The sequence below is a fragment of the Accipiter gentilis genome, chromosome 6, assembly GCF_929443795.1.
Source record: "Accipiter gentilis chromosome 6, bAccGen1.1, whole genome shotgun sequence".
Taxonomy (NCBI): domain Eukaryota; kingdom Metazoa; phylum Chordata; class Aves; order Accipitriformes; family Accipitridae; genus Astur; species Astur gentilis.
Genome location: NC_064885.1, coordinates 2,012,486 through 2,073,433, shown reverse-complemented (window position 1 = coordinate 2,073,433; position 60,948 = coordinate 2,012,486). Strand labels below are relative to the sequence as shown.

Genomic DNA, 60,948 nt, shown 5'->3' with positions numbered 1-60,948 from the left:
TCCCCGTATGGGAGCTGAGTTGTTGAGAAGTGGACTCCAGTTTTTCACGGCTGGGTCCTTCTGAAAATTCCTGCCTTGGTCTATTGGTGGCTTAGTTTATCCATCTCAAAAATAGATTTAACAGTATTTTCAAAAGGCAGCTATTAAAAGCACTTCAAGTTTTTAAATGCCTTTGAGGTCGGTCTCGGTGCTTAAGTGGACCTTTTTACTGGTGCTTTTCCGGATAAATAGCAAGTGTAAAAATAAATCTCTTCCTCTCCTAATTGTCAGGCAGAATAAAACTTAAAACTTGATCCCCTTCTACCTATTTGTTTAATTCAGCATGTTTATACTTCTTATCTTTGGATCATTCGCTCACAGCTTCCAGAGCAGCAACTGAAGGATGACAGAGGAACTACGTGCTAATTTTTATGTCAAAAATAGCTTTCACCTTTAAACGCACAAGGCTCAATGACTGTTTTCTAATTAGAAAAAGAATGCCTGAGCTTCTATTGCGAATCCATTTTACAGCTGTGTTCAGATTTGACTGTCAGCCCCTGGTTAAAATTTAGTACTGAGGTCTTGACCTAGAAACAAACCTTTTTTGGTATTGGTTTGGAAAAAGTATTTCAGTGCTAAGAGAAACTGAGCCAGGCTGTCCAGCTAGCTCCCTCATCACGGGCTGGCGAGAGCGTTAACATCGCATCATTTCGTCGTACATTGCATCTCCCTGAAGCCCAAGTAAAGACCGCCGGGAAAGGCGGGCTTATGATTTTTTAAAAATGATGATAGATTTTTTTGGTTCTTCAGGTTCCTGGGCTAATTTGAGTCATTTTTTTAAAAGTCTTGCATTTTTCTTTAAGGAAGCATAAATGCTTTTTGAAAATGAGACATTTGTAAAACATTTCAGTGTGGGCATCTGAAATTACTGCTTGTATCAGAGTACAGACCTCTGCCTTCCTTGCAAAGCCTTTCCAATAGCTCCCTCCAAACTCAACCCATTTAGTAAAAAAAGAAGGGGCATTTTCAGACGTATGGCACCTTTTGTTTTTCAGAGAAGGCAGAAGTACTCCATTCACCTTTTCACTTAGTTGTTCTTGCCAGCTGTTAAGATGAAAACATTTGTGTTCTGTGTTTTCTGTGCAAGGTGTGTTTTTCAGGGAATTGCCAATTTAGCTGGAACTGGCTGAATTAAATTCGATATTTTAATTCTTCATAGCTGTGTATTTCTATTCCCATTTCTTTTTACTTCCTAGCGTCATTAGCAGCTAAGACCCATATCAAAGGACAGTAAAGAAATTTCGTAAAATCGCCCGTTTCCCCCCGAAACAAGCCGGGACTAGGAAAAGAGATTGCAGTCAACAAAGCTCACTGCAAGGTGCTGTGTCACAGAAGAGATGCTGATCTGCGTTTAACTTTGGGAAAGCAAATGTTGTGGCACGTGTGCTTGTACGCGCTGAAAGCCGAAGGTTTGCCTCTAATGTTTTCACTCTTACTGATGTCTGTGTTCCTTGTCAAAGCCTTACAGATTTTTACCCAGGCTAAGGATCGCTTAGCTGCCAGACACGGATGAAACGATTGAGTGGGAAAAAACCTCTGCACGGAGGGCCGTCCTGCGAGAATTTTGGACCATCCCAAACACGTGCTCGGGGTCCGGCACCCACAGACGTGCTTCCGAGCCGGTCTTGGTGGCCGCGGCAGGGTGCTGCGGGAGGCCGGCCGCAGGTGCCCGGAGGTGCGGCGTTTGTACCGCATCGTGTCCGGAAGGGTTTGGATCGCTACGAGGGAAGCGGAGGCCCTGACCTGCTGCCGTTTGCGGTCTCGCTCTGGTCTCTGCAAAACGGGAAGTGTTTGCCCTGTGTAAATTGGCTCCTGTAATTTGTAAGAGGAGATCACTTCCCGTCCTGTTACGTGGTATGGCTGCAAGCTGTCAGACGCTGTAGCGCTGGATACCGGAGACGGCTGCTTTCTATCTGTGGTCGAAGTGATGCTTTGTTATAATCCGTCTCTCGTGTTCAGCCCTTGGGGCAGGAGTGCCGTGTCCTCTTCCTTACCCCAGGCATGTACGGGGCTGGTGGGCCGAAATCCAGGAGCAGGGGATGCTCAAAAGGTGCGCAGGAGACCAAAAACCAGCCCCAGAAAGCAGCTCTCCTCGGGATGCTGGCCAGAGGTGCCTGACCCCACAGCCGGGGAGGGTGGGAGGGGGGGTTTGGGGAAGCCTGGGGGGGGGTCGTGGGGGATCCTGACACCCCCCCCCCAGTCCCCAGTCCCCAGTCAGGGGCTGTTTCACCCCCAGAGCCAGGCAGACCCAGGGTGGCGGCGGGTCAGGCCTCCGTGGGGACAGAGGGAACCGGGCGATGCCAAGTCCCCCTCGACACCTCCAGCCGGGCCGAAACGCATCCCCAAGGCCGAGAGATGCCCCGACCCGGGTGGGACACGGCCGCACCGTGTGTGTGTCACCCGGGGGGGCGAGGGGGGGGGGCAGCCAAGAGCCCCCGGACCCCGTTGCCTTTTAGCCCGGCCGCCGCTAGGCCCCGCTCCCAGCGGCCGCCCCGGTCGGGCCCCGGGCCCCGGCCCCGGCCCCGCCGCGCCGCCCCCAGCTGCCGGGCACGGCGGCCGCCCCCGCCCCCGCCCGCCCGTTCGCCCGCCCGCCACGTACGTCTCCCGTCCCGGCTCCTTTCCATGGTTCCCGGCGTGACTGGTGCCTGCCTGCCGCCGCCGCCGCCCCCGCAGCGCGGCGCCGACCGCCGGTAAGGCGGGGAGGGTGGGGGGGGGGAGAGGCGGGACGGGGCTCTTTGTGCGCCGGGCCGGGCCGGGCCGGGCCGGGCCGGGCGGCGCCTCTCGGCCTGCGCGGGCCGCGGCCCGGAGCTCCGCGGGCCCGGGCGGGGAGCGGCGGCCCCGGGGCTGCGCCCGGCCGAGTCGTGGCCGGCGGCCGCCCCCGAGCCCCGGGCGGGGCGGGAGGTGTCGCCGCCGGTTCGGCTTCCTCCACCGGGAGGAGCGGCCCGGGGACGCCCGGAGGCCGGGCCCCGGTGCCCGATGTGGGGCCGAGCCTGTTGCGGCCGGCCGGCCGGCCCCCCGCTCCGGAGCCGGGCCGGGAGACCGGGAGGTCGGGGCCGCGGCTCGTGGGCCTGGCGTCCGCCGTTTCTCCCGGTTTTTCAACGTCCCGGTGGGTCCCCTTCAGCCGCCGGGCACCGGGAGGGTCCCGCGGGGAGCGTCCCGCGTGGGGACGGCCCTTAGGGAGGCGTGGGTGGGGGCGCGGGGTGAAGCGTCTCCGTCCCGGAGCGGGGTTGCCGGCAGCAGCCCCCGTCCCCCGTCAGCCCCCGGAGCATCGCCGTTCCCCGAGCGTAATCCCTCCGGAGCGTGGGGTGCGGCGGGCAGGGTTTGGGTTTCGGTGGCTTCCCCGCTGCGGGACGTCATCCCCTTCCTCTGCGCCTGGTTCGCGGAACGATGCCCTTTACCCGCCTCGACATCTTTGCCGGGGTGGGTCACAGCTCGGCGTAGGAACCGTGGCCGGGCCCTGGCGTGCCGAGGGGTTGGCGGTCGCCTCCTGGGCTCCGGGTTCTTTGTGGATCTTCGGCCAGGTGCCCGGACGCATCTGCCCCGTAAGGATGGAGGGCACCGTCCCGCCAGGCTGCTCCTCGCCCGGAGTTCCCGGCCAGCGCCGAAATTGCCACCGATGGGGTTACGGGCAAACGGCGATGGAGAAAGGTTTGAGAGCTGCCTCGCCTGTGGAAGTCACCGTTCAAAGCAGCACTCTCATGCACTGTCTGTCTTGTCAGGCAGGTTGGAAAGGCTCCTTTTTATTATTTTTTCAAAAAGCAGCAGAGTCACACCTCCTCCTCACGCCTCCTGCTGCTGCTACCACTGACAGCAAACATGGGGGACGGTAAGGACGTCCTGGAAAGCCACCATCCCGGGCTGACCTCTGAGGCTGCAACTGGGGCTTTGCTGGCGGGGCTGCCCTGCAGCGGGGGAAGCTGTGGCTCTCCTCGCCTCCTCCTCCTCCTCGTTCGTCTCTAGCAACACAGGCTGAAGCGGCATCTGCTCCCCTGCAAAGCTTTTTGTGATTTTCACGAAGGTTTTCCTGTGGAAGTGCCCGGCTGGAGCCCGGCGTTGGGGCAGCAAGACCCCAGGGGAGCTGTGCACCTCTGGGAGGGGAGATCGGCCGGTGCTGGCAGTGGGGCTAGAGGAAAGCTTTTGGTGGTCCTCGTGGCAGAGGAGACACAGCCCGTCATCAGCTCGCTGTGCCTTTCTCGTCGTTGTGCACCCCGCTCCTGTGGCCTTCCCTGCCGTGACGTCTGACCACCCCGGCAGTGCCTGTCTCTGCCGCGGTGAGGACGTGCCTGATGCCAGCAGAGCCTTACACGCCGATCCCTGGGTGCCCGCACACCCTTCCCTGTGCCGGAGCCTCTGATTGCCGAAAGTGTTTCCTTCAAAGACGGGTGAAAGGCGCCCGTCTTCTTCCCAGCCGCAAAGTTCCCAGGAAAGTTTTGACTTTTTCAGCTTTTTATTAAAAAAGAGCTTTCAAATTAAAAAAATCCCTAACAAAACAGCGTCTAACCTGCGCACCGACACCTAACCTTTTTCCCCGACCGGATCCGTGGCATGGCTGAGCGGGCTTTGCCGTTGCGGTGGCGTGGGCGCTGTGGTCCCCCTCCGCCCCGGGCTGATAAGAGCATGCGGGGAGCGAGCAGGGCTTCCCAGCGCGATAGCGAGCGCTCGGTACTTTATCTGCCTGCACAAACACCCTGTGTGGGGGCGAAGATAATGGGGATGCTGCGTGCTGCGGGCAGCGGCATTCGGAGGGGAAACGGCCGGGAGAGGAACTGGAGGGTCATTCGTGTCCAGTGTCCGTGCCGTGAGGGTAAACTCCTGCGGTGGGATGCGTGGGGAGGGGGCTGCTGCCGTAACCCTCTGGGTGCGCTCGCCATCCAGCGTCGCGGGGTGCTCGTGGTCAGAGCTGGGAAGCTTTTGGGTGGCACGAGTTCACGATGATGATTGTATACTATAAAATAAGAAAAATGAAGTAATAACACGGAGCACCTCGCAGGTGTGCGAGGCGGTAATGGGTCCCTCTCTTGTGGCATGGCCGGGGCGGCAGCATTGCTGTGGTCGGGGTGTCGAGGGACATTGGCCGGAGCCTCGCCTCTGCTCAGCAGCACTGGGCTTGCAGCAATGGTTCGGGGACCAGGTTTTCCCAGGCCTTGGTCCCGTTTTGGGCTGGTCTGCCGGTTCCCTGGGGTCAGTGCAGGAGCCGAGCGGGTACAGCGGTGTGTGAGGCGAGCCGGGACAGGGAGCCTCGCCGGCGAGACAGTCTCTAAATGGAGTAGGGAAGTAGGAAAGAAACCCACCCCAGGTGGATGAAAAGCCGTCTGAAAATAACGGGAAACGAGAACAGGGGGGGACAGCTGGGTCTGGTTCTTGCACCACGGAGCAGCCCCGCCGGTGTCGTGTCCCCACCGCTGCTCTGTGCCAAAACCACCAGCGTCCCACGAGTATCGGCCGCCGGCCGGCCTCTACCCCTGCGCGGGGGGGTCCCCGCATCCGCCCCGGTGTTGGCAGCGCTGGGGGGGGGCCAGGCTGCGGTGCCCCCGGCCGTGGTGCCCCCGTCCCATCCCGCCCCGCCGGCCGCCTTTGATGCGAGTGAGTGGCAGGTCCATTGTGGCCCCTTTGTGCCTCCCTCGGTTCTCGGGGTCCACACAAAACCTGCCATGGAAACCAAAGCCAGGCGCTGCCCCAGGAAACCCGCAGGCGCAATTAGGAAATGCAAATATAAATGCAAATTCCTCTGACGCCTTCCAGGGCCAGGAAAGTTGTCCCTGGGCCACTGATGTCCCCGGGGCCACTGGTGTCCCCAGCTGCAGGGATGGGGAGGGCACCGGGGCAGGACTGGACAGGCAGCAAGAGCTGGGGTGAGCTGCTTTTGGGGTGCCTCGGGCTCTTCCCTGGCCACCCCGTGCTCGGAAGCGGGAGGAATGGGGCATCTTAGCCCGTGCCGAGTGGTGACTCATAGGTGACAATATGACATTGATATTTTTTTCCATCCTCTCGGTTGCCCAGCGACAAACAAACAAACAAGTGTCTTAAAACCCAAACTAACTGCCTTGCAGGAACTGTCCCCTCCTGCCACGGTTGCGTGTGGCTGGGCTCTGGCATGTCCCCATTGCTGGTGGTTCTGCCTGTGTCTTTTGGGATTTGTTGTGGGGAGATAACTGTCTTTCTCGCATCCTCTACAGCCACGGTATGTGAGCCCGGCAGAGGGAAGGCGGGCTGGTGGCTTGCCGGTATGGACCCTCCTTGCCAAAGCGCCCCAAGAATAGATGGAACAGGAGATAAAATCCACCCACAAATAACTCCAGGAAGCACAAACGCTTCAGGTCTTCGTTTCTAGGTGGCATTTATGAGCAATGGATACTCTGGCCCTTCCTTGGGTCCCCAGAGGAGCGTGTGTGGGCGGTGTGAGGATAATGGGGCTAAAGAGGATGGAGGGGAGGGGGGGAAGTTAAGGGAGGATGCTGATCTGAGCAATTCCCCTCCCTGGGAGGAAGCAATAATGTTTTCTTTTCCTGTCTCCTGGAGGAGCTCTAGTTAGGAGCCAGGGAGATGAGGTTGGCACGTGGAGGGCATCGTCCACAGCAATAATCTGTGTGTGGAAGAGCAGATCCTTTATGCGCCGATCTGAGCCCAATCTAGGGCTATACTGCTTAAAACCAAGCATTTGTTGATGGCTTTTATTTTTCCAAGCTGCAGTCCCTAGATCCTTTCCTATCGGCAGCTGAAGTGGTGCGGGATGTGCCTCCCCATTAGCGGTGCTTTCCCTCAGCCCCAGTCTGCTTTTATTGCTGGGAAATGAGCTCTGACTCCTGGAAGTGGTATTTCTTCCTTCTGCCTGACAGCTTGTCGATCCCTGCCCTCTTTTGCTTCCCCAGGGAAGGCGCACACAGCCGGGCACGCAAGCACACCGGCGATGGAGCCTTGCTGCTGTCCTTGGCGTAGGAAAGCAGGGCTTGAACAGGGGGAAAATAGGCAGATTGTCTCCAGAAAATGGAGCATGGCACGCTGCTAGGTGGGTTACGGTGACATTCAGGCTCAAAGCTGATTTTAATATTTGCCTCGGTTACAGAGTCGGTTAGAGCAGTGGGGTTTTTTTCTTTGCCACCACACTTTCAGGCAGCGGTTGAACACACACGAGTGCAACCTTCGCAGCAGCCGGGGAGCTCAAGGAGGTACCGCGGGCTGCACCGGCACCCTCCTCCATCGGGCACAGCCTTGCCTTCACCTCCAGGTGCCATCTGCGAGGGGATGGGGGGGAACGGGGGGACCAGGAGCCTGGGCACAGCTCCTGGCAGGATCCTGCCGGTGCTCCCCATCGTGCCACCCGCGGAGCCGGGCTGAGCGTGGGCAGGGGAGAACGGTGACCAGAGCTCCAGCCGGTGGGGATGGGTTGTGTGGGAGCACGTGCTGGGGCCGTAAGGCAGTAGTGGGGATGGGGAACAGCCTTTGGGGAGGATTCCTGGGCTCCTGAAGCCTAAACTGTTGCTTATAAAATCTTTGTGGCTTTTAACCTCCCTGGCTGGCAATTGCCATGGTCAGGCCAGTGCCAAAACAACTGGGACGGGACGGTGATGGGGTTGTATTTGGATTAATTAAGCAAACTCAAAAATAAGGAAACAGAAGCGAGATGGGATTTTGAAGAAGAATGTGACCTAGTTTGGTGGCTGGGCACAGCAAGTGGCCGGTGGGTGAAGGGGGCAGCGAGCAGAGCTGGGTTTCCCTCGCTGCCGAGAAACAGAGCTGTGCTGGCGCGGGAACAGACTCTGCTGCTGAGCTTGAAAGGAGACAGAGCTTATCTGAGCACTGGCCTGGCTTCAAATCCAGGTTAGCATCCCGTATAATTTCTGTATAAAACTGTGATGTGCTGTGATGGAGCAGAAGGAACGGAGCAAACTCAGTATTTCGGCTTTCGAGGGCTTTTCTCTCCCCTGTGAGCCCTGTTGTGCCAGGGATGGACGATCCTGTTCTTGAGGCTGGCAGGAGGGCCCTGACGTATTGGCGTTAATTAAATATCTGTCCCCAGCGAGGTATAGCGTTTCAGGCAGGTTCTCCTCTGCTAAGCAATGTCACCCGGCGCGAGGGAGGACAAAAGACCGGCGCAATTACAGTGTGACGCCGTGTCCCAGGACAACGAGGATACGGCAGCGCCCAAATTGTCGGCTCGGCACTTTCGCGGGATAGCTTGCATCAGCCATATGGCTTAGTGACTCATAAAAAAAAAAAAAAAAAAAAAAAGAGCTCCTCCACTTGCAACTTAATTAGTCCCTTTCTTCCCCTCGGTCTTGGCTCGCAGCGATCCCGACTTGTAAGAGCGATGCTGAGAGGCACTGGGGGCCGAGTGGGGCTGCGACCGGCTCCTGCCGACTCCTGCCTTTGGTGCAGCTCAGGCTCATCCTGGAATGCCGAGGGATGGGCGACTGTGCAGCGTGGCTGGTGCGTGGCAGGCAGGTATCGGGCAGGAGCCTTTTCTCTGGCTTTACGCCGCGCATCGCTACTGTGCCATGTCGCAAGGGGCTGGAGAGGAGGGAGAGGCGAAGGGTCCTGCTTGGGAGGGCAGACGTGTCCTGCTTTACCTTTGCACCCAAAATACCTGCAGGATGGTCCCGGGGCTCCCTCAGCTTCCCTGGACAAGCTCTGCCGGGATGTCTGTGCCCGCTCGCCTTCCCGAAGGGCAGGACAAGAGCCAGGCGATGAGCAGCCCGGGAGAGCCCCTGTACTCGCACGCCTGCTCGTCAGTACGGTTGAGTTGTAAAAAAGCAAAACTACAGGAAGGCGACAGCTTCGGACGCCTGCAGTTCTCCTCTTTCATGCCAGCTTATTCCTGTCTGCTCATCACAATCTCCCCATTGCTGCACCTCCCTGTTGTCCCCCCGTGCCACCCTCGTCCTCTCCCCAGGGACATCTGAAGCTCCGGACAAGGTGACGGAGGTGCAGGACCTTCCCGTGCCGGTGAAACCCAGTGTCCCCAGTGGGTTTCACTGTGCACATGCTGTGGAAACCCAGGGGCTTTCCTCCTCCTCGGCTGTGGTTTAGTGCCCCAAGGGAAGGGCTTGCCAGCAGCCCGTGCAGTGATCACCTTTAAATCTTTTTACCAGACCCTAATGGCCAAGGGCCTGTCCTGGTAAATAATTCACCGTGCAGTCGGTGAGAGTTTTACTCGACTAATTTTGTTTCCATAGAAACTCGTGCGGTCTTGTTTCTCCACGAAGCCTCGGGCAAATCAATATGGTTTGTTGTTTTTTTTTCCTTCGCACGTTAAGCGGTAGCCCTTAAACCCTGACGGCAGGAGAGCAGCAGCCGGAGATGCTGGTGGCTGGACGGTACCTCGGTGCTGCCTTTGCCCGTGCCACCTCTTGTGTTGGCCCTGCTCCGCTCTGCCCGTCCCTGCGGGGCTGCCTGGCTTCGCAGGATGCCCAGGGCTGGATCCTGCAGAGATGCTTTGTGCCGCTGGGCTGGGACAGGGTAAGCCCAGTCTAATCCCAGTCTATTCCAGTCCATTCCCAGTATGTCCTTGCTATGCAAAGAGCTGGAGGGGAAGAGGCTGCCTCTGCTCAGGCTCTTTTTCTGTTTTCTCCTCTCCCGTCCTTTAATTTCTTTGACCCTTCACCTAAAATGGCAAATTAGCATTTGTGAATCAGCTGTGCTAATTATCTGGGGAGCAGGGCTGGCCCTGCCCCCAGCCTGGGTTCGCTTTCGCTCGCTCCCCATTAGGTGCTCACTGACCAAATCTAACCCCAAAATTGCCTGGATGTGGCTCCTCCACGCACCCTGACCTGGGTCCGGCCCCGGGGAGAGCCGCACACCTTTGTCTCTGCAGGAATTTTTATTTTCTTTCACTCCCTGCTGCTTCATGGAGCTTTTGTGCGAGCCGGGAGCACAAAGGGAGGAGAAGGGATAAGCAGTTAAAGATGGGTTCGTGTGACATATGGTGTGAGGGCTTTGCATGACGGCAGCGGCTGGTGCCGGAGGAATGTGAGCGGGCACGGGGGTGCCTGGGCTTCTCTCCTGCAAGGCTTGAAATGGATGGGTAAACTGAGGCACGGAGTTCGGCGACGGGCGCAGAGCTTTCCCGTGGGACAGAGGCAGCGCTGGCAGCCGGACCGTGCTGCTGTCGCCTGCGCCTTTGCACCGGGCAGCGCTCGCTCCTTGTAGCCATTTCAAACAAGCTCTAAGCTGATTTTTCAGCTGGGACATGTGTGTTTTGATGTCGGCGGTGAAAGCCAGAGGAGGAAAGGTCGCCGATGTTCAGCCACCTCTCGGAATAATCTTCTATCGGCCTCTCTGCTTTAGGCAGCCTCTTGATTCTAATTTATTACACGTTGATACAAGATAGATTTGAACAGAGATGCAGTTAAACCATACAAAGGGATGCTGGGTTACTTTAATCGCTCACACTTGCTTGACCTATTTTTTTTTAATCCCTTCCTGGAAACCTTATTTCATGTTTGAATTCCCTCAACTATTTTAGGAATGTCGCCCTACCAAGATCAAATTACCTTCAATGAAACCAGTACAAGGCAGCCTCGCAAGGCAGGCGACTTTTTGATTAAGATCTAGTGCTACCTCATTAATATAGGCTTAGTTTGGGGCGGGGTGGGGCTGTAATTCCGGCACGGCAAACGTGTGAAAGCCGGGGATTGGCGCGGCACAACGCCGAGGGGCAGGGGGCTGGCTCTGCCTTCCCTTGGCAGGGTGGGATGGGGGCATCCCGGTGTGGCCGGCGGTGCCGGGACCCCCGGTGCTGGGCAGCCCCCTTGTAGGATCCTGCTGCATCCCGGCGCTGGCGGGTGCTTCGGGTGCCGCTCCAGTGAGACGAGGGCTTACCGGTGAAGCCCTGCCCGGCTTTCCCATCCCGGCTGAGGGCGGCCTCCCAAGTTTTAGCTGGGTGTTGTTGGTTTATGAACCGGCTGGGTGCTGCGGAGGGCCGACATCTGGTCGGCTCACAAAGGGCCCTCATAAATCTCTCCGGGAGGATGGCATGGCTGGCCGCGGCTGGGCGAGCGACGGGTGCCCCGAGGCAGCGGTAGCCACCGCTTTTTCTCTCAAACGTGGTTATCGTGCATTTCCGAGCGCAGGTCTGGCCGCGGGCTCCCCAGTAAAACCGTCAGGTGAGAGCGCTTGAGCGGTAACGCTGACGATGCCGCACACCGGGACCAGAATCGCTCCATGGCTCTCCTTGGTCCCCTCTCGGCTGCTCCTCCGGCTTTGAGTGCTACTCTCGGAGCCGGGAGGGGAATTTCATTTTGGAGAGAGGTAAGTGCTGTACAGGTTCTCACACAGGGCTTACTTCTGCTCTCCTCCCTGATTGCTTTTCATTTTGAAAAGGGCTTAAACCCAGCCACTCTAATACATGGTAGAACAAGTATTAAAGGGGATCGTCAGGTGCTTATTTGTTTCCACGAAAAAGGATTTGCTCGCAAGCAGTTTTCCCAGGCTGCGGGTGGGGGAGGTGTGCATATGCATCCTCTGAGGCAGACAGAAAGATGACGGAGGGGATTTCGGAGAGACTGATAAGGCCCCATCCTGCACATCCTCGGCATGTGCTCTGCCTTTCAGTTTGCTGGTAGACATTACTGTAATTTTTCTTCCCGATCATTTACTTTTCATCCCAATTTCAACCCTATTATAGTCACACCTGCAGCCACCTGTGTGGAGCAATCCCTTTGCAGGGGCCTGGCTGCAGGCAGAGCTCGGCAAATCTGCTCTGGCCGAAGCCGTTGTTTTTGGTTTAACGTCCCTAGTTTTGAGACTTGCTCCAACAGTCTTCCCTCCAGCAGCTGGGGTGCTGGCAGCCCTTGTCTCTGGATAATCCCGCGCATGGAAATGCCTTCTGCGCTTCTGCTCCGCATCCCCCAGCCGAGTCATTACAGGCCTGGGCTTCCAGCCGCTACCGAGCGATTGGTGCCCTCGGCAGAGCGCTGGGCTGGGGGAAACAAGCACTTAATGGTGTCACCCCCATCCCGGCCGCAAACTGGACGTCGCAGCTCTGGCGTGTTTGCAGGGATGATCGACAAATGGCAGCGTGGCAATAGCAGGGGAAAAAGGGCTGGGCTGGTTTAGCGATGTTTGAGCAATCCCATCTGTTGTCTGAGCTGCAGCAGACACTGGGGAAGGGAATATTTGTGTTTGCACTTGGTGCCAAGGCTCTTCCCTGAGCTGCGAGGGCTGCGAGTGATCAGTCCCAGTGCTTTTACAGCTGTTCGCTCCTCCGTTCGGGCTGCGTTCCTCACAGAGCTGAGCAACTGTTGTTTCCAGCATGACATCATGAGTTCGACCAAACCCTGGGATAATCCACCTGCTCGTCCGCGCCGTTCCCGGATGGCTGACGGTCGAACTGCAGGCAGCCTCCTCTGCGACTTGCATCGCGCTTGCTCCTGGCTGGAGCTGACCCGAAGCGCCCGCAGCCTCTCGGGCCATCCCTCGATGTGAAAAGTCCATTTCTGCGAGGTATCGAGTGACCCGCTGCCAGGGCTGGGTTGAAACCAGCTTTGGAGAGGCGGGATGCTGGCTGGCACCGGAGGACGTGCTCCCCCAGGCTGTGCGTGCCTTTTCTGCTTCCCGACAAGCGTAATTAAGGGTTCCTGCACGGCTGCCGAGGTCTTGTTCTTGGCTCTGGCTCAGGCAAGGATGGATCTGAATTGTGCGAGTCATTAGTGGCTCCGGCAGGAGAAGAGGCAGGGTGCACCCATGGGCTTGCAGCGATGAGCCTTCTCCCCAAAGGTCAGCTTTTGTTTGGTCTTATTTTATGTTTTTTAAGTGGTGAGCTAACGGCAGGAGCTGAACCCAAAGGTGTGCTGGTGCCTGAGCACAGCCTGCAGTGAGAAAGCAACCATGGACGTGTGCAGGAGAGCATTCCGCGCTGTCCTGGCTAGGTGACGACGGCAAAACCTGCGTGGGCATTTTCTGTGCTAGCCCCCATCCTGGAGCGCAGAGCCGGTGTGGACGTGGCACCGTGGCAGCTGATAAAAGCTGGTGTGGACGTGGCAATACGGCAACCTTTCCTGCGGGTTTGATGTTATAGCGGCACGGTGGAAGGGCCGGTGCTGGCTTTGCGTCTGGCCCCCAGTCTGGCACTGGGATGTCACCTGGCACTTTCTCCATGGTGCAGGTCAGCGCCGGCACAACCACGGCCACTGGCTGCGGAGGCGGCTCAGCCGGGACCTGCCGCCGTGTCCCCGGGGCGAGCCAGGACCGGGCACTGCCCGTGCCCTGCGGCTGCCGACCCTGCCGGGACTGGAGGTTTTACCCCGTGCTGCCGGGGCTGGTGGGGGGCACGAGGGCAGTGCCGGCCCCATCGGGGTCCCTGCTGTCGCCTCGCTGCTCCCCGCGACCCGTGGGACGGGGACGCGCGCACCCAGAGCTTGCAAAGCCTTTAAGCTCCTCCTGTGATGGGCGCAGAAGGGCAAAGGATTACGCCTGCGTCCGGGTTTGGATGAATGAATAACAGCATTCAGGGTCTTTTCTGTGTGATAGAGGAGCAAGAACTATTTTAAGGCAGGAAGAAAGTTGGTCAGGCAACAGCTAAATGAGTCATCACAGCCTAATTTTGTGAACAGGGGGCCAAGGCGAAGAGAAGCCCAGTCCGCACCAAACTGCCCTGAGCGCGCCCCTGCTCGCGCCTGGGCTGGCAGTCGGACACCAGCTTTCTTCTTTCCTTTTTGGGAAATCCAAAGGATTTTGCTTTTCCTGGCGTCTTCCCAGCCCCTCACTGACATCACAAAAATAAGGGCCGAGCCCCTTGCTGGCACCGGTGGCTGGGGGGTCCCGCTGCCCTCCCCACGGCTCACCTGAAGATGCTGATGCAGACAAGCAGGAATTGGGGAGGATCCTGCAAATACAACTATTGTTTTACATTTTAAATTAACTCGTGCTGATGTCACAACTTGCTTTTCTCTGGATTTTAACTCATGCTGCTGTAGTGGTTTGCATTTCTCTGAATTAGCAGCAGGACTTTTAAAAATGGGTCTAAAAGCCTGCCTTTGCAGTGTTTCAGCTCTGCCCGCAGCGCTGTTTGCCCGTGGGACGTGCAGAGCAGCCCCGGTCTGTGCCGGGGACACCGGCTGCACCTCGGTTTTGCCGAACGCACCCTTCGCGGCAGCCTCCTGCAAAACCCCGCAGCCTCCGGGCGTATCTCAGGGGCTGAGAAGGTCCCAGCAGCGCGATCCCTCAGGGTTGTTTGAAGCCAGATGTGCAGCAGAGCCTTTTTGGTGTATAAATATCTTGTCCCTATCCCTAATTTAGTTCATCTCCTGACCAGAAGCTTTCAGTTACTCGGCGCGTCGCTGCGCTCAGTCACGCTATCCAGCGTGGGCTGCGATTTCAATGAGTTGTCCCAGACTTTGGTGTCGCGTTGACCAACACCTTCCCCAGAACAGAGGCGTTTGCATCAGGAGGAGCCAGTCCCTCCCCGGCACGGCCCAGGGATTGCAGGGGGATTGCCAATGCCTGGTGTATGTGGTGGGCTGGGGGCTTTGGCTCCAGTAAATGGGATTTCCCAGCCTTCGCGGTTACAGAGAAGACCTTAAATATACACTCAAAGGTCAAACCCTGGGAGACAAAGATCCCCAGCCGCAGGTGCTTCTTGTTACTTTAGAGATCTTAGGATTTTTAAATAGATCTGGGGATTTCCAACCACATATTCTGATTTTGGGGGCTGAATTTACTATTTGAGGTTTATGGGCTAGCGTGGTGTTGCTGAGCTAATGGTTCTCTGCAGAAGCTCTCATCTTCATATTTGGACCATGTGTGTGTTTGCAGTGTATCCCATATAAGCTGTTTTCCCCTTGATGTCCAGGCTCTTTCCCCATCCTCTTGGAGTAGCCAGATCTTTTAAGGAGCGTGTGTACCCTGTGAATGTGTTATAACTCAGTTTAATATGTGACTAAACCAGCCATGCAATATTGCAATTAAAGTATAATACCAGAGGTGTGAACAATGCCAGCTTTTTGCTGTGCATGAGTCATGACAGCAGAGGAGGAACCGAACAGCAGTATTTTACTAATTGACTCCAGCAGATTTATTTGTCCTCAGTGAATAGAGGCGGGCAGGGCTGTCAGAATTGTTCCTGCTCCACTCACACAACGCTGCTCCGTGCCTGGCTCCTGGCGAGCAGGAGCTGATCCTGGGGATAGAGAGCAACTGCAGAGATGGAGACGGTTCTCGGCTGAGTGATCTGTTAAATGCTTTTTGTTAGTGAGCATGGAGTGAACCGGGGGCTCCCGGTGCGGTTTGGAAATGGCCCCTTGTGCCCGGCAGTGAACCTCCTTCTGCTTTTCCACAGGTCCTGTCCTGCGGGGCGAGCGAATGCCACGGAGAAGGTGGCACCGGCTGGAGGGACCCGTGGCACCGAACTCAGCCCAGGGACCACTGCCCTGGGCCGAGGCGCAGGGTCTGGTCGGTGCCGGCGTTTGCACAGGGCTGCTGTTCAGGCTCGCTCGCGGGGCTCGGCAGCAGGCTCGGTGCATCTGAATGCAAATGCATCCAGGATTACAAAAAAGCCAGGGAGGGAGAGCAGAGCGTGTCCACAGAGCGGGAATCATCCCCCCCATCCTCCGGATGCATCAGCGATTCCTCTGGGTACTGAGTCAGAGCAGGGCTGTCCCTGGGGACAAAAACCTGAGGGTTAACCGGCATTGCCAAAATAAACTTTCTCCCAGAGTTCGTGCCAAGTTTCCCACGTTTTGCAAGTGGGTTTTGCTCTCAACAGCCTCTGGAAGCCCCTTGGAGCAGCTCGGGGCTGTGAGCTGGCACGGCAGCCGAGGCTGGGTGAGCACTGGGGACGTGGCTGTCGTGCACAGCCTCGCTACGGGCAGGAGAGAGCCCGGGTGACCTTCAGAGGTGACTGCTCCGCTTAATGGCTTTGAATCTGATTATACCCTGTTTCGCTAAGAAATGTGCTTGGCACGTTCTTCTGAATTAAATACCATTTTAGGGACAGTTATCTTGAACCCTCTGCTTGCTGCTTAGGAAAAAGCCTTTGAAAATGATATTATGGATCAAAAGTGTTCCTGGGGTAATTCTGTTTCAACAGTGGAGTTAATCCAGAACTGAATTTGGCCCTGCATTTCCAAATGAGAAGTGGTAGCTGTATAATCTGTTTACGGTTTTAAAGTGAATGTTAATCTTGGATTTGGTGGCTTTTCCCAAGGGTCGCTTTGCCGTACTGCAGAGTATTTTAGCCCCCTGCTCTGAAACTCTCTGAGCCGACTGCGTTTTTATTTAAAGAGAGATTTTACTGTGTTTATACATACATGTCAGACCCGGAAGTGTTAAATCTGGGGAGCCCTCGGTAGTGGAAGTAATGCCATTTTTCTTACCTTGCATTTTGTTTGTACAGCACCTGGCACGGTGCATCCAAGCTCCGGCATGCCAGCCGCGCTGCGGGGATGGCAGGGTCCCACGAGGATGCGGTTAGACGTCTCGAATTGAATCGAACGTCTGCTGTTGAGCCAGGGGATCTTGCCACGTCTCCGGGTGCTCCGTCCCGCAGGTGACTTTCTCCCCTCTCCCCTCCGCAGGTGGGAGGATGCTGCAGCGTGCCGGGGGCTGACGCGCGGTGCCGCCGGCCGCGGGGAGCAGGACCCCCGCCGCCCGCCCATGCTCCCCACCAGCCGCCGGGGCAGCGCCCCGTGACGAGGGGGCGGTGGGCGCCCGCCACGCCGCAGCCGGGACCGCAGCCGCCGTGCCCCCGCGCCAGCCGCCCCGCCATGACGAGCCTCTTCCGTCGGAGCAGCAGCAACGGCGGTTCGCGCGGCGGCTCCTCCGCCCAGGAGCTCAACAACAGCCGCCCCGCCAGGCAGGTCCGCCGGCTGGAGTTCAACCAGGCCATGGAGGACTTCAAAACCATGTTCCCCAACATGGACTACGACATCATCGAGTGCGTCTTGAGGGCCAACAACGGCGCCGTGGATGCCACCATTGACCAGCTCCTGCAGATGAACCTGGACAGCAGCGGCTGCGATGACAGCTCGGATTCGGAGGACAGCATCCCCCCCGAGGTAACCCCCGCCGGTGGTCTCTGGCACATGGCTAGGGCTGGGGGTCCCCTGCCTGGACTCCTGGCTGCCACGGCTGGTTCATCACGAGCGGGCAGCTCAGTCTCATCCTGCCTCGTTTCTGCCTGGGCATGGAGCTTGTCGGCTGTTGCGGGCGGGCAGAGATTCGAGTGCCTGATTTGGCTGATCTGGAGTGTGCAGCCTGGCTGGTTTGTCTTGGACAGTGCTTGAGGCTCGAGCGAAAGCGCTCTTCTCCCTCTCTCCCACCCCAAAACCCAACAGAGACCCTTTTGCTGCTGTCAAAGGGTCCCCGAGGGCTGCATGCACCCAGGGATGGGCTCATCTGCCCACCTGAAATGCGGTGCCTTGAGATCAGCACCTCCAAACCCCACCAAAAGCCCCCCTGGTTCAGGGGACTGGTGCCGGGAGTTTGCCCCCATCCTCTGTGCAGTGTTCAGCCTGTCCTGTCCCCGTTTTGCTGCCATGTGCAAGTGGGGAGCGTTTCTCTGGCTCGCCCTCACCCCGTCCTCTCACCCCACAGATCTTGGAGCGGACCCTGGAGCCGGACAGCTCGGATGAGGAGCCCCCTCCCGTCTACTCCCCTCCCGCCTACGAGAGCCAGGAGTTCGGCAGCCGCTACCCCTGCGCGCCGCCCACCCCGCCGCCCAGGTGAGCCCCCAGCCCTGCGCCGTGGCTGCACCGCGGTGGCCGGCAAAGCACCCTGTGCCGGCACCTGGCGGGGAGTCTTGCTGCATGTTAGCCAGCCCCAGAAAGGGGCATCTGGCATCAGTTCGTTAGGGTCAGGCAAGACGAAGCCAAGGGAGATGAATGAAGCTCGCAGCTGGCTAAAAAATCCCTGCAAGGCCCTAAAAAGCGAACAGCTGAGGGGCCCGGAAAGCCACGCTGGCAGCGTGTGGAATGGCAAAAATCAGCTACCGGGGGTGGGGAGCGCTCATCTCCGCTCAAAAACACCAGGTGCTGGGCGTCTGGGGCCCCACGCATCATGGCTCTCAGCACTGGAGACCTCGGGTCTGTTCGATTTGCTGCTGCTGGGTCGCCGAGCCCCTTGGGGGTCTTTGGCCCCACGGGCTGTGGGCTCTCCCCCGGGGGCAGTGCCTTGGCCATAGCCTTGGGGCTTGCAGGAAAGCAAGCGCCGGTGCCCTGGCCACCTCTGTGCCGGCCCCCTCGGACGAAGGCACTGCCGGCTGCGCAGGCTGGGTGTGACATCTGGTGAGAGACGTTCATCAGCTTCGTAAGCACAATCCTGCCGTGCTAGGGCTCCCATAGGGCTGTTTTCTGGGACTCCGAGCAAAACGAGGAGGAGAAGGGAAATCCAGCCTGCATAGTTGCGGGGCAAGGCTTGAAAAGCAGCTCCCAGAGATTTCAAACTGGCTAGGAAAGCCTTTCGCTCTCCAGAGCTAACGCTAACGCCATGGGTTTGGGAGGTGTGCTGCAGTTTCTTGGTTCCCAGCACCACCGGTGGAGCCGGGCGGGGGGCTGCCGTGCCGGACCCTGTGCCCTGCTGCTGCAGCAGACGTCGGGGGTTTTCACCCTTGCCAAAGGTGCTGTCTGTGTTTGCCCCGCAGGACAGACGTGCCGGGACCCGGTAGCACTCCAGCGCCCAGGCGCTACAGGAACTGGAACCCACCGCTCCTGGGCAATCTCCCCGAAGACTTCCTCCGCATCCTTCCCCAGCAGACCGCCGGTACACAGGTGAGGCTTGCTGCCCCTTCCAGCCTGCGCCCCGGCTCCGTGGTGCAGCATGGAGCATCAAACTTGGTCCTCGGCCACCCTGAGCTTGCAGTGTCAGTGCTCTGAGAGTATCTGGGTACTGGGTGCCGACTAAACTGAAAGTCTTGGAGCACTTCTTGTTGTTCAAGGCGAGAGTGAAGTGAACAAGGTGGGAAAGGGGAATCTTCCAGCAAGGCTTCAATGTTTTTCCTGCCGTTAGCCCAGCAGTTAGTGCCAGCCATGCCACTTGCAATAAGCACCTACTATTTCAAGTTATTTTAAAATCTTACTTGCTACCCTGGTGAGAAGCAGCAGGACCAGCATACGCTCTTGGGGAGAGCGGCACTGCCAGGGTGCTCGGGGGCTGGTGCAGTGGAACTTGGGTGGAAAATCTAGTGCAAACCAGAGGATTTTCCCCTGGAGAGTTACCATGTTCTTCATGACGGTTTCGGAGCCACGGGGCTTGGGGTTGCAGGTGCCTTTCTGCCCACAGCAGGGCAGGCAGCGGGCAGCACCCTGTGGGGAACAAGCAGCCCCAGCGCAGACCGTGCTGGGCACCCAGCTTGGCTCCAGGCATGCCACATCCCCAGGATGTCCCTCGGCCCCTTTGCTAACACAGGAGCCAGCCCGCAAATGGGACTAGTGCCCTCCTGGCACGGCGAGGGGCTGGGGGGGCCTGCAGGCACCCTGCCTTCCCCATGCATCGGTTCCTCCCTCCCTTTTTGGCTCCGAAGGCAGCCTGCCACGTTTTCATAAATGATTGCCCTGGAAGTTGAGCTTCGCGGGCTATATTACCTTTCTGGGAATAGGAACGTGCCAATTCATTTGGGCTCAAGGGGAGGAGAGGAGCAGCTGCTCTTTTCTTTCCCCGGTAATTGTGTGCTTCTGCTTTTTATGGCTCTCTGAGAGCAGCTACAAATCAGATAAATAATGTAGGCAAGGATGGGGGTGCGGCTGTAGAGTGTGGCTCTGCTGCTCCCCAGGTGCAACCGCACTGGGAGCCAGGGGAGAGCATGAGGTGCCTTGCGTGGGGACGTTCATCAGTGGGAAATTGCAGTCTCTGCTTTTTAGACAGGGGGAAATAAAAGCAGCGATGCTGGCTGAGACCGTTCTCCCTCGCCTCCCCACCAGGTCCTGTCTTGGCTCAACCCCACAATTTAAAGTTAAAAATCTTTGCAAGTCTGCACTCTGCAAAGGAGCTCTTCTGGAGGCACCGGTTCCTCCCCATGCCACGCTAAGCCCAGACCAAGATGTCCCTGTTCCTGCATGGGATATCCATCCCTACCTGCCTCCGCCCCATCCCCATTCCTGCTGGGCAGAGGTGGTGGTACCCTGTCCCGCTTTGTCCCCTTTGCAGCAGCACCGTCCCGAGCGCAGCCCAGCCGGGGGGGATGGTGCCCCGTGCTGTCGGGTGCTGGATTTAGGAAGGAGGGATCCCTCTCCCCACTGGGGAGCAGCCAGTCGATGGTGTAACAGAGGAGCAAAAGGCCAAGCTCAGCCTGAGGCGTTGCTGCAGGAAACCTCCTGCACGCACCGGCGCAGGCACCGAGACCACCGACCGACCTCTGCCATGTTTGCCTCCTGCCCAGGGCTCCCACGGCTGCCGGCAGCCCGTGCCGCGGGGGCTCGCCCCGCGGGGTCAGGGCTCCCTGGAGCAGGAGCGGCGGTGGAAGCAGTACCTGGAGGACGAGCGGATCGCGCTCTTCCTGCAGAACGAGGAGTTCATGAAGGAGCTCCAGAGGAACCGGGATTTCCTCCTCGCCCTGGAGAGAGGTGAGAAGTGCCTAGAGTGAGAGTTTCTAGAGGTAAAAACCTCTACCTCTGCTTTTTGGCTGCCTGGCCCCCCTGTGGCACTGGCTGCTGGCAGTGTTGCCCTGCCCGTGGCATCGTGGCTCATGCCAAAGCAGAGCCAGCGCAGGATGTGGCCAGGCTGGTAGCAGGTGGTCTGACACCGGGCAGCGGGCTGCTCCCCGGGCTCCTGCTCCTGGTGCTGAGCCGCCTGCCCTGAGGCTCTCCTCCCCCTGCCCACCTCTCTGCGGTGTCTCTGGCAAACCCCAGCAATAATCCATAGCAAGGAGCCTCGGAAATGCCCTCCGAGCCCAGCCCGGCCAGTGTGCCCTCCCCGGCTCTGTGTGCCCTCCTCAGGTGCTGGCAGAGCCTGAACTGCAGAGCGGTTTTGCCATGATTGCTCCTTCCCTGTCACCATGCTCCTTCCCGGCAAGCCAACAGCCGGCTGCTCACCCAGCGCCGTGGGGAGGGCTCAAGGGCATCAGTGGTTTTCTGCTGCTGAGCAAAGAGCACCCCTTCCCCTCCCTCGCTCTGCCACCAGCTCTGAGCCTCGGAGGTCTCGCTGGTGGTTTGCAGGGTCCCGGCAACACTTTTCACTGCAGGGCTTTGCCCCCGGCCGCCGCAGTTGGAAAACCGCCGGCGTGCTCGCCGCATGCTTGCAGCGGGTGGGCGGTTCTTCTGCTGCGGTGAGAGGAGTGCTCCCACCTGCTGTTGCGGGCTCCCACCAAAGCGCTTGCGGTCACCGTGCTGACGTGAAGCCCGAGCTCCCTCCCTTGCCGTCAGCCTGTCCCTCCACGGCTGTGGGGGCCATGAGGGGAGAGGGGAGCGGAGCCGCGTGCGCTGCCTCGAGGGTCTGATCGAGCTGGGTGCCGGGCTTTTTGTTTTTCAGATCGATTGAAATATGAGTCAAAAAAATCCAAGTCGACCAGCGTTGCTGTCAGCAACGACTTTGGTTTCTCCTCCGTAATATCAGGTAACTTTCAAGATGGGTGTGCGCATCGCCTCTCAGCAGCGGGATGCCACACAGCTCCGGTGTTCCCAGCCCTCTGCCCAGCTCCCTCCGAAGTGGCTGCAGGGTGAGGAAACTGGCTGATCCCTCCCTGCCACCACCCCAGCACAGGAGAGGAGCTGGTTGGTGATGGGGACGGACACTGCTGCCCTCCCTGCCCTCCCCACGTGGAGGATTGTGCCTGGGAGGCATAATGACTGTTCCCGAGTAATCCTGATTAACCTCGGCCAGCAGAGCAGCTGCCTGGGGTCAGAATTAGAGCTGGTGTCTGTCGATGGCCCTGTGCGGGGGTGTGCGAGACGCAGCGGCTGGGCGCACGGTGCTTTGAGGGCACTCAGACCTGGGGAAGGGCCGTGGGCCCAGGTGGGCACGAGGACGTGGCTGTGGGGGTCTCTGGTCCACCAGACCGAGTCGCTGGGCTGCCTGAACTTCTGCTCCTCATCTGGTGGCCCTGCCATCCCGGGTACTGAGCACGGGCATGATCTAATACCCGGAGCGCAATTAGACCTGGGGGTAATTTGGGGCTGGTGTCCCTGGAGCACCACAGAGGGAGGCCTCCTGCTCTGCAGCGGTGCTGGTGGTGGGGCTGAGCCGCCAACTCGCCCCACGTCTGCTCGCAGGTGGCTCAAGGTGAGCATCCCCGCGGGGCCGAGGCTGTGCTGCAGCCGGCATCCGTGCACCCACGGTCTCGGGGGTTATATCCACAGAGGATCCTCGTCCGGAGCCAGCCCTGGCGTGCCAGTGCCCTCATCCTGCCTGCTCTCGCTCAGCTCTGCTCGCGGCAGGGCTGCTCTTTGCTAGCACTGGAATTGGGTCATGGAAATGATTTGTCTTGAGCCTCCCCTCGCCGCGCACGCACTCCCGGTGACCAGATGTTTGCCTTCCAGGTGACGTAGCCCCCTCTGTAACCAGCGAGGCCGGCGGTGCCGTGTCTGACGATGCCTTATTCAGAGACAAATTGAAACACATGGGAAAATGTGAGTCGGTTCACAGGCTCCGTGTTGGCAGCGGGATGCCTGCAAGGGCTGGAGGGAAGCTGGGAGCGGGGCAGGCAGAGGAAGAGCCGGCAGCATTGCTTGGCGCTCGCCCAAGCGCTGCGGTGGTCCCCGCTCACGCAGCGTGTCCGCTCCGCGTTCTGCGTGCACGTCAGCCGGTACACGTACGCCTGCCAGCGCGTGTGCGTGGAGTTTTCTTGTTGCCTCCCTTGGCAGCTGGGCACACGCGTCCCCATCACCCTGGGAGTCGCACAGAGGGGCTGGCACATCGGCGCGCAGGGCGCGGGCCACTGTACGCTGCGGTGGCACGTTGTGCTGAGACGGTATTCAGCCCCAGCAGCGTGGCTTTGGGGTTGAGTTTCCGTCTGTATTCTACAGTCCTGGGCTGTTGCATCCCTGCCCTGCGGTGGTCTCCTCCTGGCCCTCGCCAGCAGCAGGGAGCTCCTGTGCCGCACGCCGGCACGACAGACGGGAGATGGAGATCTGGGTCTTGGTGCCCCAGCTCTGCACTGTCCGTCTGTCCCCGGTGCATGTGTGGGTTGTGGCATGAGTCAAGGATGCAGGTGGTGGTGTGGAATAGAGGAATTTCTGGGCAGTTTGTGTGAATCCTAGAAAAGCAAGCCAAGGGTTTGCCGTAACTCTCCCTTTTCCAATCTTTTCCTCTTAGCAAGTCACAGCCCGTTTCTCCCGTTGCAAAATAGACTGAGGTCTTTGGGCAGCTTGACTTGGGCTGCAGCCAGCTGAGACACTGGGGAGGTGCGGGTCAGTCACAGATAGGGAAGGTCATGAAAATCCCAGTGAAAGGGTAAAAACATCAGCACCTCCCGCCAGGGACCAGCATGTCCCTGTTGGTCGCAGGAGCTGGCTCTCTGAGCCTGGCAGCCTTGCGCGGCCCCGGTGTTTCCAGGCAAACCCAGAATATTGCTGTGGGGCATTGGGGTGTGGGTGGCTCTCGCACCGCTGGCCCTGGCCCTCTCTTCCCCATCGCCCATGGCAGCTTTGGGAAGGGTTTTGGGGCGAGATCCTCACCTGGCTGCTTCCTTCCAGCCACACGCAAGAAGCTGTTTGAACTCGCCAGAGCCTTCTCCGAGAAGACAAAGATGAGGAAATCAAAAAGAAAACACTTGTTGAAGCACCAGGTGTATCCTAAAAGGGGTTGGGGACCTGTCAAGGGGTGCGGGGCTGTCGGAGTGGTCTTGCTTGGGTGCTTCTGGGGACTCCCCAAGGCCATGGTCTGGACAGAGCCTCCCAGCTACCTCTTGCGGCTGGGCCGTGGGCTGGGAAGGGCGATTGTGGTACCACAGCCACATCTTGGCCCCACAACTGGTTTTCCTTAGCGGAAGGCGCAGGCTGGGAACGGCAGCTTCCACGGCAAATCTTCTCGACGATGTCGAAGGACATTCATGCGGTAAGTAGTGGCATGCCGCGCCATGCTGCGCCGTGTGCGCTGTGCTCAGCGTGGCTAGCTGGGGTCCTGTGGTGACTGGCCTCATCCTGCCCCATGCCATCACGCTGCTGGAGATGGCTCCCATTAGGGCTACAGGCTCGCTCCTGGTCCCACGCGGCTCTCCTGTGAGCGTGTGCTTGCTGGGGACCAGGGACGGGATCTCCTCTTTTGGGGAGCCTTGGGGGCTTGCAGCTGGGCTGTGCAGCCCTGCAGGATGCATAGCCTGGGGTCGGGGCACAGTCCTGGCAAATCTGTTGTCAGCCAGATGTGCTGTCAGCAGCAGGTCTTGGCAGTGTGTTTTGTGCCAGCCTGGACCACCCTGGGTCTGGCTCAGGTGGCATGAAATGGCATGGCAGAAATGGCCCCGTGGGCCAAATCCTCCTTCCAGTGTTCTCAAGCCTATTCTGGCAGAGAGTCCCCATGTCCCAGTCCCTGGGAATTGTCTGTCTGGGCAAGGAAATCCCTGCCCTGGGGCAGGGGGCAGGCTGCCTCCCTGCCGGGGCACCTCGCTGGAGTTGGGACCGTGGCACGGTGGCCGGCATCCCGGCGTGGAAGCAGCTGCAACTCCTGACAGCCCCTGCCTGCCTCTGCCTTTCAGATGAAGACTTCCAAGCACGGAGGCAGCAGCTCCGGGAGGAGGAGGAGGCGCCGAAGGAAGGGCAGTAAACGGTGAGAGGCACCTGGGGACAAAGGCTTCCCAGTGAGCATGCAAACAGCCCTGTCCGTCCGTCTGTCCGGGCTGGAGGAGGGAGCTGGGTGCTCTGGATCAGGTCCAGAGCGTGTCTGGGTGGGCACGAGCCCCGTTAGCAGCTGTGGATGCTGCAGCCGATAACGGCGGTGGCCACGGTGTGGCTGAGGCTGAGCATGCACCGTTCTCCTCCCCTCCAGGTCCCAGCGCTGGGGTTTATTGCTGGCACAGAACGTGCACAAGGCTTCGTAAGAAGATGGCTGAAAAAGGAAAAAAAAACACCCAACAAACAACCCAGTTTTTTGGCTGTTCCCCCTCTGCTGTTGTACTCCTCTGAAGTACAAGTATTGAAGTGAGGCACAATGTTTTCTTACCAGTGGTTTGAAAACAACTTCTATCTAGCAAATCAGCCAAAAAGGAAAAAAAAAAAAGGAAAAAAAGTTCGGCAGCTGATGTGAGCGGCTCTGGAAGAGCCAGAGGAGCTCAGACTTGGGAGGAGCAGCGTCCCGCCTGCTCTCTCAGTCCGAGCGGCGTCGCAGAAGGAATGAAAATCAGTTGTACTAACGAGGATGCATTCACATGTGGGATCTGCTTGGCCGGAGCACTCCTGAACATATCTCTGTAGCAATCTGATGTAACTTTACTCTGCGCACACAGGAAAAAAAACCACCGCGTGAGAAAGAGAACCTAACAGCTGTTGTCTACTATTGCTAGGAGTAATGAGCAGAGATTCAGATCAGGTAATAGTCAAATAATATAAATTGTTTATAAAAAGGAAAGGCCTTCTTTTCCTAGGCGTTTCACTTTGAATTAAACCTTTGCCTTCGGCATTGCTAAAACTGCCTTGAAGTACGGACGCTTTGTGCCGCCACGGGGCAGCACCAAGGGCTGGATTTCGCATCAGTTTAACCCTCACTGCCGAAGCAGGACACATCCCACCGGGTGCAGCGTGCCGGTGGTGGTCCCGGCTGCCGGGCAGGGCGCTCAGTGACTCCAGAGATGCCCCCCCGCCGTAGGTAAGATGCAAAGCCCGAGCTGGGGGGTTTGTAGCTGAGGCCGGTGGAGGCATTTTCGGCACGGAGAGTTTGCACAAGGGCTTGCGAGTGCTGCCGGGTTCGGTGCGGGGCTAGGGCTGGCCTGGTGGCAGAGCAGAGCACCCTTCCTCGTCCTTGCCCTGGGAGCTTGTTTCGCCAGGGAGCGTGGCAGAGGGCTGGGGCGGCCGGCAGACAACACTTGAATCATTGCAGCTTTCGGAGATGCTGTCAGGCTAAAAATAATTACGTAAACAAATTCCTTCCTTGTGTAAGTAATGAGTGACGAGCATAAAGTCAGAAATCGCTCCCGCCAGCACATTTTCTTCTCCTTTATCGGCATAATCTGTTTACTGCTAAATGCAGGAGGTGGCTATAGACGTGCCTGTTTCACTTTCTGGCTCCCGCGAACCAGCACAAATGTTGCAAGATCGGAGCTGCGAAGGCGGCAGACGCAGAAACCCCAGCCATCAAACACACACGCAACTGTTTTCCCTGCCTCTCCGCGGGGTTTGGTAACAAAAGCCCACATTGCAGGCGCTGGCTCCCGACAGGCTCCTTTTCAAACCCGCCCGGAGCCTGCATGCCTTTGAAGCGGACGCCAAGATTTCGTTCCCGGCAAGCGGCGCAGCCGGTGCACCTGTTGAGAGCCGCTGCCATCGCCCTCGCAGCCGCGGTGGGGATCGGCGGGCACCCGTGTGTTTTGCCTTTTCCCTGGTCAGGGCCTGGGCTGCTTCAGGGTGTCGGGAGCTGCAGGGTCTGGGTAATGTCCCGTTACCACCACCGAAGCGCCGCCGGCAGCACCGGGGCTTGGCCAAAGTCCGGGGTGCCGATGGCGAGGGTGGGATGCTCCGGGCTGGAAGCACCCCAAGACGCCAGTGAGCTTTGGGCTCCTAAAATCAAGGCAGCAGAAGACCCAGCCCACCGAGCTGATCCTGGCTTTGGTGTCCGCTCCTTTTCTTTTGAAGGAAAAGATTGAGGAGCATCGTGGCAGCGAGCTTTGGGCTCCTAAAATCAAGGCAGCAGAAGACCCAGCCCACCAAGCTGATCCTGGCTTTGGTGTCCGCTCCTTTTCTTTTGAAGGAAAAGATTGAGGAGCATCGTGGCAGCCCGGCTGACGGGTTAGAGCCGTCCCAAGCCACGCTGGCCTTGCTTCGACGTGTGCAGGCTCCGAGCCTGCCCTGCTCCATGTCGGGTGGAGGGAGGTGCCGGAGAGGCACGGCATGATTTGCACCGGGCTGCTCTGCACCATGTGGGGTAAGATGGGTGCCTGGAGGGACGCGTGTCCCTGCCTGGGTCGGGGCGCAAGCGTGGGGCTGCGAGTGCGAAGGGCTAAGTGTGAAGCTGGGGCTTTGCCGCTGGGAACAGAAGGTCTTTTAGTCCCTGGGTGGGACTTTTATTCCCAGCCTGAGGCTGGTGGAGAGAGAGGAGGGGCTCCTTTCCTACCCTCCGCTGGCTCTGGGGTCCGTAGGAGGCTGCCGTTATTCCCTCCCAGTCTAAAGCAGCTCTCTGCATATTTGGAAGAAAATCAAGCTTGGAACCAGATCAGCTTGTCAATGTTCCAGCGCCTCTTAGCTACCGAGGGCTTAACTTTCAGCGAAGTTTCCATGAACGCAGGAAGCACCGACAGGCAGTCGAGCAGGAGCTCGGGCTCTTGCAGGAAGGAAATTCTGCTTCTCCCAGCCAAGGAGGTTGTTACTGGAGGGCTGGTCTGGTGCGTGGGGAGGAGAGGCAGCAAAGTACTTGTGCCTGGGCTCTTGCAGCGTGTCTTCCCACTGCTGAGCCCCTGGAGGGTTTGCCGTGCTCCTCGTCCTCGCTGGAGGACGGGCTGCGTGGTGCCGTGGCTGCGGAGGATCGCGTTGAGCTCTTTTTGGCAGTCTGGCGCTGGGCAAGCCACGTTTCGCATCACGTCACAGGTCAGTCCTGCTGGAACCGCTGGCTTTAAGTGGCGTTAAGTGGTAAACGTCACCGTTCCTCCTCTCCCATCTGCTCAGCCTGCACATTAGTTGACATGTTGCCTCCAAGTTGTCTTTGTAACCCAGCCGTAGCTTGCTGGTGGAGAGGAGCCCAGAGACAGCAGGCTGCCTCTGTTTTTTGCTACGGGCTGGTCTGGCCGAGCACATCCCCGAGGCCTCCAGCATCCTCTGCTCCCTGCGGTGCTACCCGGGACCTGACGGAGCCCGCACAGGGGAGCAGGGCTGCAGTCCTGCGAGAAAACAGGGAGAGGAAGGGCAGCTGGGGGGGCTGCGAGCTGGAACGCAGGGGCCGTGGGGAGGGGACGGGTGTCAGCGTGCAACCTCCGCTCGCCGCACATGGTGGGTGCGAAACCCACTCCCAAGCCTCGCCAGCTCCGTCTACCCTGCCAGCAAAGGTGTTGTGTTAGTTGGGTCCAGCAACGCGCGCTAATCGTGAAGGGTCCCGCGCCGAGAGCGGGCACCGCGGCCGTGAGCACACAGGGTTGGGAGCGGGCTGGCAGCCTACGCTTCGCAGGGGCTTGGGGATGTCTTTGCTAAACACGGTCTAACAACTTGCCCTTAAATATCCTAGGCTAGGCAAAGCCTCTCTGAATGATGTCACTCTGTAGCCATTTCAAAATATCTTGGAGGCACAAAGCATCGTTTTAATGGAGGATGAAGAGTGATTGTTTTTTGTGTCCTTTAAAAAAAATAAATAAATCAGGTCTAATGAGTAGAAAGGCCACTAAAACCGGCTTGGAAGCCAAAATGCATTTCTTACATGAAAATATACAATTCTCAGTGATGTTTGTATCACTTCTATACAAAATCGTTTAAAAAGAGCAAAACAAAACAAAACAATCTGTGATGTTTGTGAGTGTTGCTATTTTAGAATTTATTTCCATAAGTGATTTTTTTCTTAAAGATGTTTAATAGTAATTGATATAATAAAGTCATCGTACTCTTAACACTCAGGTGTATTTTGCTTTTTTGGTCCCATTTCTTTACAGGGGAGAAAGGAAAGAAATCGGGGTGGGGAGGGAAATGCCAGCTCTACCCCAGCTCTAGCTGTGCCCCTCATGGCTGTAGATGCCCAAAAGCCGCCCTGGCTCATTGCCTCTCTGCTCGTTATCAGTGCTGAATTTGCATCGGACAATTTTCTCAAGAAAGCGAGCGCTGTGGGAGACCTGTCGCTGGTGAGCTCCTGTCTCCATCCAGGAGCAATTTCTGCTTCCCCCCGGCAGGATGTTTGGTTCAGGAGCAGGTCCCCTCCGGTGCCTGTTGTGGGAGAGCGTGAGAAGAGCACTGGGAGCGAGCGGCAGCGAGAGCCCAGGATTCGGGGAAAAGCCCTGGCACAGCTGAGGATGCTCCGGGGACACCCCGTCCCTTTTCCTCCCCGCTTCACCTCAGCAGACAAAGCAAAACCACCCCAAAGCACGGTGGGTGCGTGGGGCACCCACTGCTCCCCTCTGCCGTCCCTGTGCCAGGGTTTCAGCCGGGGTCCAAGGCAAAGGGCTCCACTCGGGTCGGAGGCTCCGAGGGTGGGCTCTGCACCGGGAAAACCATCCTGACACCGAGCGAGCTGGGAAGCAGAACTGCCATCCCACGCTGGCAGTGGGGGGGCCGTGCCTGCGGGTCCCCATGGAAGCTCCCGGCACACCCGTGGCCGGCTGCACGTGTGGTGACCTGCCTTTCAGGCAAGAGTGGAAAAGGAAAAATGCTGTGGCTTAACCACTTCATTCTGAAAATAACAAGCCTCTTGGGGACGGGGCATGTGAGTTTTCTTTAAACTGTTTCATTAGCTATCGCACAGCAACTCCTCCGCGTCTGTCAAGCAGGCAGCAGTCTGGCTCCTTTGCCGTGTCTCCTGGCGGAATGGAAATACGTTATTATAATGAATTATTTCTGAAATATGTGTTATTCATCTCCAGCCCTGCACGTTTCTGCACTGTGCTGAGCTGGCGGGATCACCGGGTCTGCGAAGTTGGAGAGCGCGGAGCTGGATGGTGTTGGTGGAATTGCTCCTGAAGGGTCTGGTCCCAGCATCACTCCTGCAGGGAATTGCTTGCTCAGCGCTGGGCTTGGCTTCCCCTTCCTTTTGTGTTCCCTGCAACAAGCTGGAGGAGGAAAACTTTTAGTGAGAAACTCCTCGGAAGCTCAAAAAGCAGCACGTGGACCCAGAGATGAGGGGGGGTCTGTCCCAGGTATGAGGGAAGGGCACGGATCCGTCAAGCCCCACTTACAGGAGCTGGCCTGCTGCATCTCCAGCCAGCACCCAAAACCTGAGTGTCAAGCCCTTCGGTTTGGGGAAGAGTAGGACTTTTGGCCTGTCCAGCCCATGCTGTCCTTGAGAAATATCCCCTAGGCAGCCTTAGCAAGGCAGTGTCTTGCCAGAAAGGCTGTGAACCCCGGGGACTGCTCCACGCTTCCACCTCCGCTTGCCGTGGGCAGCCCGTGACTCGCAGGAGAAGGGTTATTTCCCCGACGTCGGGCATGGCGCTTCGTGGGCAGCCTCGGGTGGCAGTGGCAGAGCCGGGGGGCACATGGAGCATCCCCCTCGCTTGCAGGGATGGGGCCAGACTCTGCCTGCCCTGCGCCAGCTGTCTGGGAGCAGCTTTCGGTTGCTGGCAGGACTAGAGGTTCCCAGTCTCACGTGTGGCTTGGAAATCTTCCCTGTGAATGAAGATGCTGGAAAAAGTCAAGGCATTCTTGCCTTAAATGTCAAAAGCATCGAAATGCTGGAGAAACCCTGGATGTTGCCTTCCCACCGCAGCCAAGCAAGCTGTCGTGAGCCCGCGGGGGAGCCAGGGCTTTTTCAAAGAGCTGAAAAGACCAGGGCCTGCCCAGTCCTTTGAGCAGCTCAGATGTAGCCCTGGATCTGTCCCAGCAACTCCCTTTTGAATTCTTCTGCTATACAGGGGCAAGGGTTTTTTCTTTCAAAACCGTGTTTTAAGAAAACCAGCAGCTGAGAAAAGCCCAGGACTGAAAACTGCGGTCGATGAATGCTAGAGGTGTTTTAGACTGGCATCGAGTACCTGCTGGCTCTCGGTCTGCGGTGGAAATTTACCGCCCCCTTCCTTCCCAAGGCTGGAAGATGGAAGGAGGGATGTTATTTTTTTCCCCCATCAGCTCATTCCCAAGCTAAGGGCTGCACCTAGTGACCAGGCATCGCTCGCTGCCGCACACTTCTCCCAAGTCAGGCTGGTGGAAACGCTGACTGGGGGAAAGCTGTTTACACAGGGCAAACAGCCCGGATTTTATTAATCAAGGTAAAAAATACAAACTGGGGCTCTGTGCTGGGCAGCCAGGCACCGTCTGCTGCCACCTCCTGGGCCCAGCAAGCAGTGCTGGGGCTGGCCAGGGCAGGATCAGGCCACGGTGCAAACCCTGGACAGGGCTTGTGCAAACCACGGCGGCAAATCCCACCGTTGGCTCTCCATCCAGGTGAGACCCAACACCAAAAGGCGACCAGGGCGAGACTGGTCCTCCTCCCTGCATCCCGTTGCTGGTGATGGTTTGCAGCCCAATGTCACCACCGGTCCCCAATTCCTTGGCTGCCATGGGGACATAGCGGTGCTCAGCTCAGGGGGGAACAGCAGACAGGGCAGATGTGAAGTGCCACGGATGGAGAAGAGGAGCCCCAGCCCCTGGGGACGTCATTCCTGCCGTACAGAGAAAAACGACGTCACAGAGGAGGCACGGGTGCAGCGTGCAACGGCCGTCTCCGACGCGTCCCCTCCTTGTAGGACCGGCCGGCGTGGGCGACGGCGGCTCCTTCTTTCCTTAGGACCGTCTCCCTCGTCCGGGACATCTGTCCTCTCCCGTCAGCCGAGGCCGGCAGCGAGGCAGCCCCATCGGCTCCTTCAGAAACTGGAGATGGCAGCCAGGCCGTTCTGCCAGGGTCCGCACGTGCTCGGAGAGTGTAACGGGGTGACAACTGCTGCCTTTGGGGAGGGGGTTTATCCACCCTCTTGGTTGCCGCTGCTCACAGCCCTAAGGCCGGGCGGGCTTTAGGGAAGCACAACTGGTGTCGTTTTATCGCAGGGTTGGCGCTAAGGAGGACTCTGGTATTTTTTGACACGGCCCTTCCTTTTTTTGCCCATCCACAGCACCTCCTGGAGGGCTGCGACCCCAAACCCTGTACCCCCTCACCCCCCCCCCCCCAAGACCCCCAGAGCTATGCTTTGGCCCGGAGGAGCGGGTATTACTTGGAAGCAGACGATGGACGCTCAGTGCTTCTGGTGGTGCGAGCGTGTCCGAAGGCTGGGCTGGGGTGGAAGGTGAGGGTCAGGTTGAGCCCAGTGCTCCCCAGTTCCCTGGCGTTTGGTGCCCCTAACACTGGGACACCGGCTTCCCCAGTGCTCGGGGGGAGCTGACATGGGCACAGTCCCCCCCCCAGCTGGGGATGGACCCAAGCCCTTGGTGGGGGCAAGGCCCAGGCCAGGGGTTCCTTGTGCTGCTGCCGCCTTCGCCTCCCTCAGGTGCACGACATGGCGGCAGAGGCCTCCTGAGGAGACGTGGTTTTCCACGGGCCTCGGGACTCCTGCTCCTTCCCGTACTGGGGCTGAGGTGGGTGAGGGCGGCCATCCCACCCGCAGAGACCAGGCCCCGCCATCCCCGGAGGGGAGACCAGCCCCTTGGGGGGGCACGGCCGGGCTGCGAGGGAGAAGAGAAGGCTGCAGTGCTCACCGAAGCGGCGGGCCGCGGCCCCGCGTGTTCGCGTTAGGGCAGTGGGTGGCCGTGGGGGGCGGCGGCGCTGGCCCTTTAAATTGAGGGGGACACACACACACGGCACGATCGGGCTTATCCCCTGCTCGGCCATCGGCTGGCGCTGCCTGGGCGCCGCCTTCCTTCGGCGCTTGGCAGCGGCCCGGTCGGCGGAGTGGGTACGCGTTTCCGCTTCCGGGTGGAAGGGCAGAGCGTTGCTAGGGTGGCGGCGTTGCTAGGGGAGGCCCGGCCGCCGGCGCCGCCATGGCGGGGAACCGCATGCAGAAGATTGGGAGCGTGTTCAGCCGGTGCGGAGGGTGGGCGGCCGTGCTGCAGGGGTCTCCCTGCTTGCCGGCCGGCGCGGGGGGTTGGGAGGGCGAAGCGGGAGTGGCGGGGTTCCCCGGGGAGGGAGGTGTAAGGCCGGGCCGGGCTGGGCCGGCTGTCCCCTGAGCTCTCCTCGCCGCTTTTCTCCCCCTGCAGGACCCGCAACCTGCTCCGCATCGGGGTGATCAAGAAGCCGCTGTGGTTCGACGTCTACGCTGCCTTCCCCCCGCTGAGGGAGCCCGTCTACCGGGTGCCGCGGCCGCGCTACGGCAAGGTGAAGGATGTCATCCGCCCCATCTTCTACCAGGAGGACGAAGTGAGAGCGTGAGTTACCGCTTTCCCTCCTCTGGGCGGCCGCCGAGGGGTGCCTGAGCTCCGCCGCTCGCTCCGCCGTTCCCCGCAGGCCTTCCTCTGCCCCTTGTCGCTAGCCCTGCGGAGGGAATGCGGCTGCTCTTGTCACTGGAACTTCCAGCAGTGTCTTCTCTGCCTCTTTCTATCGCAGAGAGACCGCGTTTACCCGCTTCTAGCCTGTTACCTCCCCTGTGTTTATTAATCGCGGGTGGAGGTGCAAAAGGCAGCAGAGAAGGCGGACGGGACGCAGAGCTCCTGTCAGGTGCCTTGTGTGGCCAGGATGGGCTAACTTAAACCCTCCGTGAAGGAGTTACGGTGCTCCTCTGGCTCCCCGCTGGTGGTGAAGGTGAGCTAGAATGTATTAAAACAACTTAAAAACTCTGGGAGGGATATCTCTGCATAACATAATAGCTCACAGAAAACAGTGAAATGGTTAGGTGAACGCTTTTTGTTGTAGCCTAGATTAACTGACTGATGTTTATATAGTCCAAGACACATCCCTTCTTGATGGTTTGAAAAATGAAACTCTCTTATTTTTTGAATAGGAAGTTTTACAAAGTTTATGGCAGTGGTCCAAGACCTTTCAACCTGTCACAATCAAACTACAAATCTACTTGCCAAAGGTAAGATTTATTTGTAATTAAACTAGAAACATTTCTGAAACTTGTCCCTTTCTCCTCTTAATTAAGTCAGTGAAGCAAAACGTTATTTGTGAGAGTAAAAACATAATCTTGAAATCTAGGTTTGTTGAGAAATTCAACGAACTGAAGGAAGAAGGAAAAATTGAAGAAGAAAAATTGTTTGAAGAAACAGGAAAAGCCCTTTTAGCCAGTGGGATAATTTTACAGAGACGAGGAACAGATAAAGTAAGTATGAAATATTCACAGAGTTACTTGGCCAGTGGACTCAGAAAACTTCACTTCCAGGCCCTTAATGTTGAATTAGTCTGAACTAAATTCTCAACAAAACAGTCACATGCCTGATGGTTGTAGTAAAATGTCTTTGCCGTGCAGAGTAAACTTTTCTCTTGGTCGTTAATGTGACTGGCCAAGGTTGAGGTACTACTTATGGGACAGAAAAGAGAACTAGTTGTTCTGGTGATGAGAGATTTAAGGCTTCAGTGCTTTCAAATCATCCATCAGTGTGTCTATGTAAACCATTTGGAAATACATATTGCCGTATACATGTTATCTCAGTAAGGTAGCAGGGGGTAAATGAGTACCTCTTCTGGCTTGAAGATAATGAACACGTTTTTCCATCTCTTTTTAATAGTTAAGTAGTCTAATGCACTCTCGCTTTTGTTCTTCAGTCTTGATCCTGAGCTGGAATTTTTTGCATAAATCTTGCAGCTTGGGTTGTTAAGGTTTGTTTTGTTGTTTTTTTTTTTTTTTTTTTTTTTTTTTTTTTTTAATTTTGGGGTTTTTTTAAGGTATTGAAATAGAGGTTTGTAGTCTGGGGTTGTTTACTTATGTTTTTGGCAAGAAAATAACTGTCCAAAAGACCTGTCCAAAGCGTTCTGCTACTGTTTTCTGTTTTCTCTGATATACAAGAGAGGAAATGGCTCCTGGGCATGTGGAGTCTAGTGCCTCCTTACTTCAGGCAATTGTCATGTAACTCTTAACATAAAATGGGGTAAAAAACCAAACTGAAGATGCTTCTAGAACAGCACGTCGGGTAGAGCAGAATACGGCTGCTCTGTGATGGTTAGAAATCTTTTACCTTGTTTATGACTAACTGATTACCATTTTTTCTACGAGTGCTGTCCTTGTAGTTGAACACCCTCAAAAAGAAGGGAGAAGAGCTGTTTATAAGAGCCGCAGTTTTAAACTCTGTTAGCTAAGTCCATTTATTATTCTCTTTTGTAATACGCTCTCCATTCTCCTCATTATCCAGTGATCTCTGGGTGAGCGTCTGTAGTGTTTTCCCCAATAAAAGAGGCTGAAGAGGAACAGAAATTGGTTCTGCTTAAAGTGCACTGTCCAATGAGCAAGTGAAAAGATGAAATCACTAAATTACTTTCATCTTTTAGCTTGAGGTCGGCAGTCTCATTTTAAATTTCTTGCCCTGGGGATACCTTGGCACCGTACTGTACCTTCACAATAATCTTAAGCATGAATTTGAACTTTTCTATTGGCTTTTTCTGGACATACAAACTGGGGCTGTTGCTTTCTATTGCTGTCTTCAGTCACGCTTTGACAGAAACTTTTTATGACCCTGTTTTTTTGGTGATCATCTGTCTTTAGGTAGCACAAGAGGATCATCAGGGTGTTGAAACCAGGGGTTCTGCATTACACCTGCAGCTTCAAACTGTGTTGGAAGAGATGCAGGGAAAGAAGAAAGATCAGGAGGCGCAGACGCCAGAGTTGGCAGAAACGCAGAAGGAAAATCCCTTACCCTCCTAACAGCTGTGCTGTTGTCCTGTGACGCTCAGCAGCAGGATGTGCCCTGGCTGTGGCAGTCACCTGCTCAGGAGCCAGCGTTTCTGCCTCCACAGCCTGGTGACTGAGAGACACTTTCTTAGGGGGACTATGCCTCAGTTATCCGGGTCTAGTGCCTTCGGTGATTGTGCATGTGGCACACTTTCTTCCATCTGCCCATTCATAAAATTGGAGATAATTTTTTTTTTTGAGGTTCAAGAATGTTATCTCAAATTGTGACTTGGAAAATATGAGTATAAAAGTGGAAAATTAAACATTTTCTTTAAAAATTGGAAGTTCTGCCTCTTCAGGTATCTTATTTGTGGTAGGAAAGATGTTTCTTAACTTCCTGCACTTGACTGTACAGGCCTTGTGACAGTCCTGCTGTTGTAATGGCAGATACCGCTTGCCTGGTGCATTGTAACAGCTGTCTGAAGTGTCATCTTTGTATAGTTAATTGAGGACAGTTGCCATTTATCTAAACATAATAATATGCTCTTCCTATTCCATCATTTGCTTAAATTCAAAGTAGGATAAAGTGTAACAATACCAGATAATGTGGACCTTTGCAGTTTTTTAGTGACACTTAATGAAATTGGTCACCTCAGGAGTGTGAAAGATGTGATGTTGCAGCTGTTTGCTGAAGACGAAGTTGAGTGCTATGACAGAAATAGTCATGGAAACTTTGGCATAGAATAATGTAAGAAAATAACAATCAATCTTACTAGGATTTGGAGCCAATTAGAATGTCATCCTTCCCATGCCTGCAAACTCCAGTGCCTAGCTTATTTTTTATTAAAGATTTTGGCTTTGGGCTATATGAAAAACAATTGCTTTTTTTTTTTTCTTTTTTTGTTTGTGTGTTTTTCCCCCCCTTTTTTTTTTGTTGTGTGTTTTTTTCCCCCCCTTTTTTTTTGTTGTGTGTTTTTTTCCCCCCCTTTTTTTTTTGTTGTGTGTTCCCCCCCCCCCTTTTTTGTTTGTTTTTTCTTAAAAACAAACAAAAAAACTACCACTACAAATGAACAGGTGTAAATCCTATCAAACAAATATCTCCTTCCTTGTCTGGCTGTCCCCTACAATGAAAAGGGGGGATTTCCTTTTGGTTTCATACCTACCTCCCAGACGCATTCTCCGCAACGCAATTTAGTGATGCTGCTGCTGTATGTGATGCAAAAAAGGTCTCTTAGGAATCTGTGTTGTATGGCAGTGAAAATGAGGATTTACAAATGCCTGTGGGTTGTTTTTATGTGGCTTGATTCACTTCCTGGTAGCAGTGTAATTACAGTACAATTACTCGGGTTATCCTTGGAAGGTCAAACTTTATTCCTAATTCTGCTCTGTAATTCTAGAGGAGTGCAAGATTTTATTATAAAGAGCAAAACCCCTCTGCATAGCACTGCTGTAGCTGTAAGCTCTGGAGGATCTGTTTCCAGAGCTGACCTTGGTGGCATATACGCCTGCCCGAGCAAGGTTCTTCCGCGTGGAGCAGGAGTTACCGCCTGAATCACGAAATCCATACGTAGCAGCCCCTGAGAGGTGAATATAATGGATGCACCCATCTCCAGTAGCTGAGTTACGGAACCGCTGTGCTGGGTCAAGGGTAGGAGAGATTTTAATGTAAACAGATGACAAAAACGGATTAGAATGGGATTCAGTCTGAAATGGCACTGGAGAGGAGACGTACCGAGGGTAAATCATTGCAAGCCCTTCGCTCCTCAGCAGCCAGCCTTTGGATGGGGGTTTCCCTCAACTGCAGCAGACTCCTGTTTGGCTGAGGACCAAGGCGAGCTGCCCTCCTTAGGAAATTTCTGGCAGCTGGGATGTGAATTTCCCTCCTTGCGCCCGGTTTTCTTGCTTGGGCCAAAGGATTATTGCCAGCCCGAGGGAAGAGAGACCAACAGCTCTGTGTCTTTGCCTTTCGTGGATTTTTAGAGGCAAAAATTTTATTTTGAGCATCCTGTTTTGCATTTTTAACTGTCGATGATGCTCTTAGCTTGCCAAAAATTGCAAGTGGAAGTACTTCAAAAGGAGAAGTGCTATGAAGTTCAATGCAGTAACACAAGGGAGATTTCTCACTCGCTTCATTTGCAGCTCGGTGGTTTCCTGTTTGTTGTCCGCTCTCTAAAAAATTGCCAATGTTACTTAAAGAGCTTTTCCCTCTATCATCTGCTGTAACTAGCTTCATCCTTCCATCTTTACTGAGCTTGGCTGTGCCTTTAGTTGTCTGAAGCATATTGAGCAATAACGTATTAAATTTAGAACACAGACCATAGAGGCAGCCTTGCGGTGTGCCCTGAGTGAGTTCCTGTGCAGAGCAGACAAGAAGAAAGTTGGAATTAAATTTCTTTTTTATTTTGTGCTGGAAAAAGTCACTGGGCCGGCTCCCCCAGGCAGAGCGCTCCCAGCTGGACCAGCCATCCTGCAGCGCGTCTCGGGCTGGAGAAGCAGTTAGAGACGTTCTTCTGCACGGCGGGTTCGTTACGGCCGGTGGGTAACGGGGAACCTATTGGGTGAAGGATGTGAGCGCCAGTGTTTGGTGCAATTAGGAGAAAACACAGTTAAGACCCGAGTTCTGTGATTTTTGATAGCGTTTGTTTGATGGATGCAGTTGCTGGGCTGGGATTGAAATGCCAATCACCGTGACCTTAGAGTAACTCAACTACTTTAATTAAAAGGTTCTGGGCAAGAGCAGGAGGGGTGGGGGGGGTGAACCATTTATTATTTATCAAGCATTTACCCTCCAGCCGCCAGCAAAAGGTCACCGGCTTCGTGGGAGGAGCTCAGATGAGAAGGAACGGGGGACCCCCCCCCCCGGTCCCCCCGTGGCCGTGGCGGGGCTCCCCGCTAGGTGGGAGCCGTGCTCCGCCACCGGCTTGGCAAGTGGGGAGGGCTCCCGGTGCCCCCCCCAGCCCCGAGCCCCTCTGCGGCATGCCCTAGGAGGAACTGGGGGGGGTGATGGACACCCCCTGTGTCACTGGGGTGGGTGTTTGCTCCCACCCTGCGCTGCGGGTAGCTGGCACCAAGCAGTGTGAAAAGCACGAGCGATGGTAACATAGGGAGAAGTCGGGAGTTTTCACCGAAAATATTTGAAAAGAAATCTCCTTTTCCCCTGGGAGCCGGCGGGATGCACGGCTGGGTGGGAGGGGGTACAAGATGCACACCAAGGGAGCTGGGGTGGGGGGGAGACCCCCAGGGTACGGTGAAACCCAGCGCTGACCTTCCGTCCTGGGGCAGGCGAAGGCTGCTCCTGGGATTTGTAGGTGAAGGACACGGATGCGACCTTGTCGCTTGCCCTTTGCCTTCGCAGGGCAGCTGGTGCAGTCAAGTTGCTTCCTTACGCCCGGGACAAACCCCGTCCTCTTGCCGTTGTAACGCTCGCTAATGACTTGGAGCGAAGCTTTCGCTTGTCTCGCAATCCTACACCCCATTACGGGGCAGCCGTATGACCTTTTCTGGGCTAAATTGCTGACCTCCTTCCTCCTGCAAGATGAGTGGTGAGTATAGCGGTTCCTCTCGCTGATTGCCAGGCTATTTTAAGTGACAATAAATGCCAAAGTATCAGTTACAAGGTTCCTTACTCCTTGAGGCGTCAAAAAGACAAGACAATCGCCAGCGGTCGGTCACCCCTTCTACAGCTCTGAAAGCCAGGCTGAAGGTTTTCCAAGGTCAATTCCTAAAACTGCGGGCCTCACCTGAAAATTTTAGGATAAAGAACTCTGCCTGCTCTCTAGCGGGTCTCATCGTAGGGTCTAGAAGTCTTGACTACAAAGTCTGCTGCTTTTGTGATTAGCCCGCTTGGGCACCGACGCCCGGGTTCACTTGGCCCAGTAGCGTCAGCAATAAAAACCGGCAAAGCAGCTGTGCCGCGGCCGCAGTGTTTGACCAAAGCGCTGTCAAGGGAAACCCCTGCCCTCTGCCTGTTTGGAAATTCCGGGGGTCTGTCACTCAGGGCTGCTTCTGACCCTGGGCAACGGCATCTCGTGTAGTGGCGTGTTACTCAGACCCGCGCTTTACCAGGGTCAGTGCTTGTGTGCAGGATGGGTCCCGCCGGAGCTGAACGCCTCTGGTCCCGCAGTTCAGGGCTCTTGGGCTTGGCCCTGAGCTTGGGCACCGCTTTAATCCGAAGGCAGCCCCCCCTCCCCGCAGCGATGCACGACCCCGTCAGCAGGTTGCCTGGGCGGCAGAGCCGGGCACGCGTCGCTGTGCGGTAACGCATCTCTGACCACGCTGCTGGTCACGCGCGGGGAGATTATCTGCTCTTACGTGTTGAGGGTAGGGGAACTAAGGATTTAATAGGATCAGGTCTTATGTCTGGAGCAGCCGAAATAATTCATCAGCTTTGCTGGAAAACCAGGTGATCTGACCTTGCCAATGCCAAGCCTAATCAAGGCAGGTAATAAAGCATTTAATGTTTTAAGAATGTAGCTCCAAGTAAGATATAAAAATGTTGGTGTTGCCGTACTGTAGTATTCGTCTGTGATTTACCTTTGCCCACCCTTGCCTGCACACACACGCACATGCATTTGGTCTTCAAATCTGCCCTGTTTTGAGCTTTGGAATATTCGAGAAATTTGTATCGGTTAGGATCTTAGCTTGAATTTATTGTGTTCTTATACTTGCCTTATTATACAACACCTGATACAAGATATGCTGAGTTCTATCAAGGAGTATGATGGCCTTTGTAACCCAGGGATGAGGCAGTCTCATTGCCTGGCACTTGAATCGTGGCAATAGCTTTCTCTGCATCACATGAATTTAGAAAGCTTTTATTTGGGTGAATTGCTGGCTCTCCTAAAGGAGCAGGGCTTGGTGCTGCTTTCCAGGGGCAGCCCGATGCGAGGAGGCTCTGCAGCTGCCGTTCCCTAGGGCTGTTTGGGGCGACCAGGCAGACAAGCCGGGCATTTTACACTCATTTGTCAGGAAAATGTATGTGGCACCAGAGCAAGATGCTGCCTGCTTGGGGAGCGCTGCAGGTTGTGGCGTGTTGAATTTCCACACTGGAAGGGGGGATGGCACACAGGTGGCTTCTGCTTTCAGAGGGGGGGGGTTTGCAGAACCTTGGCAGCATCGGTTCTTGCCATCTGCCTAGTTTTGTTTTTAAAATTAATGCTTTTTTAACGAACTGGGATTGGCGCTCTTTGTAGCCTTTTGCTTCTGCAGCACCAGAAATGCCCATGTAATAGTAATTCCCGACCCAACAGTTCTGGGATGAATAAGATGCAGGAGAATAACCCCGGGCAGAGCGGGAGGAAGGAACAGCGGGAGGATCGGAGCATCCCCATGAGAACAGCAGGTTAAGCTCAGCGCTAGCTCGGGGTGAAGAAGCTGGCTGCTGCTTTACCAGTAAATCTTAAGTACTTACAGGACCTGACCCACTCCTTGTTCAGTTTTTCGATCAGTTGATGGGAGCCACCGACGGTTTGGCTAACCAGCTTGCTCGGGGCCAGGTCAGCTGGAAGGACTGAGCCCCAGAGGGACCCCGGCTGCAGGCTGTTGGGCGCTGCTGTACATTTTCTCTTAATGAACATTTTAAGGGCAGGCTATATCATGTCCCATGGCTCAGTCTGGGCTGCGAGGGGTCCGCTCAGGAGCACGAGGGCTTTGCTGGCGGGGAGCGATGTGCAGCGTTGGTGCAGCCGCGAGAAAACCCCGCGGCCCCGTCCTGCCGAGCTCTCGCCCCAGCGCCGGCAGCGGGGCCGGTCTCTTGGGGTCGGTCACTCCCCTGCCTGCTCCCCCGGCCGGGGATTTGAAATCTTCCCGGGACATGGCAGTGATTCGGGATGTCCCCTGCTGCTTTGAAACCCGGAGCATCAGAGATGCTCGGGAGGGTCCCCCAGGAGCCCCGGCAGCTCAGCTGTCCTTGGCTCTGTCTGTCTCCCTGTGCTGCTGCTGCCTGTATGCATATTGCAAGCTCATTCTGATGTGTGCTAATGCTATTATCCTCCAGAAATTGAAATCAAGTCTGAACCTATAATGTTTCACTGGGAGGGAATTGGGGTTATATATTCCTGTGTACAGCAGCATTCTATTTCAGTCATAGCATTTAATTATGATTGGTGTGTTAGTGCCCACCAGAGCATAACAAATTGTCATTATGTTATTCTGCTGAGTCTAATTTAATTGGCAAGTTGTCACAAAAGCAATTATCCATCATTTATTTTGTTGCCATAACCACATCTTGGAGAGCACCTGCTGTCTGAAGTGGAAAGGCTCTGCAGTGTCTTGGTCCTGGATTTCTTCCACTTGCCTGACACAAAGACACCATTTCCTCCTCTTATTTAAAAATATGTTCCTCATTTCCCAGCGTGGGCTTGTGGGCGAGGCTGGAAATGCCAGAGGAAACGTGCTGTGAAGGTAGCGACCCATTCGAGCATCTCAGGGCTGGTGCGAGTTACGGAGGCTTGTCCCCTCCGGAGACCTCGGATCCAGCCCGGCACGGGGGCTGTGGGTTGTGGTCAAATGAGTAAAAGTCGTGGACCCTGTCTGTCTCCTCACTTCTGGAAAGTCAGGCTGAAATAAGGAGAGAAAGCGAAGTTTGAAGATGAGACATTCTCTGCCCGCGGTAACTAAAACGCTCAGCTTCTTGCAAATCATTTTTGGGCAAAAAGGGGGGAAAAAAGCCCCCAAACTGCTGGTGGTTCATTTTGGTGTCTAAATAGAGGAAGGTGGGTAGGAGAGTGCACAGAGACGTTCCGAGGAGCAGCAGGGACGCGTGGGCCCTGCCCTGGCACCCTGAGCCCAGCCGGACCCTCTCATTCTGGAGCTGCTCAGCCCAGACGCAGCCGAGATAAAGAACGAACATCTGATGTTTGACACCTGTGTTGCCCTTCGCCAAACTGCTCCCACGCCGGCAGATTTGCTCCCGCTGGCTGGCACGGCATGGCACGGGGCACCCTGTGCTGGCTGCCACACGGGTGGGTGCCAAAACCCACCTCCGCTCCCCGCCTGCCCTTCCCCAGGTCCGAGAGCCGCTGCAAACCATCACGCCAGCTAGGGTGCTTTTCAATAAGCAAGTTTCAGATAAGGTATCTGGGTTCCCATAAAGACTAGGAGGCTGGCGAGGGAAGATTAGTTGTTTCTTATAATCTAGCAGGCAAAGCAATATCAGACTTCCCGAGACTAACCCAAAACTGCAGATTTTCTCCTTCCTGAGATGGTGGGTGGCTGCGACCTATTAACTTTTTAGATTTTGGAGACGGCATCCCAAAATCCTGTAAGGCTAACACAGACTCGAATGAACTTGAAGCCTGTGACTCACTCTGATAAATGAGTAAATAAATGAAAATCTGTTTTGATGTCTGTATTTCTTCCAGTTACTCCCCTCTCCGCCCTGTTTGTAATCTCTTCCCCTCTGGTAGTTCTGATTAGCTACTAATGAGGAAAGATGATTTTGTAGTTAAAACACAGAGAGAGAGTTTTGTTCCTGGTTCTGCTCTTTTTTCCCCTTCCATGCCTTGATTTCCCCACCTGTAAGCCAACATACTGTTTGTTTAAGATGGATGTTGTAAAGTTAAATTAATCAGCATTTACAAAGCAATTTGCTTCAAAGGTAAGGTGCGGTGACTTGAAAAGGAAGGTTAAACCTGAGGAATCGTAACTTTTCCCTCCCGCTGTCCCTGCTGGGACTGAAGCCGAGCACCGGCCGTCTCTCATTTCCCAGCAATGAAAACCTGCCGTTTGCCAAGCTCTTCACCTCGCCTTCACCGGGAGAAGGAGGTCTGGAGGTTCGTAAGGTGTCCGGCTGTCACTCATCCGCATCACCGACCACTTACCAGGTTTTCCTCCAGTGATGGAACTCGTAACCAGAAGCCGAGGTTTGTGGGGGGATGCATATCCCACCAGGCAGATCTCTGCTCGCGGGGTGTCCATGCAACCCCCCCGCATGTGGGGCTCGCTCTCCTTTGGGGCTGGAGCCAACCAAGGGGATAATCTGCAGCGACGCTGCGTGAGCATCGCGGGGCAGGTACGGGGGGGTGGGATGGGGCACAGCCGGTATGGGGGGGGGGCGGGTTGTGGCTTCTGCAAAGGGCCGTGGCCGTCTGTGGGGTGAGCAGGGAGCCCTGGGGACAGAGCCCTGGCTCGGGGCTGCTGCTCCGCAAGAGCAGGTCGCAGCCCTCTCTGCGGGGATCTGCATAGCCTGGAAAGGCAACACCTCAAAGGAAAGGTTTCCGAAGTACTTCGAGCATCTCGGGTGGCAAAAGTGGCATGAGAATGTATGATTTGAGTTAAAACCTCGGTTTCTTCTTTCTTCCCCTTTTCTGGGTGGTGGGGAGACAAAGAGCAGCTTTTATCCGATAAAAATCCCCGTGCTGCTGCGGGATGCACCGGCGCCGAGGGGACAGCCTCGCGCTTCTCCGGTGCTTGTTCGTGAGGTCAGGATGCGAAGGTGGCTGGTCTAGGTTTGCTGGTGCTCTGCGGCAGCAGTTTTGAACGGTTCGGGTCCGAGTCTGGTTTGCTTGGCTGTGGAGGGCGCTGGGAGCACGGTGGGGGCAAAGCTGGCTGCTGCAGAGGGTAATGTGTCCTGACAGGGCAGTTCCACTGCTGCTGAGCTGGAAAAATTTGATTATAGAAGATGCACTCTCGCCATCCCCAAATTGCATTTCCTTTTTATATCAGAAGAGCTCATAATAATAATAATAATAATAATAATAATAATGGGTCAAGAATTGCCAGGCGCTGACTAGGCACCGCTCGGTGCAGCGGGGCTGAGCTCTGAACCGGGGCCCATGCTCATTAGCAGAATGTAAATGGTGTTTTGATGGCACCTCTTGTCCCGTTACCCAAACGCTGCTGCTGTTTCCCAAGAGCACCAGGAGATCTTGGTAAATAAGTAAGCGGAGCCTGTGAGACTTCCCCTTTTCCCCGGCTGGGTGTCAGTTCGGAGGAGGGATTAGGAGCGCCCATCTGCTCGCTTCTCTCCTTGCTATAGGGGATACGTGTGCGGGCACTTACGCATCCTTTGCTGTGTCCTGAGGGCACCTGGGCAGATGGTCGGTGCCGCCTCGCTTTGCAAGGTGGAGGGAGGAAGAAAAGTCCTCCTCTGGTACAATTTTGGGGGAGGGAGCAACGCTGATTTGAATAAACTGATTTCTTTTTCTTGCTGAGTGGCTCAGGCTGGAATTCCCCAGCCACCCACTCTGGAAAACTACCAGCTCCCTGCGCGCCGTGGATCCCTCAGCAACCCTTACGCAACCCGCCGCAGGAGCCCAGCGCCGAAAAGCTGTTGAGGCGCGGTCCTCGCCCAGCGTCCCGTGTTTGCTGCGGCAGCCCCTCGGTGAGACCCGCACGCGGGAGGGCGGGTGACGGTACCTGGCTCTGTAAATGGCCACGTTTGCCGGGCCCAGCGTGGCTCTTGGAGCGGCACCGCAGCGATGCTCCAACCGCTTCTGGCCAGCCAGTTCATTTGCATTGGCTCAGCCTCAGCGCCAAGTTCCCGCTCCCGTTCCCTGCGTTACTTTTCTCTCTCCCTGGCTCTCCGTCCCTTCACGTCGTGTTTGCCGTCGTGCCAGCCATCTCCTGGACCGCGGCTGCCTGCCCTGTGGATGGGCAACCCTGCTCGCGCGCTGGCTTGGGCGCCGGCACAGCCCTCGTGCCGGCTGGATCCGCCGCTGTGTGCTCAAATCCTCCATCCCGGCTTCCCTTCGCTCGTTCCTGGGACTCCTGCCAGCCGATGGTGCGGGTTCAAAGACGAGTGCTCAAGGGGTTAATGGACGGGATCGGATTCACTGGAACGGACGGCTGGGAGCTGTCGCAGTACTGCGGGAGAGCTGCAGTCCCGTGCCAGCGGAATGCTTCCTCCGGATGCGCTCTCCTGGCAAATACCACTCCTCTTCCTCACGCATGCACGCGGTGAGCGGCACCGGCAGACGCCAGGTTCAGCCGGTGTACCAGCCCCGCTCGGAGGGCAGCAGGGCCGGGAGGGCCGTGGAGCAGGAGCCTGAAGTGCAGCCCAAAGCACCCAGACTGTTCTTCCCTGGTGGCTTCTCCAGCCTGTGAAGTGGGCGCTTCCAAGGCGCTCAGGCTGGAGCTCCTGCAGTTTGGAAATCAAACGAAGAAGAGCAAGCCCGCAGCCCTTTTGCTCCTCCCTTTTTAGGAACACTGAAGGTATTTACATATTTACAGGTGTCTAGGATGTTTCTCCATTGGTATGTGCCTGGCAGACGAGCTGCCAAGGCCTGTGAGCTTTGCAGCACTACAACATAACGATCAGGTCTCAGCCCATTTATCAGCTAGCTGGCATGACCGGGAACGATTAGGCTCGTGTCCTACTCACAGCGCTGGCCTCTCCCTTCCCATAGTTGCCACCTGCAAAACGAAGCGAAGGACGGGTGCGCGTCGGGTCTGACGGTGTGCACGGTGAGGAGGTCTCTGCCGGCACCGTTCTCTCTGCGTCACCAATTTGGGGGCGGTGCGGGCAGTGCCTGGAGGTCAGCAGAAGTTTTGGCTTGTGCAGAGATGTGCTCGGTGGCCGCCGTGCCGTCCCGCGGTGCTGTACGGCCAAAGCTGCTGGCGCGGGCTGTCTGGTTAGCGCGGGGGCGGAGGAGCAGCCCCTGGGTGGCAGCTCCCCGATGGCTGATCCCAGAGAGCCGGGACGGAACGTGTTTTTTGGGGCATGCCCGTATATCGGCATGTAAGGCTGATAGAGGGGTTACAGCAGCCCTTCCCGGGTTAAATGAGATGAGCAGGTAACTGTGCCGTGTTAACCGAGGGGTCAGCTCCGGCTGGTGGCTCCTGGCCATCGATGCTGCCGACGCCGCCTTGTCCAGGGCAGCTCCGGACTCGCTGGGAAAGCGAACCCTCCGAATCCCCAGTGTGCTGTGTGATCTGCTCGGGGACCCCCACGCTCGAGGGGCAGAAATATCCAGCCTTCCTCCCAGGGTCCCTTAACATCTCTGGAGCACTTCTTTCAATGAGTTTTACTCTCTTTTACCTCTTGGTGCCACTTTTGCTTCTCCCACCGATATAGTCCCAACAACAGGAGCGGGAGAAACGGAGCTCCCAGCAAAGCTTCCTGCTCCGCTTTCTTTGTCTGCTGGGTTTGTGTCTTTTATTATTTCTATTCCCCTTTCGCCCCTTGGCTGGCGTCCAGAGGAAGACCACAAGGAGAGGAGCAACAGAGAGCGAGACAGCCACCCCGGGGCAAAGAAATGCCGTTTAATTCAGGCGACGGCTCTTAGCGGAGCCTGGGAGCTGGCTGGGGCAGGTGCTGGGCGCACGGTGCGGCGGCAATGCCAGCAGGTATTTGTGCCGCTGATTTATGGGTGAAATTCCTCCGGACGGAGTGGGGATCACGAAGCTGCCGAGTGTGATAAATAACTCATTGTAATGTATTATTTAGCAAATTATAATGAAAAGCAGAAAATATACGGAGGGGAGCAGACAAATACATTCCCCAGTTGGCAAGTTATTGACGGCTCAGAGCCAGGAAGCAGATATTTAAGAGGGTTTGGGAATTTCCATGGTTTCCCCTACAGACGAATCACCCCTCTGCAGACATATTTACTGGGCACCCTGCTGTTGCATTTGGTCGCAGGGGACAAAATCACTCCAAGAGCTGGAAGAGGCTAGCGAGAACCTCCCTTCTAGGCTGCTGGTTTGAGTGTATCCTGCCTAAAAGTTGCATTTGGCTGCTGGCTGGTGTGCAAGGAGTTTTTTGTCCTGGTCCTGTATTCCAAGAGTCCATGAGGACTTACTCAAGTCACCCCCAAAGCTCGTGCTGGTGGACAGGCTGGGCAGAAGGCTGCCTTTATGAGAGACGAGCATCGAACAAAATCTAGAGCAGGGCCTGGGATACAGGCTTCCTCTCTTTCTCTCAGCTTCTCTTTTATTGCAAGTATTAAAGGTTGTGCGTTGCATTGCCTGCAAGATTAGAGGGCTGTTCTTCAAAAAGCTTTTTTCTTAGCGAAAGCGAGTATCAAGAAACACTTGCAGTTCCTTGGGCAAGCGAGGCAGAAGCCCTTTCATTAACCTTCTACTGGGGCGGCTTCGGCATGCTGCAGCCCTGGCCGGCTCGAGATCAACTGTTCCTTCTTACGGAGTCCGAGGGCAGAGACTAACAGGTCAGAGAGACAGGAGTTTGGTGATACGGCTCCTAAGCTTGGAGTCGGGACAGGTTTCTTCCCTTATTAAATATCAGTTAGCATCAGTTGATTAGGATGAGGTCAATGGTTTTTCTCCACGTTTCTGCCGCGTTGGGGCTGGGAAGCCACTAGCAGACTGAAAGCGAAGTCCACCGGCGTCTTCCCGCTGCGACAAACACCTCCTTGAAGTGTGCGGAGACCCCTGTCCCACAAACACGCCGACGGTTTCTTTTTCTACAACCGCCGTCGGGTTCCAGCACGCTCTTGGCAGTCTCGCCCCGCGCAGCTCCGTGCCGCCGTTAAGAGGACGCGTGAGTATCCTTTTATTTTAAACCTGGATAAAAGACCCGGTGCTATTGCCCGGGTTGCCGATGCCCACCGCGGCACAGCGAGGACGGGACCCCCGCTCCTTGTCTCGCTCTAACCACCGAGGTGGGACCCGTAACTCCTTCCCCAGGAAGGAAACCACCTCGATCCTGGCAGTCGGGATGAGTATGGTCCCAAACCGGTGGGTTCGGTGCTGGGAGTGGGGCAGGTGAGATTTGGCTGCCTTCCTCATCACCTTCATCGATTCGCCCCTCCCCGCAGCGTTCGCCTGGGCCAGTACCCGAGCGAACGCAAGCCTTCATCCCTCTGACGGGATGAGGGAGAGGAAAAACCTCTCGCTGAGGTTTTTCCAGGCGCTTTGCCGGCCCCCAGCCTCCCCCAGCTCCTCTCCCCGCCGTGTGGGGGTACCCCCCCCCCCCCCCCGAAATCCACCCTGGGGGGGGCGGGGGGGGGCACGGCAAGATCCCCAGCGACCCCCCCCCGGGCCGCGGCGGTGGTACCAGGGGGAGCTGCCTGGGGGTCCCCCCCTCAACCCCCGGGGGGTACCCCAGCCCCCGGGGGTGGGCAGATCCCGAGCGAACCCCCCCGGGCCGCGGCGGTGGCACCAGGGGGAGCTGCCTGACCGCGGCTCGGCGCTGCCGGCGGGGCTGCGAGCAGCGAGGGGCGGGGGCGGGAGGGGGGGGGGGAGGCTTTGTTTTACCCGTTTGTTGTTGTTTTTAAAAAAATTTTTAATTGTTTGATCGCTCCCAGCTCCTGTGGCGGGGGTGCTGAAGGTGCTGTTAGGGTTTTTTTTTTTCCCCGCGGCAGTGCGGGATGCTCTGCCTGCTCGAGATATTTCAACTTCTGTGGTCTGGAGAGGGCTGGGGGGGGGGGGGACACGGAAAATATGTCCCCGTGTTGGTGAGCTCTGCCTGCCAGCCCCTGCCAGGGCTGCTGGCTGGGACAGCACACACACCCCCCCACGCTAGGACCAGCCCAGATATCGAGGGCATCGCCAACGGCCCCCCCCGGCTTTGCCTTGCGGCTGCGGGGAGGGAGGGGATGCCGAGCACCCCAAAACCAGCCCCTCTTGGCCGGCCCTGCACGCCTCGGCCGGTTTGTTTCTGTAGCCGGTGGCTGGCTGGGGTCTCCCAGAAATCCCTCCTGAGGCCCGATCCGGTTCTCCCAAGCCCAAGGGAAAGCCTGGTGTTGTTTCGGGTCGTGCAAACAGACAGTAAAATCAGGAGGTGGTTGCGCAGGTTGATGGTACGCTTAGAAACCGAGGCCACCATTTGCTGTTAGAGTAACCGGGACGAGGAATGAGGCATCGCAGCCGTTCCCGAGCAGAGGCCGGGGATGCGGCAGGTGCCGATGAGGAGGAGGAGGAGGAGGAGGAGGACGTAGCTTGTCCTCTTCAGCCCTGCCCGGGATGGGGACCAGCATCCCTCAGACTGGAGCCCCAATGGAGCAGCTGCCCTTGCCCCTCTCCATCCCTCGGGTCCACGGGCAGCCCCGGGCGCTTCTCCGCTGGCCAAGCGGGAGACGCGTTTCACCTTGGCAGGAGCCGGTGCTGGGTTTGAGCGATGAACTTCCAGCCGGTGACGAGCACGGGGCTTCCAAGGTCTCTTTTCGGCTGGGGTGCCGCCCGATCGGCGCGATCTGTGGATTGCCACAGCCGGCTTTATCGGCAGCACAGATAATGTAGGTGCTTTCAGTTGTACAGAGGAGGAGAAGATAAGGGGCTTGGAGAGAACTTGACTGGGTGACTAAGATAAATTTACTGTACTACAGGAAATCGAAATGTGAAATAAAGATCTCAAACAACTGAAATATTTAAAAAGATACAGAAGTTGGGCGCGTGAGAGCCATTCTGAGCGAGCCGGCTCCCGCCGGGACCGTCCCTTATCAATCCATCACCCAGCCCGGCTGAATTTTATAAAAGATAATAGGGTGGAGGGAGAATTGAAATAGAAACTATCCATTACAGGAGGCTGAATGACAGGTTCTCTGTGCAAAATAAGATCATAATTAACAGGAGAGAGACAGAAAGTTTTCCACTTTCTGCCGCTGTTTGTTTTCCTTTCTGGCTCTGCGGGGCAGGGTGGGCGCATGAGGGGGTCCCGGGGGGCTCGGGGCGTGGGCAGGGGTGGACCCCCAACATCCACCAGCACCCACCAGTTCTCAGGTGTTAGCAAGTGGCGTTGGAAGGAAACCAAACCTACCCAACCTTCGCCAAGCAGCTGCAGTATCTAAGAAAGAGGTGCCTTCACGCGGGTATGAATTCCCCTGGGTGTTCCTGCCACTGCACTCCGCAGTCTGGACTTCATACTGGGCTGACCATCGGGTGTTTGCAAACTCTTTTATTCAGCATCTCCTTTTTTTTTCTTTTGCTGCCTCACAGTCCCACTCTGTTCACGTGGCTTCCGCAGCCTGTGAAACCCCTGGAAGTTTGCTGAAAGGAAATCCAGACTCTCCTGTGTCACCTCCTGGGAGGGAAGAAAAGTTTGGTGTCCAGGCTGAGATCCAGTTTGCCCTCATGTGCCTGCAGTGTCCTTCCCACCATGGGTCCGGTGGCATTTTTGTTCTTTGTTTTGGGAATGTCTCCTTAATGCCGCAGCTGCTTTTCGAGGTACTTCACGTGTGGCTTTATGGTGGGGCCCTCCAAAACAGCAGCTTTTAGAAAAAGTAGGTGCTTTTGCAATTTCTTCACATAAGCAAGGTTACTTGGTCTCCATCTACTGCTGCTAACGGCTCTTTCTTTTCTCAACACAGGACCTCCAAAAGCACAGCCAAGACTGCCAGCCTGCCCTGCTCCATGGGACATCTGGGGTAATTGGAAAAGTAAGTTGCATCTTCTTAATGTCATATCAAGCTTCACCTCCTTTCCTTGCTGCACTCTAACCCCTGCTTGTTCTTCCTCGTTCAACTAAATGATGAAATCCTCATGAACATCAGCAGAAGGCAGGGTATGTCCTCTGCCTTTAAAATGTCCTTCAAAATATAGACACCCAAGTGAAAATGTTTCAGAATATTTTTTCTTCTGGCTCATTTAATTTTGAAGGAGCGTTAGGAGCACTGCTACTACTATTAAGCCCAGTATTTAGGAATGTGAAATTGCAATACAAGTAAAGGCGTTTGTGAAGCACTCTGAGTTGCAATGAGAATGGATTGGGTGGATTTAAATGCTGGGAGCTGGGAAACCGTGCTCGTGCTTGGGAAGCCTGACAGGGACATCATCTAGAAAGGCTAATGAAACTCCTGAGTGAAAGGGAACAGCAAACCTCAGGCTTGCGATGCTGGGAAGAAAATCATCCTAATTTGCTTGTGCTTAGTAACCCGAGACATATAATTAATAACATGAGTAGGGACCTTTGAAAAAATACATATTATGCCTATTTGGAAACCGCCCATCTCTGCATGTACTGCACGTGATGTTAACCCTGCAGCTAGAGACTGCGGTTGGGCTCCTGAACGTGCTGCCGAGTTATTCAGTAATCCAGAGCAAACTCAGTGCTCCATCTTCCTGAGGCTCTGCTTCCCCTGTTGAAATGCAGGAGTTTGGAGGGCTTCAGGCAGATTAGCTAGAGAAGGCTGGGTCAATCTGTGAATTTAAAATAGAGCAGTCATTGGGGTACCAGCCTGTCTAACGACGTAAGAGGTATTGTGTGAATACCAACCCGACCATCTGCCTGTCACACAGAGACAGTCCAACAGGTCGTCATGCAAAAGGCTCAGATTGGTTCGTTTCTGCGATGAGACAACCTAAAAATGCCCAAGGTAGAGGAAATGGATACATCATTATTTCTTGTTATCTTCATCGCTGCAATCACCCTGTGTGTTGGAATGCGGTTTAGGACTGAAGTATCAGAACAAATGCACAGGGGGAACTGGAGCCTTTCAAGCCATGCTGTTGAGCTGCCCGGTAGCCTTCAGACTTTGAAAATTAAGCAAACAGAGCTAGCGTGCTGATCCAACACATTAATTGTGTGGTAACCTTTGCATAACCTTTAGAAAAATCTTTGGATGCGTGAATCCAAAGCCCAGAGCCCACGTACTCCCGGGATGTGCAGCAGCATCACTTGGGGTTAAGGTCCCTGAACCGTGGGAGATGCGGGGGGCCATCCCAACCCGGGCTTTGAGTTATGCCTAAATGGGTGCTTCCCTGTAACGGTTCCGTTCACTTCTGCTTCCCACGCAGAGCCAGGGGCTGGGCAGGATGGCCCCCGGCTCTCCCACAGTGCCTAACTCGGGTCTGAGCTTTCTGGTTCGTAGAGGACTAAGGGGAATTGGCAAAAGTGGGGCTGCCAGCGCTCGCACGCCCCCGAAACGTCGGTGCGGCAGGAGCCGTGGTGATGCCCTGTGCCGGTCACCGGCTCCGTCGTGCCCCGGCAGCAGGCAGCCCTTGGGAGGGATGCAGCCCACCGCCCGCGCCCCTCCATCGCGCTGGAAGCAATCAAAGCACCGCGCTGCCGCCAGATTGCCTTGTCCGTTCCAATGATCTTTAACTCCATTTTTCCCCGAGCAATCAGAAGCACTTTCTCTTCATCCAGGTGGTCTTTTCCCATTTTGCTCTTTCCAGTCCCAGGACCCAGGGCAGTCACATCTCATCACGCCTTTTCTCAAGCCATTTGTATGTCCTGCTTTTTCTGTTGCCATCAATTTAGTCACAGCCTCCCCTCCCTGCTCCGCTCCCTCCCGTGCTAACCACAGCTTATTTGGGAATGAAACTCAGTGCTCAGAGCCCCGGCAGATGGAAATGCAAATCCTCTGCCCCTGCAGCCGGGCTTTCCAAGCTTGTGCCCGTCAGCTTTTCATGCAGATGGGAGGGTGGCTTTCCCCAGTTTTTTGGAGGAGGGTCAATCCCTTTAAAACCTTTCCCCTAGAGAGACCGTTAAAAAGCAGATACAAACGTGGATCTTCAGGAGTGACCTATTGGCTGCTGAAGAAGTGAAGGCTGAAAACATGCAGTAGCACTGCTTTCCTGAAGGTTGAATTATTATTTTTTACTATTATTGCTATTATTATTGTTATTAACAACAACAACAACAACAACTGGGCAGCATCCTTTGGCCATCTGGGCTTTGACCTTTCCAATTCACCATGTTCTGTGCCTGCACGCTTCCTCCTGCTCTCCTCTGAGCAAGGTGTCCCTGGTCACCCCCCGGCGCTGAAGGTCTCCTCTGCCCTGGAGGGTCCGTCCTGGAGCTCCCCCGGGCACGTCCATCCCCGGGGGAAGGCAGCCCAGAGCCCTCCCCGCTCCCGGCCCTCCCCACGGGCTGTCCCCTTCTGAAGTGCTGAGGTCCGTGCTAATTAGAGCAACGGCCTTTTTTGTCCTTAGCTTGCCCAGGCTTCAACCTGGACTAGAAATCATTCAGCAGCAGATTGCAAAGTACAGGATCATCTGCACTGTGTATCAATAAAAAAGAAAAATATAAGGATATGGCAATAAAAGACCACTTAATAGGAGGTCTATCCTGTCTCCAGCGCACCAAGCATCAGCTCAGCAAAACACTTTAACTGTGTGATTAAATATAAGGTTGTTCATAAGTCCATTGCTGTTCAGCAAAGCAGTTTAGCGAGTGCTGAAGTACTTTGCTGAATGGGGGTTTTGCTATCTTTCTGTTTTTCCTTGGGCAGAAGAATTAAACTCTCGTTGGTATCGCCTATTAATAAGGCAGCAAGTAGCCGAGGCAGTACTCGTGCAGTGCAACAGAGCTCATCATTTTTCTATATATGAGCAATTAAGCTGCACCAGGAGGCCTATGTCTTTATATCATCACCTAATGACAGTGCAAAAGTATTCAGGGGAAGGAGAGGGAAAAAAATCACATCCATATTTAATTGGCAAAGTTATCACCTTCACTTCAGAGCCCTAACTTACAGCCCTTCTGGCCGATTTCCAAGTCAGATCTATTTCCCCAGACTGGAAAGCGGGTAAAGTGTCCTTACATTATACTCCTGCAACAAAATACCATTTGAAAGCTCGTGAACACGCTCCCAACTGCAGTAAGTAACAGATAGTCTCTTTTCTTTGCAGCAAATGAAGATATCTTTGAGCTGTTAGATTCCTTTCATTTTTTTTAAGGAAATTATTTGTGTTATTATTATTATCCAGCCCCACACTTGCCTGTCAGATTAAATTTTTTATTGCACTAAAACAAAAAGCCATCTGGAGCTCCTCACAGCCTGTTCTCGGTACCGGAGAGTGGCAGCGTGGCCCTTCTCTATGCAGCGTTTAGATTCTTCCCAAGGTCTTCTTTTTTTTTTTTTTTTTTTTTTTTTAAATTCTCCAGTCTGTTGTTTTCATCTGCATGTCCCCTAAGTCTCTCTAATTCTTGATTGTGTTCCTTGGGGCTCAGTATCTTTACACCCCGTCCCTCGGCCGTGCGTTTCTCGGGGCGGTGGCGTAGCTGGAAAGCGAAGAGCAATAGGGGCTGTCCGCTTTCATTATGCGCGTGAGGAAATCCATCGCTGTTCCAGGCGACTGTATCTGTTCAGCCAAATACCTCATTTACCAGCTTCTTCATTTTGTTTTGCAAGCCCCGAGGTCCTTCTGTCGGTTTGCAGGCTCCAGGGTTGAACTGAAGCTATTTATCTTTTTCTCCCCTTCTCTCCTCCCTCCTCAGACGGAGCTGAGCCCCGGCTGCTGATGGAGGCGACTGGACCCTCAGGTTTCATACCGTGCCTCGGGACTCCCCGGCTGCCTTTAAATGCCCACGTCAGCAGTGGTTGGCGGCTCCTTCCAAGGGTTGTCCCTGCAGCTGCGGCAGAGGAGAGCTCCGGCACTCGCCGGCAGTGACGGTGAGGCACCCGAAACCGCGGTGGGAGAGCAGGGCTGGCCCTTGTTGGCTGACGTGGGGAATGACCACATTAAAAATCTCACCAGGAAAGAGTGGCCCTGACCACCCAACCCTTCTTGACTTGACCACCCAACCCTTCTTGGCTTGACCACCCAACCCTTCTTGGCTAGAACACCCAACCCTTCTTGGCTAGAACACCCAACCCTTCTCAGTTTTGCAGTGCCCTGTTGCAGGGCATATTGCCTTACCGTGTTCTGAAGAGACAGAGAAAGAAGAAAAGACAGAAAAAGGAGAGGAGAAATATCGATAACTTCCATCTCCTCAAGCCCAGTAACTAGCCTTCCTTTGACACTTCTCTGCCACTTCAGCTTCACAAAGCCCCGGCTCTCTGAAGATTAATTGATGTAGGCCACTCAACCTATTATCAAATCCCTTTCAGTTACCATTTAAAACCTTCTGATTTATTTTTTTTTATAAAGTCACCGAGGCTTTTTATGGATTCTCAAATGATTGTCCAGCTTGACAAATTGGATTCTTAAAGCTGGTTCTTTAAAGAAAAGGATGTGGTTTGACAAGACAAGAAACAGCTCATCTTTGAGACAGGGGGATAAATAAAAAAAAAAAAAATCCCATTCTTCGAGTCGGGTGTTACTCAATGGGTGTCTCGCTCGTCACTGATAATCTTATCTGTCTGTGATGGGAAAGGACCCGCACAAAGGGGCCGCGACCGGGCTGGAGGGCTGATACGCCTCTGATTAATAGGACTGTCCAGCGTGTGCAGAGCCGCGGGAAAGGTGATTAATGTCATTTGATATGAACTCCGACCCCCTCCCCTCGCCGACACCGCGCCGGGGGCACCTCCTGCCACCGGTGACAGATGGACTCCTGCCTCCCGGTCCGTGCGCGCGGTGCAGCGGGCAGGGTGGTGGCAGCTGGGTTGTCACCCCTGACTTGTGCTGAGGTTTGTGATGTCGTGTCACTGCCCAGCGCTGCGGTTGATGATTCCGACGAAGTTTTTATTGTGTGTGCTCAAACCCTGCTTCCCACTGGAGTCCAGGTACCCGCCGTGTCACCCCAGGCTTTGCAAACAGCAAAAGCGCGTTCGCATCTAGCATAGGGATGGGGCAGAGTAGCTACGGAGCCTGAGCGATGCGTTTCTGACCTCTGTGAACCCGGTCAGGGATGCTCCTGTGAGATCTCTTCCGAACCTGCTGGTCATCAGCGCAAAGGTCCTTTTGGCTGCGCCTGAATAAAACCCGTGTGTGGAAACGTAGCCAAGGTAGTTGCACCTCCAAGAGCTTTGGGCTTTGGCGGCGGGGCTGCACGGCGTCACGCTGCCGGCGTTTCAGCGTGGGCTGCGGGGAGGAGAGGAGAAGGGACCTGTGTGCGTTGCAACCCCGGGGCTGCAGTCCCGCCAGCAGCCCGCGCGTTCGGTCCTCCCAGGCCAGACAACGTGTAATCTCTTTCTGTTTAAGTAACATTTTAATTGCAGGGTTTTGCTTTTCACTTTTTAATTGACTACCTTTACTTTGAAAATTTCGCACCGAGCAGTTACTCTGAATAATGGAAATGCATCATAACTCCTACCTGTTCTCTGTATTGAATAACTCCAGGTGATACTTTATATCTTATTATGATTATTTATTATGATGTCCAGTTTAGTTCTGTAGCAGAGGGAGATCATTAACCTCTCCTGCAGTAAAGAGAACTCTCCATGTTGTTTTCAAAGCCATTAAAGCTTTGAAAACTCCTCTGATTTTTTTTCTTTTTTTTTCCCAACTAAAAAAACCTACAGGGCTGCAGAATAAAATGCTGACACAGGTCGGCTAATGCGGGAGGAGCGCAGACCCTCCTGCTGTGTCTCGCTGAATTGCAAATGGAGCTCCGGAGTAAGGAAGAAGTTATTTGCTTGTTAGAAAACCCACGCGTGGTGCTGGGAACCTGGAGGCAGACTGCGATGGTGCTGAGAGAAGAGGAGGCGGCTTGGTCTCAGGAGGGGTGGGAGATGCCACCAAGGGTCTCCAAGGCCCAGTGTCCCCGGGCTGTGCGTGGGCAGAGGGATGTGGGGTCAGCAGCTGTTTGGGCTGGTCCACGTGCATCAAAGCAAATTCCCTTGCTCCTCTAAGAAAACCCATAAAAGCCCCCACGTCTCCCGTCATCTCGTGATGCTACTGTGAGCTGCACTGGTTTTGGGTGCTTTTTCACGCGAGTTTGCATGGTGCTGTGCCTTGGTGAGAGCGAGGAGTGTCTTTTACAGATTACTGCTTTCAGCAGCTGCATATGGTTACTTAACATCTATTTATGGCCACCTAATGCTGTCCGCAGATGCTGCTTCTGTTTGCTGGGCCTGCACGTAGTAGGAATGGGGAGAACCTCTCGGTTTTCCATGGCTGGCTGAGGTTTCAGCTCAGGCATGGCTAACTGCTGGACACACGCTTCAGCCCGCTGGGAATTTTGATTAGTCATATGGGGAATTTATCCGGAGAGAGATGGAAGCAGATGCTGTGTCTCCCACCTGGGCAAGTAGCTCCTGGAGATGTGTATGCGCTCCGGAGACTTTATTTTGCTCAGGACCGAGAGGTGATCCCGATTAAAATCCTGTCCGCGGTCAGAGGGATGCTCATGTCCTACAAAGTCACCTTGCTTCCCAGTCCGTGTTGTGTTCCTTCACGCCCAAAAGATCCTAAAATAAGATGTTCCCCATCGCCATATAACCACAGGCTACTTTAACGTGATGGCTGATGGTAATAAAGCCTTTGTAGATGTCCCTGTTTTTTGGAAGCGTATCGTGCTGACCATATGGCTGGGGAATACGGAGGCTACATTCATGATGGGATGCTAATGAATTGGTAGCTTTATGCGGCCTGTCTGTGCCTCTCAAAACCAAGAAAATGCTGTTCATTAAGCTCTTGTTAAAGTGCCATCATAAAGAGAAAAGCATCCCTATACAAAGAAAAAAAAAAAAAAAAAAAAAAAAAGTTGCTGCAATTCCTTCTTGTTCTTTTCCTGGGTCTTCCGGATGAAATTTGCTCTGTTTGGAAGCCACGAGATGATTCTCCTGATGGCTGTGAGGACATTGCTCATGTTCTGGCTGCAGAATCTTGCTCCTATACCTGTGACGCATCTCAGGGGAGGTGAGTATTTGCTTTTCTACTGAGCAAACACCGTGACTGGAGGGAATATTGAGAATTAGGTGCTGTTTTCACAAGGCCACCTCTCCCGAGCAGGTGTGGCTCCACGTGCCTGCTTGCAGGACCTCCGTCCCCGTGTCCCGGGGAGCTCTCTCCCATGTTGAACGCTGCCTGAGAATGGGTCTTCATTGCACATGGAAACATTATTAATTCCATTTAAAAGACTGAGGTGTTTGAGGCCCAAAAGTTGAAGGATGTTCCTACCTGGGAATGGAGCCCCAGCCTCCAGCCACCCACCTGGGGCTGTAGGCTCCGGAGCAGAACAACCATCACCCCAAGGTTAAGTGGGCAGAGACCCCTCGGCAGTCTGAGCCTGGTGTAAGCAGATGAATAATGATTATGGACTATTAATATTATCCAGAGAGCATCCGTAACTCTTCCAGCAGATCGCGTGGTGCAACCTTGCTGCCTGACCAGAAATCCCCGCTGGCTCCTGACTCATCACAGGAGCTTTCGGCATCCCACGTCACCCAGGTGAGCCGGACGGAGATGCCGGGACCCGCGTAACACAAATTGCTGAAAACGGTGATCTGCTGAGCTGCCGGCCGAGCCACTCCTGGTGGGTGCCGGTACGCAGACCTCGTCTTCTCCTGGGCTACGAGGAGGTTTCACCCTGTGTCACCCACCCTAACACCAAGGTAGGGCAGCAGAGCTGGTCTGCTCGGGCCACTTGTTTTCCACTCTGTGTCAAACCGCTGCTCTCTCGGCTGCGGCGGAGAAGGCGAACCTCACAGGCGGCGGTCCTCACGCCAGCCCCCAACGCCGGTGGGCTTTTCGAACTTTTGCTTGCAGAAGTCGCGCTCGACGTACGGAGAGCGGCGCGCATCCCACCGTGGGCAACGACGTGCGTAGGGCAGCCCGCATCCCACCGCGGGCAGCGAGCGCGCGTGCTGCAGTTAAAATGCGGGAGCGTGTCTGTGGCTGATGCACTTACGTTAATCTGAGTTTTGCAAAGGTCTGTCGTGCTGAGCGACCCCTTACCATCTCCCGAGAGCTTTTAAGCCCTGGGTGCTGGAGGAGCATCGGAGGTCCGGGGCGGCGCGTGTCGGTGCAGGGGCTCACGGAGGGAAAGAACAAGAGTTTGAGATCGGAAAGGAAACTAGGCCAGAAAATGCGGCAGATATAGTTTGCAAAAGGATGATCCAAGCAGCTTTGGTATGGTTATGTTCCCTCGCAAAGACAGAGAGCTGGAGAAGCTCTTTATCAGTGTCAGGCGATGACAAACGACAGCCGGGGAAAGTCACGGGGCTGCGGCGCGTTGTCGCAGCTGCAGCACCTTGGAAATGATACAGGTATCGCCGCTGCTCCGCGCCTCGGGGTCCTGCTTTGGCCTTAATTAATCACGGAGAAAAAGGATTGTCTTTGCTTCTGTTCTTTTTATAGCACGATAAATGAGGGAGGGAAGATGAGGAAGAGGAAAATTGCTTGTGGGCACATTTGGGGAAGATCGTGCCCCCTCGCTGGCTTGTACACAAAGACATTACTGCCTGGCTGGCTAAAGTGTCAGGTAGGGAGCGAGGGGGAGGAAGAGGAGGGGAGGCAGCAGCAGCCAAACAGGCACCGAGAGCTGGGACCTTTCCTGCAGGGTGCTGCTGGAGGCCACGGATGGCACCAACCAGCAGGGCTGATTAAACAAGAAATAAAAAAAAAGGGGACAAAATCAAGCCAGAGTTTCTTACCATTACCTCCAGTCCTTTTTTTTTTTTTTTTTTTTAAGAGTTCCCTTGAAGCCTTGTCTATATAAATGTTGAATTATATGGTTCTTTGACTCTTTACTAGAAATTGCTCTGAATTACTTTTTTATATAATCTGTTTCATTTCCAACACTCTGCCGTATCTCGCAGAGGAATATCTGTAGCTGTCGACTGGCTCATTCTCCTGCTGCCAGGCTGCTGTGCTGCATCTTCTAATAAAGTTGCCCTCTGTTCCACTACAGGGCAGTAATCTGTAATGAAAATTTTATATGAGTGGTTGGGAAATGGAGTTTGAATCTGGGTTTCAAGTACGATTTTCATAATACCCCAGGCATATATACGCGTGATGTTTGGGAATTCAGAAAGAAAAGGGATCATTTCCCAACAGCCGTGTTTTCCTTAAACCCTTTCTCGACGGGGTCACTGGAAATGTTGCGGCTCAGACCTCGCCCTTGTGAGCCCCTCAGTTACGATGTGAGTTTGGGAACCTGGTGGGATGAGGCATCACCAAGACGTGGCATCGCGGTCATCTCCATCCTCGTGGAGATGGCAACATCCCCACGTAACCTGCAGGAAAATGGGGCTGTTTGGTGGCACTGCTGTCACTCCGGTGCTGTGCGTGGGGCTGCAGCAACCTTTCCCAGAACAACCCAGCCAGCGAGATTCACAGATCCTGATAGGTGGTATCTGAGGAAGTGGAAGGAAAAATGACACTGGTTCTCTTTCTGGAGTCTCCTGATGAGATGGGGAATTTTATATGGGTGTCATCTCTGGCCTGCTGGGATCAGTGGAAGTCTCTTCATTGCCCTCACTGAATTTGGCTTCTCCTCGGTAAGTCCCACTTCTGGACTGGACAGGCCGCCTGTGCAGTCCAGCGCAGCATTTCTGATGTTCTCATTGCCCATGAAGACAGCCTCGACGGCGGGGCTCACTGAGTTGTTAATGTTTGCACACAATGTCTGTGTGTGCACAGATATTAATGTCTGTATTTCCACTGCGGTGATATTTTCAGTGGCTGTGGGTGCCGGTTACGAAGCAGGTAAGAAAATTCTCAAAAATGTAGGGGAAATAAAGTCTCTTACCTTCAGAGGTGGCTGAAACCTTCCCTGGTCTTCTAATGCAGGGCTGACCTTGAGGATGCAGTCTGGGAGAACAGAGCCAGCGTACTCCGGAGCGTGGGAACGCTGGGATATATCCCTAGCGCCCGGCGGGGGGGGTTGGCAGGAGGGGCCGCTTGGTCTCCACACGGCAAACACCCCCTGGAAGGTCCTGGGGGTCCCGTGCAGCCCCGACCCCAAGAGGAAAAACCAGGAGCAACGTCAAAGCTGCCGGTCCTGCCCTTCGGTTACAACACCTTGCTCTGGGGTCACGGCTCAGCGCCGGGCAGGGTGGCTTCCCATCGGGATG

General features: G+C 55.4%; 2 protein-coding genes across 4 annotated transcripts; both read left to right on the top strand.

Annotated features, from left to right (window-relative positions):
• Window positions 1–2,626: 2,626 nt before the first annotated feature.
• On the top strand, window positions 2,627–28,639 carry CUEDC1 (CUE domain containing 1). 3 transcript variants are annotated; one of them, XM_049803453.1, is made up of 11 exons: window positions 2,627–2,729; window positions 16,551–17,030; window positions 17,569–17,696; window positions 18,614–18,740; window positions 20,348–20,531; window positions 21,436–21,519; window positions 22,443–22,532; window positions 23,598–23,691; window positions 23,900–23,958; window positions 24,596–24,666; window positions 24,886–28,639. In XM_049803453.1, exons 2-10 carry the CDS (start codon window positions 16,740–16,742, stop codon window positions 24,661–24,663), a joined length of 1,125 nt encoding a protein of 374 aa, XP_049659410.1. In that variant the 5' UTR covers window positions 2,627–2,729; window positions 16,551–16,739; the 3' UTR covers window positions 24,664–24,666; window positions 24,886–28,639. The 3 variants fall into 3 exon arrangements, with proteins under 3 accessions (XP_049659410.1, XP_049659411.1, XP_049659409.1); XM_049803454.1 differs by lacking the exon at window positions 2,627–2,729 and adding an exon at window positions 4,769–4,843; XM_049803452.1 differs by lacking the exon at window positions 2,627–2,729 and adding an exon at window positions 4,850–11,286.
• Window positions 28,640–32,571: 3,932 nt separating this feature from the next.
• Window positions 32,572–35,766, top strand: MRPS23 (mitochondrial ribosomal protein S23). Its single transcript, XM_049803477.1, has 5 exons — window positions 32,572–32,686; window positions 32,859–33,026; window positions 33,599–33,676; window positions 33,796–33,919; window positions 35,297–35,766. The coding sequence occupies exons 1-5, from the start codon at window positions 32,643–32,645 to the stop codon at window positions 35,453–35,455; spliced, it is 573 nt and encodes a 190-aa protein (XP_049659434.1). The 5' UTR covers window positions 32,572–32,642; the 3' UTR covers window positions 35,456–35,766.
• Window positions 35,767–60,948: the final 25,182 nt, after the last annotated feature.

Bases quoted from the DNA above. Each gene is read 5' to 3' on its own strand.
- CUEDC1 (XM_049803452.1), top strand. From the start codon at position 11,200: ATGGCTCTCCTTGGTCCCCTCTCGGCTGCTCCTCCGGCTTTGAGTGCT. The intron at 17,031-17,568 runs GTAACCCCCGCC...CTCACCCCACAG, and splicing joins AGGACAGCATCCCCCCCGAG to ATCTTGGAGCGGACCCTGGA. The intron at 17,697-18,613 runs GTGAGCCCCCAG...TTTGCCCCGCAG, and splicing joins CCGCCCACCCCGCCGCCCAG to GACAGACGTGCCGGGACCCG.
- MRPS23 (XM_049803477.1), top strand. From the start codon at position 32,643: ATGGCGGGGAACCGCATGCAGAAGATTGGGAGCGTGTTCAGCCG. The intron at 33,027-33,598 runs GTGAGTTACCGC...TTTTTTGAATAG, and splicing joins CAGGAGGACGAAGTGAGAGC to GAAGTTTTACAAAGTTTATG. The intron at 33,920-35,296 runs GTAAGTATGAAA...ATCTGTCTTTAG, and splicing joins AGAGACGAGGAACAGATAAA to GTAGCACAAGAGGATCATCA.